The sequence below is a fragment of the Oncorhynchus tshawytscha genome, unplaced genomic scaffold (genome assembly GCF_018296145.1).
Source record: "Oncorhynchus tshawytscha isolate Ot180627B unplaced genomic scaffold, Otsh_v2.0 Un_contig_5276_pilon_pilon, whole genome shotgun sequence".
Classification (NCBI taxonomy): Eukaryota; Metazoa; Chordata; class Actinopteri; order Salmoniformes; family Salmonidae; genus Oncorhynchus; species Oncorhynchus tshawytscha.
In genome coordinates, this window is record NW_024609580.1 from 141,599 (window position 1) to 213,687 (window position 72,089).

Below are 72,089 nucleotides of genomic sequence, written 5' to 3' on the forward strand. Positions count from 1 at the left end.
TCCCTCTCCTCTCCTTGTCTCTAGGGAGCCATCAATTCAGATGCTGTTGAGCACTTCTCCCTCTCCTCTCCTTGTCTCTAGGGAGCCATCAATTCAGATGCTGTTGAGCACTTCTCCCTCTCCTCCTAGGGAGCCTCCTTGTCTCTAGGGAGCCATCAATTCAGATGCTGTTGAGCACTTCTCCCTCTCCTCTCCTTGTCTCTAGGGAGCCATCAATTCAGATGCTGTTGAGCACTTCTCCCTCTCCTCTCCTTGTCTCTAGGGAGCCATCAATTCAGATGCTGTTGAGCACTTCTCCCTCTCCTCTCCTTGTCTCTAGGGAGCCATCAATTCAGATGCTGTTGAGCACTTCTCCCTCTCCTCTCCTTGTCTCTAGGGAGCCATCAATTCAGATGCTGTTGAGCACTTCTCCCTCTCCTCTCCTTGTCTCTAGGGAGCCATCAATTCAGATGCTGTTGAGCACTTCTCCCTCTCCTCTCCTTGTCTCTAGGGAGCCATCAATTCAGATGCTGTTGAGCACTTCTCCCTCTCCTCTCCTTGTCTCTAGGGAGCCATCAATTCAGATGCTGTTGAGCACTTCTCCCTCTCCTCTCCTTGTCTCTAGGGAGCCATCAATTCAGATGCTGTTGAGCACTTCTCCCTCTCCTCTCCTTGTCTCTAGGGAGCCATCAATTCAGATGCTGTTGAGCACTTCTCCCTCTCCTCTCCTTGTCTCTAGGGAGCCATCAATTCAGATGCTGTTGAGCACTTCTCCCTCTCCTCTCCTTGTCTCTAGGGAGCCATCAATTCAGATGCTGTTGAGCACTTCTCCCTCTCCTCTCCTTGTCTCTAGGGAGCCATCAATTCAGATGCTGTTGAGCACTTCTCCCTCTCCTCTCCTTGTCTCTAGGGAGCCATCAATTCAGATGCTGTTGAGCACTTCTCCCTCTCCTCTCCTTGTCTCTACTTCTCCCTCTCCTCTCCTTGGGAGCCATCAATTCAGATGCTGTTGAGCACTTCTCCCTCTCCTCTCCTTGTCTCTAGGGAGCCATCAATTCAGATGCTGTTGAGCACTTCTCCCTCTCCTCTCCTTGTCTCTAGGGAGCCATCAATTCAGATGCTGTTGAACACTTCTCCCTCTCCTCTCCTTGTCTCTAGGGAGCCATCAATTCAGATGCTGTTGAACACTTCTCCCTCTCCTCTCCTTGTCTCTAGGGAGCCATCAATTCAGATGCTGTTGAACACTTCTCCCTCTCCTCTCCTTGTCTCTAGGGAGCCATCAATTCAGATGCTGTTGAACACTCCTCCCTCTCCATGTCTCTCACTCTCTCTTTCTCCATCTCCATCTCTCTTTCAATTCAATTTAATTTCATTGCCAAAGCAAGTGAAATTAACAAGAATTAAAACTGAGAAGAAACAAATCTAACAACATCAACAAAAACTATTAACAGTAAACATTGCAGTCACAAAGGTTTCAAAAAGTTAAAGACATTTCAAGTGTTATATCATCAGTTATGTACAGTATTTTAGCAATGTGCAAATAGTTGTAGTACGAATAATAGTACAAATAGTACTACAAATACCACCAATACTTATAAACAGATAAATATTGGTGATATTTACAATGTTGTTTGTACTCCACTTGTTGCCCTTTTCCCATGGCAACAAGCCACACATCTTGCCACTGTGATTGCACATGGTGGTATTTTGCCTAACAGATGTGGAGTTTATCAATGCTGGATTTGTTTTCAAATTCCTTGTGGGTCTGTGAAATCTGTGGGAAGTATGTGTCTCTAATGTGGTCATACATTGGCAGGAGGTCAGGAAGTACAGCTCTGTTTCCACCTAATTTTGTGGATAGTGGAGACATATCCTGTCTTCTCTTGAGAGCCAGGTCTGCCTATGGCGACATCTCTCAATAGCACTCAATTGGGTGTTTGTCCCATTTAGTTCATTCTTGGTTGGTGAGTGGACCCAGACAATTACAACCATAGAGGGCAATGGGTTTTATAACGGATTGGAGTATTTGGGATGTCATGTTCCTTGTGTAATTCTTTGTGTGCTCTAGGGCAATAGTCTCACTCTCTCTATCTCTCACTGTGTCTCTCACAGAGAGTGTCAAGAGATTTATGTAAAGTATATCAAGAGATTTCCTTTGCCCACGAACACAACTCAGAGGAGTTACTTCAGCCTCAACTTACCCAGGAAAACTGTCTATTGCTCTAAATCAGGTCCCTGTTAGTAGAGAGAGATAGAGAGACAGAGAGAGATAGAGAGAGAGAGAGAGAGAGGCCATGTTCACAATCTGTCCTGCCTACTACTTACAAAAACGACATACTGTATACTAATTGTACTAAAAAACGATTTAGAACGTACTGTTTAGTAAAAACAAATGAAGTAAGCAACACATATTACCACACTAGGCTCATACATACTGAGAATGCATCATCTAATGGGCAAGTACGCTACTTAATATAATGTTTACATACCCTACATGATTTATCTCATATGTATACGTATATACTGTACTCTATATCATCTACTGCATCTTTATGTAATACATGTATCACTAGCAACTTTAAACTATGCCACTTTGTTTACATACTCATCTCATATGTATATACTGTACTCGATACCATCTACTGCATCTTGCCTATGCTGCTCTGTACCATCACTCATTCATATATCTTTATGTACATATTCTTTATCCCTTTACACTTGTGTGTATAAGGTAGTAGTTTTGGAATTGTTAGCTAGATTACTCGTTGGTTATTACTGCATTGTCGGAACTAGAAGCACAAGCATTTCGCTACACTCGCATTAACATCTGCTAACCATGTGTATGTGACAATTAAAATTTGATTTGATTTGATTTGACGTTGATTCCCAGCATTAGTTCATTTTAGAACAGTGCATCCACTTATCTGATTATCAGCTTTAGTCAAACCCGTGTGTCTGGAAAGATCATTCTCTTCTTCAATAGTGTGCAGCAAATTCTACTAGATGAACAACCAAAATGAGAATGACATCCTGGCATTTAAAGCAAACTCAATTGTAGAAAATGTGCATACCGAAAATGCCTACTATTTAGAACACGGGTATTCGGGACACGGTCAGAGCGAGGGAGAGGGAGAGGGAGGGAGAGAGCGAGAGAGAGAGAACCAGAGAGAGAAAGGGAAAGAGAAAGACAGGAAGAGAGAAATGTACAGTCACTCTAACCTATAATAGTCCTTAGTAAGTGGTGACACTATAGTGGTCCCTTGACCGGTGCTACACACTGCCACAGGCTGGAGGCTGCCCCGGGGCACTGGGTAATCTCATGGTGGTTAGCGGCCTGTCTCAGGGCTACGGGAGGCTGCCCGGGGCACTGGGTAATCTCATGGTGGTTAGCGGCCCGTCTCAGGGCTACGGGAGGCTGCCCCGGAGCACTGGGTAGTCTCATGGTGGTTAGCGGCCTGTCTCAGGGCTACGGGAGGCTGGTGGGGGCAGTTGGGGATGGTGGATTGAGAAGTAAGGAAAAGGGGGATTTGAAGACCTGGAATGGAGAGAATAGGGCAGTGAGGAGGAGAAGAGGAGAGGGAAGGAAAGGACAGGGAGAGGTAGGCATATGTCTACAAGAAGGTATAAGGTAGTGAGAAGGAGGGGAAGAGAGGACAGTTTACCTCCTGGGTAAAGCTGGGCAGTGGAGGTGGACTCTTAGACATATCAGTTCATTCATCAGAGTGACAGCTATAAAGTGACTAGTCGGCCATCTTGAGTCAGATTGTCTCAGGAGACATCGTTCCCACTTCCCAGGAAATCACTGTCATATAACTTCACCCCCCCCTTTCCTCCCTCTCTCTCGCTCCCTCCCTCAGCCCTCTTCACCCCCCTTTCCTCCCCCTCTCTCGCCCTCCCTCAGCCCTCTTCATCCCCCTTTCCTCCCTCCCTCCTCCCTCCCCCAGCCCTCTTCATCCCCCTTTCCTCCCTCTCTCCCTCCCCAGCCCTCTTCATCCCCCCCTTTCCTCCCCCAACCCCCTCCCCCCTCTCTCTCCCTCCCCAGCCCCTTCACCCCCCTTCCTCCCCCTTTCCTCCCCCTCCCCCTCTCCCTCCCTCAGCCCTCTTCATCCCCCTTTCCTCCCCCTCTCTCCTCCCCCACCCCTTCATTGTCCTTATGTCCTTAAGCCCCAGCCCCCTACAATGCAATGTCTGTCTGTCTGTCTGTCTGTTATGTCTGTCAATGCAATGTCTGTCTGTCTGTCTGTCTGTCTGTCTGTCTGTCTGTCTGTCTGTCTGTCTGTCTGTCTGTCTGTCTGTCTGTCTGTCTGTAAGTAAAGGGGCTTTATTGGCATGGGAAATATATGTTTACCTTGCCAAAGCAAGTGAAATAGATAATAAACAAAAGTGAAATAAACAATAAAAATGTACCTTAAACATTACACTTTACACTTACAAGTTCCAAAATAATAAAGATAGGTTGAATTTACAATGGGGTTTGTTCTTCACTTGTTGCTCTTTTCTTGTGGCAACAGGTCACACATATTGCTGCTGTGATTGCACACTGTTGTATTTCACCCAATAGATATGTGAGTTTATCTCTCTCTCTCTCTCTCTCTCTCTCTCTCTCTCTCTCGCTGTCTGCTTTGTGATATTTTTAAAGTTGAAAGTCAAACACTGCAACTGGCAACGGGTTACAAAGGATACTTTACATGTCATCATATAATTGGCTGTGTATGACCCAGGCCATTGCATTGACCCAGGCCAAAACGGGTCTTTTGTCCAATCACATCAGATCTTTTCACATCAGATCTTTCTCAGAGCTGATCTGATTGGTCAAAAGACCAATTAATGAAAAAAGTACCAGAATTGGGCTGCCTGTCTAAATACAGCCTTACTTTCTCTCTCTTTTTCTCTCTGTTTCCTATATACGCTGAGTGCACAAAACATTTGGAACACATTCCTAATATTGAGTTACACCCCCTTTCACTCTCAGAACAGCCTCAATTCATTGGGGCATAGACTCTACAAGGTGTTGAAAGCGTTCCACAGGGATGCTGGCCCTTGTTGACGCCAATGCTTCCCACAGTTCTATCAATTTGTCTGAAAGTCCTTTGGGTGGTGGACCGTTCTTGATACACACGGGAAACTGTTGAGCGTGAAAAACTCAGCAGCATTGCAGTTCTTGAGAAACCGGTGCACCTGGCATCTACTACCATACCCTGTTGTTGTCCATTCAACCTCTGAATGGCACACATACAGTACACAATCCATGTCTCACTTAAAAACCCTTCTTTAACCTGGCCAGTCATGGAAAGAGCTTTTTACACTTAGTGTTTTGTACACTTAAGGTTTTGTACACTTAGTGTAGTCTTCCATATAATAAAAATAACCCAAGGGCATACTAAACAATAACACAAGGCAATGTTAAAACACAAAAACACTTCCCAGTAGTATAGGCAGGAAGTTGAGGGATGAGTCAAATATATAAACCGGTTTCTCATGGTCCTGTTCTTGCCAAATCCAGACATATGAACATAATCAGTACAACTTTGGCCACATGGGATTGATAGATAGGCAATACTTAAACAGTGATGGAGGGTAGAGGTCAATCCCAGTCCTCTGAGAGAAGAAGAAGAGGGAGAAGGAATAAAGGAGGAGCGAGGAGTTGGAAAAAAACATTCTATTATGTTTTGTTTTGGAGTTCCTTGAAATTGCTGTTGTTTTGTGTTAAAGTAAAATGTTAGAAAGGAAGGATAATCTCACTTTTATGTGCTATGGTTTTGTGTTTTGCATTGTGTGTGTTTTGTGTTTCTGTTGTATATTTTCTGTTGTTGTTGGTGACTGTCATACATTAAAATGATAGAAATAACATCTTTGAAAAGAAGGATAATCACATTTATGTGCTATGAAAATAAAAATGAGTGCCTGAGTGCCAGTCTGTTTGTGCTATCATGCCAACTCATTGTCACTTAATGGCTGCATTTACACAGGCAGCCTAATTCTGATCTCTTTTCCACTAATTGGTCTTTTGACCAGTCACATCAAATCTTTTCACTTCAGATCTTTTTCAGAGATGATCTTATTGGTCAAAAGACCAATTAGTGAAAATAAGATCAGAATTGGGAGGCCTATGTGAAAGCAGCCATTAAGTCAAATATTGACCAGTTTTTCATGGTACTCTTCCTGACATTTCCATTGTTGGTTCACCACAGAGGTTTGAAGTAAATCCAGACATATGAACATAATCAGTAAAACTTGGGCCGCAAGGGGCCACAAGCATAAATCAACTGATGGGGGCTGTAGGTCAGTGTTTCCCAATCCTGGTCCCGGCCATGAGGACCATAAGGGGTGAATATTTTTGTTTTTACCATAGCACTAACACATTGAAACAAGTAATTAACTCATCATAAAGCCTTTTATCATTTCATAAAAGGCTGTGTTGGTGATAGGGCAAAAACTAAAACGTGCACCCCGTTGGTTCCCCAGGACCAGAGTTTGTAATTTGAGAAACAACTGGTGCATGTGCTTTATAAGGATTCCAACTTGTATGTGACTTGTCTAGGCCCTACTGCAACAGAGACAGTAGTGGTCATACCAAGATGGATCATCTGTGGTTGTGGTTATTTTCTCTGGAAGGACTGACATACTGTATGTCTTCCAGGGGAAACTTGATAGGTTTCTGTGCATCTGGATCCCCGTGGTTTGGTATATGGGAGAGGATGCAGTGTTGAGAGGGGTTGGCTAGCCCGTAAGAGAAGAAGACGAGGGACAAGGGAAGGAAAGGAAGAAAGAGTGATGAGTTGGAACATAGTGACAATGCTGGATTTTTCTTCTTTTTCTAGTATGTTTTTGAAGTTCCTTGACATTGTTGTTTTTGTGTTGTGTTATACATTGTGTTTGTGTTGTATGTTTTCGGTTGTTGTTGGTGACTGTCACGTGTTTTAAATTATAAAAGTCAAATGTTTGAAAGGAAGGATAATCTCACATTCATGTGTAAAAAAGTCATACAAATTTAGCATGAGTGTCAATCTGTTTGTTTCTGTCATGACAACTCCTTATCACTCGTTATCATGCCAAACATGTTTGTCTTGACAATGAGCAATGGGGTTGGGACCAGTCTAATGCCCACATTCCACCCTGACAATGATCTCTACTTAGGCCACAAGGGTGTGATAGAGTGCCATAATCAATCATCTAATGGAGGGTATGAGTCAGTGTTTCCCAATCCTGGTCGTGTGACCCTATGGGGTAGATATTTCTGCTTTGCCCTAGAACTAACACATTTGATTAACTTGGTTCAACTCATCATCAAGCCTGATTATTTCAACCAGGTGTGTTGGTGATAGGGAACAAATGATCATTTTGGGTTCCCAGGAAAATAAATTCTAATTTGGGAAACAATTATGTATTTTTTTAAAACTAGGCAAGTCAGTTAAGAACAAATACTTCTTTACAATGACGGCCTAGGAACAGTGGGTTAACTGCCTTGTTCAGGGGCAGAACAACAGATTTTTCCCTTGTCAGGATTCAATGTAGCAACCTTCCGCTTACTAGTCCAATGCTCTAAACACTACCTGCCACCCCATGTATGTGCTTAAAGGGTATTCAGACATGTTTGGCTTGACAAGCGCACACACACAACTTGGACCAGGCTAATAGAAATGACTGGAATACATGTCCATGCAATATTGTATGTCTCAAACAAGATGAAAAGACCCCATGCTGGTAGAGGAATCAATTTTCTATGATCTTAGTTCATTAGTGTCTGACACCCAAACCATACAACCATTCATCTGTCAACATAAAACAACGTGAAAGCATTCCAAGCCAGAAATCACAGCCATGGGTTTATCCTATGGGGAGAGAGTCTCAAATAATAAACTCTGTATTAGGAATATAGCCAATATAGTGATATAAACATCTTCCCTCTCAAATTAATGTCTTGAACCATACATCAATCCAAGTGTAGAATCTATTTTTTTATAGAATCCTGGATAGTCCTAGCCTAATTAAAAAACATATTCATTTTAACAAAAGATAAGAACATTTTTTTTTAAATGGAAAGGTGTAAATAAAGGTGTAAATAAAGTTAATGATGCTAAAAACAGCTGCTGTGCAAAGATTTCATCAGTCAGCTTGGTCTCATATAATAGACATAACATAGTAAACGAAGATCAGAGTAACTCAATTTGTATGATATGTTACATTTGGTATAGTGACGTATATAACACGACTGTCTAGCGCCCCAAAGGTTGCGTGTTTGAATCTCATCATGGACTTTGGCACTTTAGGTAATTAGCAACTTACTAATGAACTACTTGCTACTTTACAACTACTTAGCATGTTAGCTAACCCTTCCTCTAACCATAACACTTTAACCTAACGCCTAACCTTAACCGTAACCACCTAGCTAACGTTAGCAACAACAAATTGGAATTCGTAACATATCATACGCATTGCAAATTCACAACATATTGTACGAATTGCAATTCTTAACATATCATACAAATTGTAATTCATAAAATATCATACGAAATTGATGATAGATATCCACAAATGTATAAATACCATACCAAATGTTACATATCATTCTAATTTGAACATCCACGATTGTCCTTTACTATGTTACGTCTAACCCTGAGTCCAGGTTGCATCAGTCCTATTGCCTTAGCTTGTGCAACAGGTGAGTACTGTATGTATGGCTTTATGGTGGATCAGTAGCTATTGGTGAGAGACCTGCTCAGAAGCATAGTGACGTTGTCACGCTATTGTGATATATAAATACCAGTGCAGCAGCCAGCCTCCCTCTCCAAAAGGACTAGCCGAAAAGCTCCAGATGAATTAACTGCATTCCCACCTTCAAATGAATTCTGCACCCTGCAGAGCTGGAGCTTGCTGTTTTACTTTGCTAACAGTAAACTACACATTCATCACAATCAAACAAGATACTTTGATTTGATAAGAAAATGTATCTTAGTTTACATAACAATAATGACTAGATTGTGGGCGTTTTGAGATCAGCAAAGATGCAAAAACGGATTATTGAGTGTGTGCTGCTCCCGCTTGGAATTGAGACGAGGACTTGTTGACTTGATCGTTGTGTAACATAGTCAACTTCTTCAAAACATTTCACCAAGTCTTTAACAGCACCACGTCGATAAAGGCGCGCGTCTGAAGTGGAAAAGATATGGAAATGCGCACTGCGCGAACGGCTAAACTCGGACGTGCCATGGACAGTGTATGAAACGCTCAGGTAAGTCTTTCAATAGAAATGAATAAAGCGAGCAAATATGTTCGTTTTTTTCATGGGAATTAGTAAAACAAGATTAAAGTTACATTGTTTAATATGTCCCTAAGCAATGTAATACTAGGTTTGAATTATTGGTGTGCTTGGTGAAAACAAGACTACTCTAACACTTACTGTACACCTGGATGGCGCGTACCCAAACTGTGAACAGGACGTTAGTGCAGTAATTTTACACGCTACACCAGAGAGGGAAACAGATGCGTGGGTGGAAGCAGAATCAGTAGTACTAGATCTCTTCTGCAAGGAATCTCTTGATTTTGGGTCCAATGTGTGTATATGACGACAACCATATTTCTCATTACATCAAAAATAAAGCTGAGTAAAAATTCTACAACCATCTGCAGTCAATTCATTAACCTCATTCATTAATCAACAATTGAACAGTTGCTGGCTAGCTGCAGTGGTGGCCTGCCCATTTGGGCTTTAGGGGCAGAACCCCACATGTGATTGGTCAAATTGTAAAAATAAATAAATAATATATAATAATATATTTATATATATATACAAATATATATATATTATATAATTCATGGTTATGTTTTAAATGTTTCATAAAAGTGTGGCAAATGTGTACATTTTCCTGTTTAAAAAATATATTGTTCAAAACAAGTGGTGCAGTCACTTACTACTCTGCCCCTCATTGACTCAGCAGCAGCAGCAGCTCCGTGGGCACATAGGCCGTGCGAACATTGCTTGGATTGTTTTGCCACCTATTTGATATGAGGGAGAACTGCCCCAATGAAATCACAGAATTTTATAGTATACATTTTTACAGCACTAAATAAATGGACCACCCTGGAGCGCTCAAATGTTCACTCAGTCAGAACTTCCGGGTCTGCTCTAGTCTTCCTCCCAATGAGTCTCTCGCACCAGACAGCTTACTTCTGCTTGAGACTAGATCTGCTCTATCAGGTACAGATGACGCTAAAGCAAAAAGCAAATTGTATTTAACTTGTAAATAATCACAACAGTCATGGAAGCCTGGGACCTGATCAACCGTACATCTACATCCATCAAGAGTCAAAGGACAGAGGGATACACTAGCTAGAACCTTCTCATCGCAGATCTGGTTGGGCAAAAAAGCATGACTGTGGCTGGTCAATTGTATTGTTTTCCCCATGGTGTTTATCAGGCGACATGTTGTGTTGACTTACACAGCATAAATCTGTGTTTATCACAAAGCATGATCAAATTAATTAGCTAGTTATAGTAACTTTGAGAAGCATTGTGAAATAGTTTGGTAGTGTCGTGACATAAGGCGAGACACAGGAGGCAGATGGTTGGAGTCTTACAATGTTTATTAATCCAAAAGGAGTAGGCAAGACAGTAGGCAAGAGAATGGTCATGGACAGGCAAAAGGTCAAAACCAGATCAGAGTCCAGGAGGTACAGAGTGGCAGACAGACTTGTGGTCAAGGCAGGCGGGTACAAAGTCCAGAAACAGGCAAGGGTCAAAACCAGGAGGACTAGAAAAAGGAGAAATGCAAAAAGCAGGAGAACGGGAAAACCGCTGGTTGACTTGGAAACATTCAAGACGAACTGGCACAGAGAGACAGGAAACACAGGGATAAATACAGTGGGGAAAATCAGCGGCACCTGGAAGGGGTGGAGACAATCACAAGGACAGGTGAAACAGATCAGGGCATGACAGGTAGATTTTTGGGTCAATTGAACCCTTTATCTACCTTTGATAAGCAGATAGCTAGCTATAGCTAGCTGGTAGCTTGTTAGCTAGTTAGCTCCCTTTATCTACCTTTGATAAGCAGATAGCTAGCTATAGCTAGCTGGTAGCTTGTTAGCTAGTTAGCTCCCATGCCAATTTCACGTCTTTCTAAACTAATATCTGACTAACTGGGAAATAGGAAGTTATTTCAGAATGAAAGTTAACTTGCTAGCACATCATGCTTTGTGACAATATGTTAGCCATCCACAGTTAGATAATGTGTTTTCACTTATAGCATCTGCATGCTTGTTGCATTCTCCCTGGGGCACTTGTTCATTTGTGAGCTGGCTGCTCATTCTAAATAGACCCCCACCCCTGGGTTTCAACCAATCACAGCCGCCATTGGCTAGCTGTCTGTACTTTGTGGGCCAGAACAAATGCACATCAATTGATTTTGTTGACAAAACATACCTGGTTCTCCGAGGACGGTTGCTACAGCATTCCATGCTTTTTCTTTGGACAAAGCGTCCTTGTATTTGGGGTTGCTGGGGTCGTACAGCAAAGGGTGCTTCTCAACTTCGATGATCAAACGGGTGGCATCCATTTTGCCAACTTTGTCCTGTCAAATCAGAATAACTTCTAAGGAGGGTTGGGGGAGGGTCTACTCTACAGCATCCTCTGCCTCAAAAGATAATACAAGGTAGACCATCAGCTCTGCAACTGCCTTTCGGTTCATCCGCTGGTTTGAACGTTTAAATGTTTCTAATAAACCTATTGCTACTATACATATAACCTACCTCCAGGGGCGGCAGGGTAGCCTAGTGGTTAGAGCGTTGGACTAGTAACCGAACAAGTCCCCGAGCTGACATGGTACAAATCTGTCGTTCTGCCCCTGAACAGGCAGTTAACCCACTGTTCCTATATAAGAATTTGTTCTTAACTGACTTGCCTAGTAAAATAAAGGTCAAAAATAAAAATGAACTAGGAAGACAACAATCAAATGTATTTATAAAGCCCTTCTTACATCAGCTGATGTCACAAAGTGCTGTACAGAAACCCAGCTTAAAACCCCAAACAGCAAGCAATGCAGGTGTAGAAGCACCTAAAACTACAGTTTTATTTTTATGTGATTTTCATACAGGTAGCCTTCTACTATTGTCACGTCCGTCTTATAGAGGAGACCAAGGCACAGCATGATGAGAATACATTCTTCTTTAAATGAACGAAGAACACTTAACAAACTATACAAACCGAACATGATGCTATGAACAACAAATGTCAACACAGGCAACTATACAGAGACATAACGACACAGGCAACTATCCAAGGAATATGGCTACCTAAATATGGTCCCCAATCAGAGACAACGATAAACAGCTGCCTCTGATTGAGAACCAATCTAGGCAACCATAGACATATATACACCTAGACTAGAAAACCCCATAAACATACAAAAACCCAGAGACAATACAAAAACTACACAAACCACCCTTGTCACACCCTGACCTAACCAAATAATATAGAAAACAAAGATAACTAAGGTCAGTGCGTGACAACTATTGTGTTGATGTAACCTACTACTATTATTCATGTTTCTATTACATTTTCACTATGAAGCTGAGTGAATATGTTTTTTAAGTGTCAAAAAAAGATTTAGGCACTTTGTATGGTGTTTACGCATGTGGATCTGAGAAAAATAGACTCCAAACCTAATTTTAGGTTGCTGCTACAGCAGCTGCACAACACCTAGGCTTTATGCACGTGCTGATATAGTAAGTAACATTGACTACAGAATGACTCTTATCAACTCCGTATCAAGCAAGTCTCACGGAAATCCACGAGTGGCATAGCTAGGCCGTTACATACTCTTATTATTATTAGTGTGCTTGCTGAAGGCAAGACCACTCTAGATCTCTTACGTAATAATATGAATCCTATTTTGGGTGGCATAAATTAACGTGGGCTTGAATGAGAACAATTGTAATACATTGGTAGGTATTCAACATTGTCCTGCTCCTAAGCTAATTAAGCTACAATAACTACTTTAAAATGTTCAGGCTATCCTAATTACAAAATTCTATAAAACCTTTCTAAACTACATAAATAAATGTATTTGCATAAATTTGCATAACACTTAATGGATTCAATGCCAGCCATAAGAACAAAGTGGTGGACATTTTAAAAGCTACCGCTCTTTAACCATTTCAGCTACAAACATTAAAACAACTTTAAAAATGTCAAAACTTTATAAATTATAACTATTGACATTTGCATTAATTACCCATCTAAAATAGTAGTAACTCTTGAACCGCTCAAGCTAGACACACCAAACCAACTTTTACATATTTAGGCTATCAATCAATAAATCAATCAATCAATCAATCAATCTTTCAATCTAGCTACTTTTTCAACTGTAACCCGGTCACTACGGTTACTACTGCAGTCACTAGCACTACCATAAATACTTCAAGACAAGCTAGCAAGCACACACATATTCTTTAGGAAATGTACTTTTCTAGTATGTATGTGTTATTCTTTTCACATGGCTGAACCAAATTATACAACTGTAAAATGTGAACAATTCAAAGCATGAACATTTTTTGCCTGCAGGCTTTTGCATTGATATGCAGCATTGCCTGTGTCTAGTTTTTTTATTAGTTCAATGACTGACTGTGAAACTATCTGACTTGACGTTAGGTATTTGCCCAGCATCACTTATCATAGCATTTTACTGTGACTGAAGTCACCCGGAGATGAGCTGATTTATTGCCAGGACATCCATGTCCTTAAAGATAAGAATGTTCCAATGTGGTTAGCTAAAAATGTCATAAGATACTTCACAAGGCCATCATCCACAGTTTCAAATGAACAGATATGCCACTTTTCCAGTTCGTTCTTGTTGCAGGGTGCGTTGACAGGAATTAGAATTTGACTATAGAAAACCATGCCTTTGTTATGTGTGACATGACAATTGGAGAGAAAGAAGATTACACAGGCAGCCAAATTCTGATCTTTTGCCCAATTATTGTCAAAAGAGCTGATCTCATTGGTCAAAAGACCAGTAAGAAGCTAAATATCCGAATTGGGCTGCCTGTGTAAATGCAGCCAAAGAAGAGGTGTGGAAAGAATGTCACCATGCAGGTTTGCAGATAGTTACCACATTTCCATCCAACCATTTTTCTGTGTAAAAGGTAAGTGGTATGTAGGAGGGCATTTTCATCGCCATGTGGATTTCCACAAGTGATCACATAACCTTTCACATGTGAAATCATGTGGTTTTGGAACACTTCACAAGTGATGATATTTCACATTAACCTTCACATGTGAATTAAAATGTTCACATAATGCACTGCAAGCAAAAATGTGTCATTAGGATGTCCCTGGAACATCCTGAAATAGCCACAGTGTTTTCAACTTACAAATGTGACGTACATGATTACATTGTGTATGTATATTTATACAGTCATTATTAGTCAACATGTTCTCACCCGGGATTTGAACTCAGAACTTCTTAGTTCTTGGTATTCTGATTCTCCTGCTATGCCAACATGGCTGTATGAATAACTGAGTTCACCTGTACACTGAGTTCACCTGTACACTGAGTTCACTTCCGACACTTTGGACTTCAAAGTAAATCTCAGCATTGTATGAAGAAAAACTATTTGATTTATCATAGTGATTCAGGAGTAACGTTTAAACATAATAACATTAGACAACTATACAAAAAAATATCTAATTGCTGAAATAAGTAAATAGAATCAATGATGAGAGAATAGTCAGATTAACTGATAACTAAAATAGCAGTGCAGATGGCACTCTTTTGCTAAGTGCAGAGATGTTTTATAGGTACTGAATCTGATGGGCCTTCTGAGAAGGTTACAGACTTTGTGGTGCAGCAGAAACATCAGCATACCCAGGTGGGGTCATATTGAAAAGTCACTACTACGTGATCATGCCAAATGTAATCATATTGTCAATGATACAAGATTTATACACCATTTTAGCTGAACAGCATACCACTAACTTAAAACCTCCATTTCATTACTTCTCTTACAACAACAAAAAATCACATGAAGAGAATAACATGTTTTCACTCATTTCAATTTTCACGTGAAAATTAAATGAGCATTTTTACATGTGAAAACGTAACTTTCACATGTGGATTTGCATTTTCACATGTCAAAAACTGTCACTTGAAAATCTTGCACTTTATCGGGAAAAACTTTAAAAAGTTGTCACATAGTTTCATGGTATGAAATTTTACATCCCCATGTTGTCACATTTATTTCACATGAGATCATGTTTTTATATGTGTAGTTTCATGTTGTCACATGTTTCTTTTCCATGTTGTCACATGTTATCACATTAACTTCCCATAAGATCACATATGAAATTGATATGGTTTTTCCTGTAAGGGTACTGCAGTCACTATCACTACTATAACGTATTTCAAAACTAGAAATACTTTAAGACAAGCTATCAAGCACACAAATGTTCTTTAGGAAATGTACTTTTCTAGTTTGTTTATTTCTTCCACTCAGTCTAGCACTTAAACCGCTTACGCATTCAACACTAAACAACAGCCCAACTTCGATTGCTTGAGATTTTTTCCCTTCTATTTCTACCTTTTCTACTACAACATTTCTTAAGTGCATTTCACCAAATGCATTTCAAGGGCAATACAAGTGCCTGTAACACTTTATTTTAAGGGTCCATAATGAACCATTTATAAGGCATTTAAAAGGCATTTGCTCACCATTTATTAATCATTACTCCCACATTTGTAAACATTAGTAAGCTAATTATTCACACGTGTATATATTTCCTTTAACATCCTGTGTTGTGTGCTTATTCTTTTACCAGGTACTACAGAATGTCTACCAATGGCATGCCCATCTTTTTTACACTGGTCACTCCAAACATTTATGGAGGATTTATATACATAGCACTCACTTTAGATGAAAGAATGCAAAAATACTTCACTTGATTAGTAAATGGTTTATTCATGTGGGAGTAATGCTTAATAAATGGTGAACAAACCATTTATAAATGGCTAATAAATGGTTTATTGCAGACCCTTAAAATACCACTTGAATGGTCAAACCTTAACGCTACTCTTCTTGAACCGTTTAAGCTATCAAAACCAAACAAATGTTGAAATATGCAGACTGAAACAATAACTGAAACAATATAATAATTGCACACAGCTTTTTGATACTATTTATACTTTTCGAACCAGAAACATTTGAAATGTGCATTACAATGGTAACATTAAGAAGCCAGCATACATCCAAATGAGGAAAAAATATATTACCCTTCAGAAATACTTGTAATAGGCCTTTGAATATTTTTTAATTTTAATTTTTTAAGTAAGGGCAGATTGCATCATCTGTGGATCTATTGAGGGGATATGCAAATTGGAGTGGGTCTAGTGTTTCCGGATGAAGGAGTTGATATGAGCCATCACTGGCCTTTCAAAGCGGTAGTCATTTAGGCAGGTTACCTACGCTTTCTTGGGCACAGGGACTTTGGTGGTTTTGTCTGAAATGGCTAAGTGTATCAACTTGACCAATCCACATTTTGTATTTTGCCCTCAAAAACATATATTTTTTAAAATATCAAATGTTTTGTGGATTTTCTATGTAACTTTCTTTTAGTAATATTTTGTTGTCCGTTATGGCTTAACTTGGAGACATAACCAGGGTTTAAATTGGACCCAATCCGCCAGGTAACACTCCAAATGAATGGCTCAGAAATAAGAAATAATCATTTTTAACACACTTTAATTATTATACTCAGATAGGCTAAGTTGCCTTTTTACAGAATGGCATTACATAATTTGCACTTCCAAATGTGGAAACATTGCTGCTGCAGCATGCCAACAACACCTTTTCACATGTGAGGTGAATAACACTATTTCACCATCACACGTGAAAGGGAGATTTTCACCTGTGGAGTTTTCGTACATGTGAAAATGGAAATGTGATTTTTACACGGTTGTTTTTTACGTGTCTTGGTTTGGGCTCTGGAGTGGAACAGCGGTCTAATGCACTGCATCACAGTGCTATAGGTGTCATTACAGACCAGTATGCAACAGAAAAATCAAAGAATCCCACTGTTGAATAGTTGAACTATTCAATTGTTCAGCCTATAATATATTCCTCTCGAAGGCGTATTCAAATTGCGAGTGCTGCACAGGGAGAGAAATATGTATGACCTGTCACTCACTGTACAACATTCTTAATGCAGTCGCAGGAAAACACACCTTTGAAAGCAGTTTTGATGGTCACTGTTAAAAGAGGAGAATCACTTGTCTTTCTACTGTTACTACAGATGTAGGATCTTCATTTCACCTGTATTGTCGCAGCAAAATAATCCTGCAGCAACAGGATTTGAATATCTAGTCCATTGGCTGCGTGCCAATGGAATGTTCTTTTTGGGGGGGCATTCAAGTCATTAATGTGCTGATGCGACAATAATCATACAGACACACAACACATACTGCTCAGAGATACATCTGGGTCTAAGGAGATGCGATAGGTAGTGTTTGTCATGATGTTTTAGTTTAGGACCTGTATACAATGCAATTTTTTGGAAGCACTGCGTTTGTTCAACCATGGGTCTTCACATGAACTTCAATCCAATGTTGAAATGTGCAGACTGACTCAACTCAGATGGCTTGCATACGGCTTGTTGATACTATTTATACTTTTTGGATTTATAACCATTTAACATTTGCATAAATGAACATGGGTTTGAATGAGAAGCATACGAATACAGTGGTAGCTATTCAAAACGGTCCTGCTCCTTGGCTACAAGACCAACTTTAAGATGCTAAGGCTGTCCTAACTTCAAGTTCTCTAAAACCTTTAGAAACTATAATGACATAATATAGACTATAATGACAAAACATTTGGAAAACACTCACTTTCCATGGCATAGACTGACCAGGTGAATCCAAGTGAAAGCTATGATCGTTTATTGATGTCACTTGTTAAATCCACTTCAATCAGTGTGGATGAAGGGGAGGAGACGGGTTAAAGAAGGATTTTTAAGCCTTGAGTCAATTGAGTCATGGATTGTGTATGTGTGTCATTCAGCGGGTGAAGGGGCAAGACAAAAGATTCAAGTGCCTTTGAACGGGGTATGGGAGTAGGTGCCAGGGGGTGCAACTCAATATTAGGATGTTTGGTATACTCTATGTATATAGATATAATGCTAATAAACTTTAACCATTTCAGCTACAAATACCACTTTAAGATTTTAAAAACGTTAAATTATACAGAGTGGCTACGCTAAAGATACTGAGATTTTTGCGCATGTGCAGGATCGAGTACTTTCAGCTGTTGCCTTAGTGCTCACTCATTTCGTGACTCCCCTGCCGCTTGTTCAAACAAACTTAGTTCATTGTCTGTTGTAACAGTAATCAAAGCAAACATGAGAACGACACAACAGGCAGTCTAGCAATTTCATGTCCTTTTTTCAGGAGAGGAGTTGGCCTACATGCAGCTATTTAGGCAAGCTAGATGTACACAGCATATCAAAAAGCAAGCCACAGACAGGTAGTAAGTAGCAATTTGATGTGCAAGCAATATCCGTTACAACAGACAGATAGCCTTCATATATATATATACACACACACACACACACACACACACACACAGAGAGGACAAAACATTAGGAACACCTGCTCTTTCCATGACATAGACTGACCAGGTGAATCCAGGTGAAAGATATGATCCTTTATTGATGTCACTTGTTAAAGAAGGATGTTTAAGCCTTGAGACAATTGAGACATGGATTGTGTGTGTGTGCCATTCAGATGTTTTGTACCCTCAGTGTTTATATTTTTTGAATGATTGTTCAAGTCGCCAACAGGTTTTTATTTCAGCTGTTCAGAAATATGAGGCAGAGACATAGGTAACATCATAATCTCGGTCAAAGTGGTTGAGGCTTCAGAAGAGGGTGACTAAAGCATCAAGTAAAGAGACAGACTTGAATGTGTGTATTAAATAACATGTTCAGAACATGATTCTGATTATTTGTTTCGGGGAAAAAGTTTCCAGAACATGACTGTACTGTAAGCATTTTGTTGGATGGTGTGTACCATGTGTATTCTGGAAATATCATTACAAAAACTGGACATGTTAAACTTGAACTGTACAAGCTAGAGACACCAAACCAACTTTCACATTTTCAGGCTATCCTATCCTATCAACTGTAAATACTTCAAGACAAGCTAGAAAGCACACACATTGTCTTAGGAAGAGTCCTTTTCTATTTCTTTTAACTGCAATAATGAGTTTTTCACTCATGTGGGCTTATGCCAGTAATGGACATTTAGTAGCTTTTTCCAACATTTTAATCTTAATGTGGGAATGACTGTTACTGTGTAATATACTGTTATTAATCTGCATAAGAAATGAGGTTTATAAGAAATTAAAATCAACCCACTGGCAGTTTATCTTCAATGTGTCCATTATGAATCTTTTATGGACAGACTACGTAAACATTAAAAAAATGAATTACGTGACATTTTAGTTCTGGGTAAACCGAGATTGGTCCTTTATAGATCGCAAAGTGTAGTTTGAAGAGGCAATCTGCAGTTCAAAATATTACAAAGCAGTCACCCCGCCACTTGTATTGGTAAACAGCTGAGGGGCGGGACTTGAGTAATATAACCACTCACAAATTCATAGACAAAGCTATGGATGCAAGGATTGTTTTAAAGCTATAGTGGTTGTTTACATGGACTTTGTTTACAAACATTGACGTAAAACAAGCTTATATTTTGGCTTCTGATGGGTTCCTACAGTTGAACTAAGCTCATGAGGCTTTGATAAAGTACATTATTCAAGAATCAATGGCTATATATCAATCATTTAACGGTGCCTAAATGGATGTAGTAACTGCGGATTGCCTCTGTAAATGGCACAAACATAAGTTCTTAAACAAAATCATGTTATGTTTACTTTATCTCCTGTATAAATTTGAATATTATATAACCAAGTTTTGGGCACTGGAAAGTGCAATTTTGTGAAAATAGAAAGTGAAAATAGAAACTGTCATGATTTTGCGCTAATAGAGTCAGACAATTATGTCCTTACAATAGTTTTGATTTAGATTGACAGAAATGTCAAACCGATTTATGCAACTTCGCCTCCATGCCACATGTAATTGTTTATAGTCACAACACTAGGCTGTTGAATGGACGTCATTCCAATGTTTTGGACTGCGGTTCAATGAATCCCCACATCAGACCACTTATTGGCGCAACAGGTTTCAGGAGCTAGGGCTAGGGGTTTACTCAGAAACACTGACCCATCTTGAACAATAAAATGTCAACCCTTGACCTAGCCTTGACCGAGTCTTCAATCAGATACACCCAGCATTGTCCAGAACTTGCACGCCATTGACAAACTAGCCAGATTGTTACGTCCATTTTTGGACTTAGAATTCATAATATAAACCCATTCATAATATAAACCCATCAAAACCAAACAGAACCCCATCAGAACCCAAATATAACCATGTTTTACCCCTTTGTTTGTAAACAATGCAATTGTAAACAAACATTGTATAGCCTCAAAACAAGGTTAAAAGTATAATTTGGAGATCTTGGATGGTCTGTCCTTGCATCCATAACTCTGTCTATGAACTGGTTACATTTCTCCAACCCCATCCTTCAGCTATTTACCAAGTCAGTTGCAGGGTGACCACTTTGGTTACATTTCTCCAACCCCATCCTTCAGCTATTTACCAAGTCAGTTGCAGGGTGACCACTTTGGTTACATTTCTCCAACCCCATCCTTCAGCTATTTACCAAGTCAGTTGCAGGGTGACCACTTTGGTTACATTTCTCCAACCCCATCCTTCAGCTATTTACCAAGTCAGTTGCAGGGTGACCACTTTGGTTACATTTCTCCAACCCCATCCTTCAGCTATTTACCAAGTCAGTTGCAGGGTGACCACTTTGGTTACATTTCTCCAACCCCATCCTTCAGCTATTTACCAAGTCAGTTGCAGGGTGACCACTTTGGTTACATTTCTCCAACCTCATCCTTCAGCTATTTACCAAGTCAGTGGCAGGTTGACTGCTTTGTAGTAAGGCATGAGGAATACGTGGAAAAGTGCTTGGATGTATGCCTGCCTGAGGTAGTCCATGAAAATGTGCTGTTTTTCTGATGAAGTACAGAGTGAACAGTGTCAATATGGGCCCCCTGCACAGAGAATGTCCATGTGCTGTTGTGGGTGAACAAAGTGGAGTGGTGAAGCAGTATAGTAGAAAAGGTGAAATATCACACTATTACATAACACAAACATTGAAACATCACTCAACCTCTCATCCATAAGATGGTTTTCATAGACAAATGTCAGAATGACTAATGATGTTCAATTCTATTCTAATTTATTCTATATTATTCTTCTATTATGTTATTTTCAAAATGTCCATTAGAATGTATATTAGAATGTCTATTTTCCATCCTCAATAACTGACTATTTTTATTTTCAGCCTTATGGGCCATTTCCTGATTCATCTCCCTGACCTCCAACCCCACCCCCACCTCCCCGCTATGAATCCCCAAGACTGCACCTCCATCCCTGGGGATTTCAACCTCTCCTCCTCCTCCAGGGGCTACTCCACAGTCACCAACCTCTTCATGAACGAGTCCGGCGAGAGCGCTCCCTTCCAGGACAGCAGCACCGTTATCACCGCAGTAATCTCTATGACTGTATTCATGGTGGGCCTCCTGGGCAACACTCTGGCCATCTACGTGGTCCTGCGCTATGCCAAGATGAAGACTGTCACCAACATGTACCTTCTGAACTTAGCCCTGGCAGATGAATTGTACATCTTAGGACTTCCCTTCCTGACCACCCAGAACGTGCTCTCTTATTGGCCGTTTGGGCAGTTTCTGTGCCGCGTGGTCATGACGGTAGACTCCATCAACCAGTTCACCAGCACCTTCTGCCTGACCGTGATGAGCATTGACCGCTACCTGGCCGTGGTGCACCCCATTCGGAGCGTCAAGTGGCGGCAGCCGAAGGTGGCTAAGATCATAAACGGGCTGGTGTGGGTGGTGTCGTTCGTGGTGGTGCTGCCGGTCACCATCTACTCAGATGTTCAGGACCGCTTCAACTCGTGCAACATGAGCTGGCCTGATCCCCAGGAGCTGTGGTCAACGGTCTTCATCCTCTACACGGCCATCTTGGGCTTCTTCGTCCCCCTGCTGATCATCTGCCTCTGCTACCTGCTCATCATCATCAAGGTATAGTTGGGTTGTACTATAACCCACATCCTCTTTAGTATTATGTTGTTCATTGTTTGTTCATTGTTTAAGGCCCCTTCTATTTGTTTGAGACCCAATTCCATTTGTTTGAGACCCCATTCCATTTGTTTAAGGCCCCATTCCATTTGTTTGAGACCCCATTCCATTTGTTTGAGACCCCATTCCATTTGTTTGAGACCCCATTCCATTTGTTTGAGGATCCATTCCATTTGTTTGAGACCCCATTCCATTTGTTTGAGGATCCATTCCATTTGTTTGAGACCCCATTCCATTTGTTTGAGACCCGGTTAGAATGTCTATTAGAATGTCTATTAGAATGTCTATTTGCCATCCTCAATAACTGACAGTTCTATTTTTATTTTCAGCCTTATGGGCCATTCCATTTGTTTGAGACCCCATTCCATTTGTTTGAGACCTCATTCCATTTGTTTGAGACCCCATTCCATTTGTTTGAGACCCCATTCCATTTGTTTGAGACCTCATTCCATTTGTTTGAGACCCCATTCCATTTGTTTGAGACCTCATTCCATTTGTTTGAGACCTCATTCCATTTGTTTGAGACCCCATTCCATTTGTTTGAGACCCCATTCCATTTGTTTGAGACCCCATTCCATTTGTTTGAGACCCCATTCCATTTGTTTGAGACCTCATTCCATTTGTTTGAGACCATTCCATTTGTTTTCCATTTGTTTGAGACCTCATTCCATTTGACCCCATTCCATTTGTTTGAGACCTGATTCCATTTGTTTGAGATTCCCCCATTCCATTTGTTTGAGACCCCATTCCATTTGTTTGAGACCCCATTCCATTTGTTTGAGACCTCATTCCATTTGTTTGAGAGCCCATTCCATTTGTTTGAGACCCCATTCCATTTGTTTGAGACCCCATTCCATTTGTTTGAGACCCCATTCCATTTGTTTGAGACCCCATTCCATTTGTTTGAGACCACCCACCCACACCAGACCAGACACCACCCACACCAGACTTTTGTTTGAGACCACCCACACCAGACCCCAATCCATTTGTTTGAGGATCCATTCCATTTGTTTGAGAGCCCTCATTCCATTTGTTTGAGACCCCATTCCATTTGTTTGAGATCCATTCCATTTGTTTGAGACCCCATTCCATTTGTTTGAGGATCCATTCCATTTGTTTGAGACCCCATTCCATTTGTTTGAGACCCCATTCCATTTGCTTGAAGCCCCCTTCCATTTTTTTGAGGGCGCCTTCCATTTGTTAGAGGCCCCAATGCATTTGAGTCCTTAATCCCTTCTTCTCACTGTCCCAAACTGAATTCTAATGGTTCTTAGGTTTGTTTCTATTTCCAAACCCAATGGACCAGTGCCTTAGACCCTGGCCTGGGCCTAAAACCTCTCCAAACCACTATAAATCCTGTCAATATAGTGATCTTCAAAGGTGTCCATGTCCAGAGCTATTCCTTCACAAAGTCACAGACAAAACCTCCCATTCATTACAGGTGAAGTCTGCCGGGGCCAGGGCGGGCCTGACCAGGCGGCGCCGCTCCGAACGCAAAGTCACCCGCATGGTGGTCATCATTGTGGTGGTCTTCGTCATCTGCTGGCTGCCCTTCTTCACCACCAACATAGTCAACCTCGTCTTCATCATACCAGAGAACAGTGTCACCGCCGGCGTCTACTTCTTCCTGGTCATCATGACCTACGTCAACTCCTGTGCCAACCCGCTCCTCTACGGCTTCCTGTCTGACAACTTCAAGCAGAGCTTCAGGAAGGTCCTGTGTCTCCACAAGGCGAACGGGGTTGGGGTGGGGGACGGAGGAGACATGGGGAGTGGAGGGGGACGTCCCATATCCCCTAGGCTGGAGAGGGTGGAGACGACGCAGCAGCATGACCCGCTCTTCACTCCCCGGATCATGGACTTCAACAATGGACACATGCAGAACAACCAAGTAGGTAAATCTATAGAAATAAAACAACTAGAACGGACAATCGCAATAAAGTGAACGTTCTGTGATGGGTGGACTACTAATTCTATGGGTCAATATTCTACCCAAGAACTGTGAATGGCTGTCAGGTATCAATTATTTTGGTCAGTCTGCCAAAGATAATCTTGAAGGCTGTCCGTTTCATTCATTGGTAGTCAACCTCAGTATACAATATAACTAGATTCACAGCCAATTTATATGTAATTTATATTTATCTAAATGATAGTACTTGATAGTTTTTTTCACCTGCAGAGCATCTTAAGAAGTAGAATAGATTAATAAGCACTTACTACACAGGGCGTTTACCCTTCTCCTTGGCCCACAACTGCTTTACAGCATAGAGGGTGAGAGGAGCTGAAAAATCACTCTGGAAGCCTAACATAGTAAACCCTCCTGATCGGAAGCATTGGCGCTGAGGGGATCCAGTGTACTGTGTGCTGATAGCTAGTTACACCCACTAGTACTGTAAATGGGTACCACTGATTTCTCCTCTACGGTTGATGCCTCCAGTGTATTTAAAAAAAAAAATTCTGATTGCTATGCATTTCGCTAGTATTTTTGCATCACAACATTGACATGTAAGGGCCCTCCAGTTTTTTAGATAGACTGGGTCTTTGTATTTGCCATCTAGGTCTTGTTTTAATAATAGAGAAATCAGACCTTTCTGCTGAGTACCTGACAGACTACCATTTCTATAGGAGTAGTTAAAACAAACAATGGTGCTTTTAGTATTTAAAAAAGGCTTGATATACCTCACCCGGTATGCCATCAAGCCCTGGGGTTTTTCCAGACTAAAAGGATTTAATAGCATCAAAAAGTTCTTCCTCTGTAATTTCATCTTTCTGTACATTTGTTAATTTTCTATTTTTTATATTATTTGGAAAGAATTCCTTTTAAAATACCATTTGGAGAATCATAGATTCTTCAGTAACGAGTTTCTGCAAATTATTTTTGTTAGTGTTCCTGTATTGGAGATTCAAAATGTTGTGCATTTCTCTCCATATTCCATCCAGTTTGCTTTATTTTTGTAATAGATTACATTAGATCATTCTTGAATAAGTTATTTTTGTTGTTCCTCTAACTTATTTGGTATCTCTGTAGTATCATTTTTATTGCTATCTACCTGTACTATTAGTTCATGTATATCCCTTGTTAGTCTTGGCTCTTTTGCCAGAAACTGCTTTGTTATTATTGATGAATATTGAATTGAATGACCCCTGAAGGTACATTTAAAGGTATCCCAAACAATAAGGGCATTTGCTGAACCTATACTATACTGGAAAAATTCAGTTATAAATTATTTTGTCTTAGTTAAAAATAAGTTGTCCTCCCGTAAACTTTGATGAATTTACCAATATCCCCATCCACATGGAAAATATATAAGAGTTATGTGAATGCCAATTAGATGATGATCTGATCACATTCTGTTTCCTATTAAAACTTTTTTGCAAGAGAGAAAGAGACAAGAAAGTAGTCAAGACGACTAGCTTGATTAAGTCTCCTCCATGTATATCTCACTAGGTCAGGGTTTTTTCATCTCCAAATATCCACTATTTCTAATGTGTCCATAATATTAGTGATTTCATTAGGGGCACGGTGATGATAGTTTGTAGAGTGATTACCTTTACGGTCCATTGAGATATTCAAAAGGATCCACCTTCCTTGCGAATCATTCCTGACTATTTGCACATTCATATCTACATTTTTTGTTAATTTATATCACACCTTTTGAGTTCCTGTCATGTTCATTGTATGAAGGAGACCAAGGCGCAGCGTGAATAGAGTTCCACATATTTTTTATGAACTGAAACTCACCAAAACAAAACAACAAAACAACAACCAAACAAAACGTGAAGTTACTAGTGTGCACAAAGGTACCTAACTGTAGACAAGATCCCACACCAGAAAGTGGGAAAAAAGGCCTGCCTAGATATGATCCCCAATCAGAGACAACAATAAACAGCTGTCTCTGATTGGGTACCATATCAGGCCAACATAGACATACAAACCCCCTAGACATACAAAAACCCTAGGCATACAAACCCCCTAGACATACAAAAACCCTAGACATACAAAAACCCTAGGGCATACAAAAAACCCTAGACAGAGTCACACCTTGACCTAACCAAAATATATAGAAAACAGAGATATCTAAGGTCAGGGCGTGACAGTACCCCCCCCCAAAGTTGCGGACTCCCGGCCGCAAACCTGGGCATCTACCCTCGGTGGCGGCTCTGGTTCTGGACGCAGTCCCCGCTCCCTACACTGATCCCCCCGCTTCTGTGGAGCCGGACCGTGGATTGTTGTCGGAGACCCCGGACTGGGGACCGTCGCCAGAGGCTCCGGACTGCCGGACTGGGAACCGTCGCCAGAGGCTCCGGACTGGGAACTGGGAACCGTCGCCAGAGGCTCCGGACTGGGAACCGTCGCCAGAGGCTCCGGACTGGGAACCATCGCCAGAGGCTCCGGACTGGGAACCGTCGCCAGAGGCTCCGGACTGGGAACCATCGCCAGAGGCATCGGACTGGGAACCGTCGCCGGAAGCTCTGGCCTGTGGAGGCACACAGGAGGCCTGATGCGTGGGACTGGTACAGGTGGCACCGGTCAGATGACACGCATCTCAGGGCGAGTGCGGAGAGGAGGCAAAGGACATACTGGACTACGGGTGGGTGCTGCTATGGTGACCAGTGAGCTGAGATAAGGTGGGGCCTTACCTAGCAGAAACTTATAGATGACCTGGAGACAGTGGCTTTGGCGATGAATATCAAGCGAGGGCCAGCCAACGAGAGCAAACAGGTCACAGTGATGGGTAGTATATGGGGCTTTGGTGACAAAATTAATGGCACTGTGATAGACTACATCCAGTTTGTTGAGCAGAGTGTTGGAGGCTATTTTGTAAATGACATCGCCGAAGTCAAGGACCGGTAGGATAGTCAGTTTTACGAGGGTATGTTTGGCATCATGAGTGAAGATTTCATTTTAGATTGGAGATGTTTAATGTGAGTCTGGAAGGAGAGGTTACAGTCTAACCAGACACCTAGGTGTTTGTAGTTGTCCACATATTCTAATTCAGAACCGTCCAGAACCGTCCGTATGGCATTGAAGCTCATCTGGAGGTTAGTTAACACAGTGTACAACAAAGGGCCAGAGGTATACAGAATGGTGTCGTCTGCGTAGAGGTGGATCAAAGAATCACCAGCAGCGAGAGCGACATCATGGATGTATACAGAGAAAAGAGTCGAGAATTGAACCCTGTGGTACCCCCATAGAGACAGCCAGAGGTCCGGACAAGAAGCCCTCCGATTTGACACACTGAACTCTGTCTGTGAAGTAGTTGGTGAACCAGGCGAGGCAGTCATTTGAGAAACCAAGGCTGTTGCGTCTGCCGTGGTGATTGACAGAGTCGGAGGCCCTGGCCAGGTCGATTTATATAGCTGCACAGTATTGTCTCTTATCGATGGCGATTGTCTCTTATAACTGGCTATACTTATTTCACCCCTTACCATAACTAGATACTATTCTCAGTCTAAATTGACCATATTTTAGTGCTTGTAAAGTTACTGCCATCCGAGGAATTATGACGGTCAAAAGTAAAACTAGAAATGTCTGATATTTAGAATTCTATAAATATGTTCTAGCAATATTTGTTTTATTCCTTTGCCTGTTTGCCTGTGAGCCAATGCCACTATTCTGATATCTTCCCCTTGCTTGTTGTAAACATATATAAACTTGTGGACAAATACATAAAAAACATAAACAATAAACACATTAAATTATAAACCTGTTCTCAACAATAGAGAGAGAGGGAGAGAAGAGAAGAGAAAAGAGAGAAAGAGAGAGTGAAAGAAGAGAGCGAGATCAGGTGTGTCTGTATAAGTCTGTATGTGTAAGCGAGCATGTAATTGAGTACGTGTGTGTTCATATCCATTTCATAATGTTCAGATATTTTTACAGTCCCCATGCTTTCTTTTTTTGTAACCTGAATTACCTGTAGAATTTAGTACAGCCATGGTGTCATCCATGTCCTTGTTCAGTCGTGGCTGATAATATACACTACCGGTCTAAAGTTTTCTTTATTTTGACTATTTTTTACATTGTAAAATAATAGTGAAGACATCAAAACTATGAAATAACACATATGGAATTATGTAGTAAAAGAAAAGTGTTATATTTTTGAGATTCTTCAAATAGACACTCTTTTCCTTGATGACAGATTTGCACACTCTTGGCGTTCTCTCAACCAGCTTCATGAGGTACTCACTTGGAAAGCATTTCATTTAACAGGTGTGCCTTCTTAAAAGTTAATTTGTGGAATTTATTTCCTTCTTAATGTGTTTTAGCCAATCAGATGTGTTGTGACAAGGTAGGAGGTTATACAGAAGATAGCCCTATTTGGTAATAGACCAAGTCCATATTATGGCAAGTTTAGCTCAAAACAGCAAAGAGAAATGACAGTCCATCATTACTTTAAGACACTAAGGTCAGTCAATCTAGGAAATTTCAAGAACTTTGAAAGTTTCTTCAAGTTCAGTCACAAAAAAACAAGTTACCAGCCTCAGAAATTGCAGCCCAAATAAAGTTCAAGTAATAGCAATAGTAATAGACACATCAAATTGCTGCAAAGAAACCACTACTAAAGGACACCAATAACAAGAAGAGACTTGCTTGAGCCAAGAAACACAAGCAATGGACATTAGACCAGTGGAAATGTTGAGATTTTTGGTTCCAACCGCCGTGTCTTTATGAATCGCGGTGTGGATGAACGGATGATCTCTGCATGTGTATTTCCCACCGTAAAGCATGGAGGAGGAGGTGTTATGGTGTGGGGGTGGTTTGCTGGTGACACTGTATGTGATTTATTTAGAATTCAAGGCACACTTAACCAGCATGGCTGCCACAGCATTCTGCAGCGATACACCATCCCACCTGGTTGGGCTTAGTGGGACTATCATTTGTTTTTCAACAGGACAATGACCCAACACACCTCCAGGCTGTGTAAGGGCTATTTGACCTAGAAGGAGAGTGATGGAGTGCTGCATCAGATGACCTGGCCTCCACATTCCCCTGACCTCATCCAAATTGAGATGGTTTGGGATGAGTCGGACCGCGGAGTGAAGGAAAAGCAGCCAACAAGTGCTCACCATATGTGGGAACTCCTTCAAGGCTGTTGGACAAGCATTCCAGGTGAAGTTGGTTGAGAGAATGCCAAGGTGTGCAAAGCTGTCATGAAGGCAAAGTGTGAAGGCAAAGTGTAGCTATTTGAAGAATGTTAAATGTAATACTTTTTGTTACTACATGATTCCATTTGTGTTATTTCATAGTTTTAATGTCTTCACTATTATTCTATAATGTATAAAATAGTAAAAAATAAAGAAAAGCCCTTGAATGAGTAGGTGTTCTAAAACCTTTGACCGGTAGTGTACATCTAGCTGTCTTTTGTAGGCACCGAACGGCAGCTGCGGGTAGGGTTAAGGGGGGAGAGGTGTGTGTCTCTTTCTTAACATCAGCAGGTGCACACTATCTAATGTTAAGGAAGTCTTGAGGTTTTGCTTTCCTGAGTTAGAATAGCTCATAATAAACTGCATATTATTATATTTTTCGTACATGTCTATTTATCACCACAAACCGAGGCTGGCACTAAGACCGGGCTCAACAAGAAAATGCACATCCAGAGGCTTTGCTCCTAGCAACCAGTGATTTGAATGTAGGGAAGCTACAATCTGTCTTACCTCCTTTTTAACAGCATGTCAGTTGTGCAACTAGATGCGAAAAAACTCTAGATCACCATTACTCCACACACAAAAATGCATACAAAGCTCTCCCTTGGCCTCCATTTGGCAACTCTAACCATAACTCTATCGTCCTGATTCTTACTTACAAGCAAAAACTCAAAAAGTAAGTACCAGTAACGTGCTCAATACGGAAGTGGTCCGATGAAGTGGATGCTAAGCTACAGGACTGTTTTGGTGGCACATTCGATAACATTGAGGAGTTTACGACATCAGTCACCAGCTTCGTTAATAAGTGCATTATCAACGTTGTCACCAAAGTAACTATACGTACATATGCCAACCAGAAGCCGTGGATTACAGGCAACATCCAAACTGAGCTAAAGGCTAGATCTGCCACTTTCAAGGAGCGGGACACTAATCCGGACGCTTAAAAAAAAAATCCTGCTACGACCTCCAACGAGCCGTCAAACATTCAAATCTTCCATACAGGACTAAGATCAAATCCTACTATGCTGGCGCTGATGCTTGTTGGATGTGGCAGGGCTTGCAAACTATGAACGATTAGGGAAACCCAGCCACAAGCTGCCCAGTGACGTGAGCCTACCAGACGAGCTAAATTCCTTCTATGCTCATTTAAAGGCAAGAAACACTGAGCCATGTATGAGAGCACCAGCAGTTCCGGATGACTGTGTGATATCCCTCTCCATAGCAGATGTGAGTAAGACCTTTAAGCACGTTAACATTCACAAGGCCGCGGGGCCAGACGGATTACCAGAATGCGTACTTAGAGCATCCACTGGCCAGCTTGCAAGTGTCTTCACTGACATTTTCAACCTTTCCCTGACCCAGTCTGTAATACCTACATGTTTCAAGCAGACTACCATAGTCCCTGTGCCCAGGAAGGCCAAGGTAACCTGTCTAGATGACTATTGCCCACTAGCACTTGATAGCCATGAAATGCTTTAAAAGGCTTGCCATGGCAAAGACCATCATTTCAGACACCCTGGACCCACTCCAATTCGCAACAACACATCCTCCACGCTGACCCTTAACATGGGGGCCCCTCAGGGGTGCATGCTTAGTCCCCTCCTGTACTTCCTGTTCACCCATGACTGTGTGGCCGCACACAACTCCAACACCATCATTCAGTTTGCTGAAGACACAACAATGTTTTGCCTGATAACCAACAATGATGAGACAGTCTATAGGGTGGAGTTCAGTGACCTGTCAGTGTTGTGCCAGGACAATAACCTCTCCCTATACATTAGCAAGACGAAGGACCTGATCGTGTACTACCGGACCTAGAGAGCCAAGCATTCCCCAATCCACATTGACGGGGCTGTTGCAGAGTGGGTCGAGAGCTTCAAGTTCCTCGGTGTCCACATCACTAAGGAATTATCATTGTCCACACACACCAACACAGTCACAAAGAAGGCACGACAATGCTTCTTCCCCCTCAGGAGGCTGAAAAGATTTGACCATGGGCCCTTAGAAAGTTCTACAGCTGCAGCACTGAGAGCATCTTAACTGGCTGCACCCCCACTTATTATGGCAACTACTTGGCATCCGACCGTAAGGCACTGCAGAGGGTACATCACTGGGACCAAACTCCCTGCCATCCAGGACCTCTATACCAGGCAGTGTCAGAAGAAGGCCTTAAAAATTGTCAAGGACTCCAGCCACCCAAGTCATAGACTGTTCTCTCTGCTACCACATGGGAAGCAATACTGATGCAAGTCTGGTACCAAAAGGACCCTTAACAGCTTCTACCCCCAAGCCATAAGACTACTAAATAGTTAGTCCGGGTAGCTATTGGTTAACTATGTAACTTTCTGCATTGACCCTTTTTAGCACTAACTCTTGCATTTACGTTGCGTTAACTGTTTATTATCTATCCTGTTGCATAGTCACTTTATACCTATAAATATGTACACATCTACTTCAATTACCTTGTACCCCTGTACATCGACTTGGTTCTGGTACCCCGTGTATATAGCCAAGTTATGGTTACTCATTGTGTATTTATTCCTCGTGTTACTATTTATCTTTTTTTCTCCCAGCATTGTTGGGAAGGGGCCGTAAGTCATCATTTCACTGTTAGTCTACACCTGTTGTTTACGATGCATGTGGCAAATACATTTTCATTGGATTTGATTCAACACCAAGCTCAGAGCCTTGGGTTCTGGACACCACCTCTGCAACTGGATCCTGGACATCCTGACGGGCAGACGACAAGCTGTCAGGATTGACAAGCCAATCTCCAGCACACTGACTCTTAACACAAGGGCCCCCCAGGGGTGTGTCCTGAGTCCTCTGCTGTAGGTCTATTAACCAACAACGGCGAATCAGCCTATAGGGAGGAAGTAAGTGAACTGGCATTGTGATGCCAGGACAACAACCTTTCCTCAACATCAGCAAAACAAAGGAGTTGATTGTTGACTTCAGGAAGCAGAGGGGGGAACATGCCTGATCCACATCAATGGGACTACAATAGAGTCATGTTCCTAGCTGTCCACATCACCAAGGACATGACATGGACCAACAACACCACCACAACACCGTCTCTGCTTCCTAAGGCAGCTGAAGAAATTCCAAATAGTACTGCTGACCTGTTGCATCACGGCCTGGCACGGGAATTGCTTCATCCACGACTGCAAGGTCCTCCAGCTGTTGGTGAAGAAGGCCCAGTACATCACTGGGACCGTGTTCCCACCCATCCAGGACATCTACTCAGAACGTTGCCTGGGGGTGGGCAGTAGCATCATCAAGGAACCCACACACCCCAGTCACTCCTTTACCGTCGGGCAGATGGAATCGGAGCATGAGGTCTGATAGCTACAGACTCAGACACAGTTTCTATCTACAAGCCATCAGACTGCTGAACAACTGGTCTGACCACCTCCACTCACTCTGCACACTGTAGCACATATGCACTCTTAATCACTCACACAACCTCACAGATATGCAGTCATCCACACACACACACACACATACACAATCACACATATTTATGCTACACACACATCACAACTGCTGCTACCAGACTCTTATTATCATTGTTAAATACTGCACAATTTATACACTTGCCCACCAATCGCCCCTTCCCCAAAACACGTGTAAATATTGGACTATAAACTGTGCCTTCATATATTATACATATATTATACTTATGCAAAAATAAAATTATATTGTACTGAGCGATTTACTTTATATTTGAATTCTTATCTTTTATCATGTCTTACTGTTGTTGCGTGGTCAAGAAGGAACCTGCTAGTAAGCATTTCGTTGGATGATGTTTACCATGTGTGTCCTGTACGTAAGACTAATAAAACATAAAAGTTCACTTGTTTGTGTGTGAATAGATTTCTGGTGATCTCCTTGGAGTGACTTGTCTCCATCTGAGAGCTGTGTCTGTGTCTAGTACTCCCTGTTAGTGTGAATGTGTTTCTATGATAACATAATGTGAGAATACATAACAAATCAGCAGCAGCTCTGTGTGACATATTAGACAGAAGATGCTCAAAGAGAGTCCTCTTTTCTATTATATCTTAAAGAGATTTATTGTTTATTTTACAGTTTGAAGATTAAAAACAAATCATGACTGACGGGGAATGGGCGGGGGGGCAGACGGACGGATGGGGGGGACGGATGGACGGATGGGGGGCGAAGGGGGAGTGTGCTGGTCGTGCTGGTCGTTGTTTGTAATGTCTAAATGTATCTCTTGCTGTCTTTGCAGTGTGTTCAAATTGAGACTTGTGGCAACATGACGACGGAGCTTCTGCCCTTAGAGAGCCCAGTGATTGATCAGTCTACGCTATGATGAGGCCTGATAGGTCAGTCTACGCTATGATGAGGCCTGATTGGTCAGTCTACGCTTTGATAATCCCTGATTGGTCTGTCTACGCTTTGATGAGCCCTGATTGGTGAGTCTACACTTTGATAAGCCCTGACTGGTTAGTCTATGCTTTGATGAGCCAAGCCACCTCCCTCTCCATCACGACAAACAATCCATCATTGGGAGCCCTCCCACTGTCAACCCATATAGCTCTTGACCAATGACCTGTTTCGGATGATACAGGAAGAAGAGGTACACGGGACTTCAAAGAACACTTCCTGTTCTGACACTACACTGAACGATTTCTGCGATGACACCTCTCCTATTTGTCAGTATAAACCTCAGACATTTACAGCGCATTGCACCACTTGAAGGGGCTGGGGGGAGGACGGCTCATAATAAGGGCTGGAACGGAGCGAATGGAATGACATCAAACACATGGAAACCATGTTCAATGTATTTTTTATACCATTCCACTGATTCCGCTCCAGCCATTACCACCAGCCCTGTCCTCCTCAATGACGGTGCCACCAACCGCCTGTGCATTGCACCAGCTTGGTGTCATGGAACCAGCAAGAGCACATTCTTCCATGTACTTTATAGATTCCTTACATATACTATAAGGAAATACTATTTTTTAGACTGTGAATGGGTATTAAAATGCCCTAGAAAATGAACCTGAGTATTCCCTTCACTTTATATGAACTGGATCATTTGATTTCATCAGAAATGTGAATTGAAATGGATTGTCGTCTTTGTGAGCTTGGAACTTTCTGTATGTAGGTATGTACTGGGCCTTCATCACTATGTAGGTAAGGCCATGATGGGAACGTACTACACACACTGTCTATGACCCTTGTCCATTTGTCACTATGATCACCTGTAACAAGTCCCAAAGGCTCATAATTCCCACCTGTGGACTCATGTATGGTTTCTGCTCTGGACAAAGTTAGTTCAAGCTGGGATGACCAATGAAATGGTACTAGAGGAAACCTGCATTGTGGAAACGAACACTGTCCCCGAACAGAGAGAATGATGATAATGATGATGTCAATCAAATAGATGAATCTGGCGTACAGTACTCTGTATCTATGGCATAATGTTATGACTGAGGATCCTATTCATATTATTGATGCATTATTGTTATTTGTTGGGTATTATTGTTATAAACTTGGGTAGTTGTTCCAAGTGTTTTGGTTATTTTAATGCATTTATTTGTGATTAATGGATCCCCTTGACCTTTTATTGGAGATTGAAGCACTGGTGCAACTTCATTGTGCTTGACCTTACCTGAGGTCATGTTCTTTAGGTACCATACGGAATAAAAGGGACTGAAACAGGGAGGGACTACCTCCTAGACTAATGTCCAGTAAGATACACAGATGTTAATTTCACCTTTTGAAATGGTTTCCCTTGCATGCCCTACTGAACAATCTGCGTACAACAGCATAGTCGTCGCTGGCTGATGGAAAGCACTCATCTCCAAAACACATCTCTTCAGGAAATGGAAGAAATGACCATATTGTCCCTTTATTGAACATACAATTCTGGAACTTCAGGAGCTATTTTGAATACATTGTCTTGGTCCTAGAGTCATTAAATGTTCAGAGTACATTGAAGGGAGTTACTGCTTTCAATTTAAAAAAAAAATGTAAATGGCAAAAATGGTGTTTTCATCAGACAGCGACTCAATGATTAATCTGCTGTACACACATGCAGTATTTTATGGATTAGCTTTAACTGTATTGATTTCAATGAGCACACAATCCACACAGACTGTTTTACAGTCATGTATGACAGGTTCAAGATTTATACAGTAAGTTATTATCTGTGTACTCTACTCTGGGATTACACTGTGGTCAAGTAAATGTAAAAAAAGTTGCTGTTACTTATGCTAATTATTTTAAATAATACCATAGCATTATTGCTAATGTGTACCATCTGGACATGTGTTCAAAATGTTTCATTTCAGTGTTATTGTTTTAATAAAATGACAAAATACAATTGGTTCGATCAATATGCATGTAGTCTGAGTACCAGTCTTTTTAGCTAACATTCCACTTCTTGTACCAGTCTTTTTAGCTAACATTCCACTCCTTGTACCAGTCTTTTTAGCTAACATTCCACTCCTTGTACCAGTCTTTTTAGCTAACATTCCACTCCTTGTACCAGTCTTTTTAGCTAACATTCCACTCCTTGTACCAGTCTTTTTAGCTAACATTCCACTCCTTGTACCAGTCTTTGTAGCTAACATTCCACTCCTTGTACCAGTCTTTTTAGCTAACATTCCACTCCCAGTCTTTTGTACCAGTCTTTTTAGCTAACATTCCACTACCCTTTTGTACCAGTCTTTTTAGCTAACATTCCACTCCTTGTTCATTTCCTTGTACCAGTCTTTTTAGCTAACATTCCACTCCTTGTACCAGTCTTTTTTAGCTAACATTCCACTCCTTGTACCAGTCTTTGTAGCTAACATTCCACTCCTTGTACCAGTCTTGTAACCAGTCAGTCTTTTAGCTAACATTCCACTCCTTGTACCAGTCTTTGTAGCTAACATTCCAGCTCCTTGTACCAGTCTTTGTAGCTAAACATTCTTTTTAGCTAACATTCCACTCCTTGTACCAGTCTTTTTAGCTAACATTCCCTCCTTGTACCAGTCTTTTTAGCTAACATTCCACTCCTTGTACCAGTCTTTTAGCTAACATTCTAACCAGTCTTTTAGCTAACATTTCCACCAGTCCTTGTACCAGTACCAGTCTTTTTAGCTAACATTCCACTCCTTGTACCAGTCTTTTTAGCTAACATTCCACTCCTTGTACCAGTCTTTTTAGCTAACATTCACATTCCTTGTACCAGTCTTTTTAGCTAACATTCCACTCCTTGTACCAGTCTTTTTAGCTAACATTCCACTCCTTGTACCAGTCTTTTTAGCTAACATTCCACTCCTTGTACCAGTCTTTTTAGCTAACATTCCACTCCAGTCTTGTACCAGTCTTTGTAGCTAACATTCCACTACCCTGTACCCTGTACATTCCACTCCCTGTACCAGTCTTTGTAGCTAACATTCCACTCCTTGTACCAGTCTTTGTAGCTAACATTCCACTCCCTGTACCAGTCTTTGTAGCTAACATTCCACTCCCTGTACCAGTCTTTGTAGCTAACATTCCACTCCCTGTACCAGTCTTTGTAGCTAACATTCCACTCCCTGTACCAGTCTTTTTAGCTAACATTCCACTCCTTGTACCAGTCTTTTTAGCTAACATTCCACTCCTTTGGAAAACAACAGGAGTGACAAGGAGTAGAATGTAAAAGCTGAACAGATACTGCGACCAGGCTAATATGCATGCTCTTTGGATGGATGGCCCCCCCTGTCTCTGTCTGTCTTTCTTTCTTTCTCTCTATATGCCCTTCTTTTATCTCCTATCCTCCCATGATCCCTCCCTCTCACCAACCGTCCTTGGTGCTTTCTCTTTCTCTTCCTCTTCACCCGTATCTCCAGTGTGTTTACAGGCAACGTGTCCCAGTGGCTTACTACTGCAGGTGCATGCAGGTGTATGGGTGAAAACAACAAGCTCCCCTTTAAACCGCTAGGCCTTAGGCTACACCTAACCATTTGACTGGCATGTTTTCCACCCCTCAATGTCAGGGGAAAGGACAGAAGTAGAGCAGTAGGGTATTTGAAGGTCTGTTCTCAAATCTTCCTATATATGTTAGCTAGCTATCACATGGACCGTTGAATGAAGCTCACGGTGTGTTGACGAGCTTTGTTGTGTAGTCTTACTTCAAATCTGTTGGTAACAATGGCTATGTTTTGAGACTTATCTCAATTAGGTCAACGTTATAGCTTCAAGAAAAGGTCCAATGCGGCACACACTGCCATAGCGCTGCAGTTTTAACCTTCTCCAATTATACAAACAAATGGTGGATTTTAAAAGTGTAATACTTTTTAATAATACAATAATAATACAAATGATTTAAGTTTAAATATACCAAGTAGGCAACAGTTCCATCAATTTCTGCTTCCAGGAGAGCAAGGCATTATTTATAACTGCGGTATTGTCCGACACAGGCCCCGTGGGTCTTAAGAGGTCGCAGGTGGGGGGGAATTGCTTTTTCCACCCATAAATGTTTATTCAATAGGAAATAAACAAACCTGCAATTACATTGGTGCTTGGGTGGTGTCAAGCCCGGCTTGCCTCTAGTGATAAATCTGTAGCCTCCATACTCTGGCTTGAACAGTGATGAGACTTATGAGGTCTCAGAGGAAGATGTAACGTTGTGGAGAAGAGGAGAGAGGAAGACATAAGGCAAAAGCCAAAATACTATTTTAGGGTTTTAATTGGTTTACAGATGTTGATGGTTTTTTATTGACACTTCTTGAAATACGGTAACATTAGACTGCACTGTACGGCATTCTACAGCTAAGTCTTGGGATGAGTTGATGCATTTTGAAATACAATACAATCCATATGTAGGCCATTTTATTCATTTTTATTTATTTAACCTTTATTTAACCAGGTTAGTCTCATTGAGATAAAACATATCTTTATCTCAATGAGATTAAACTGGTTGACTAAAGGTTAAATAAATTAAACATAAAATAGCCTACATATTGATTGTATTGTATTTCAAACTCATCAACTCATCCCAAGACTTAGCTGTAGAATGCCGTAGCCCAGAGGGGCCAGACAGGTACCCTTTCCCAGAGAAAGAACATTTTCAGTAGGGAAGAGCTTCTCTGTTATGAATAATACTTCTCTTCTCTTTCAGAAGGGAAAAGCTTCTCTGTTATAAATGACCACACATACTTCTCTTCTCTTTCAGAAGGGAAGAGCTTCTCTGTTATGAATGACCACACATACTTCTCTTCTCTTTCAGAAGGGAAGAGCTTCTCTGTTATGAATGACCACACATACTTCTCTTCTCTTTCAGAAGGGAAGAGCTTCTCTGTTATGAATGACCACACATACTTCTCTTCTCTTTCAGAATGGGAAGATGAATGACCACACATCTTCTTCTCTTTCAGAAGGGAAGAGCTTCTCTGTTATGAATGACCACACATACTTCTCTTCTCTTTCAGAAGGCAAGAGCTTCTCTGTTATGAATGACCACACATACTTCTCTTCTCTTTCAGAAGGAAGAGCTTCTCTGTTATGAATGACCACACATACTTCTCTTCTCTTTCAGAAGGGAAGAGCTTCTCTGTTATGAATGACCACACATACTTCTCTTCTCTTTCAGAAGGGAAGAGCTTCTCTGTTATGAATGACCACACATACTTCTCTTCTCTTTCAGAAGGCAAGAGCTTCTCTGTTATGAATGACCACACATACTTCTCTTCTCTTTCAGAAGGCAAGAGCTTCTCTGTTATGAATGACCACACATACTTCTCTTCTCTTTCAGAAGGGAAGAGCTTCTCTGTTATGAATGACCACACATACTTCTCTTCTCTTTCAGAAGGGAAGAGCTTCTCTGTTATGAATGACCACACATACTTCTCTTCTCTTTCAGAAGGCAAGAGCTTCTCTGTTATGAATGACCACACATACTTCTCTCTAACACACATTCCTCTTTTTTTTTTGTTTTTTTGTTGTTGAATTTGACCCCTTTTTCTCCTCAATTTCATGGTGTCCAATTGTTGTAGTAGCTACTATCTTGCCTCATCGCTACAACTCCCATACGGGCTCGGGAGAGACGAAGGTTGAAAGTCATGCGTCCTCCGATACACAACCCAATCAAGCCGCACTGCTTCTTAACACAGCGCGCATCCAACCCGGAAGCCCGCCACACCAATGTGTCGGAGGAAACACCGTGCACCTGGCAACCTTGGTTAGCGTGTACTGCGCCCGGCCCGCCACAGGAGTCGCTGGTGCACAATGAGACAAGGATATCCCTACCGGCCAAGCGCCCTCCCTAACCCGGACGACGCTAGGCCAATTGTGCGTGGCCCCACGGACCTCCCGGTCGCGGACTGTTGCGACAGAGCCTGGGCGCGAACCCAGAGTCTCTGGTGGCACAGCTGGCAGTACAGCGCCCTTAACCACTGCGCCACCCGGGAGGCCCTCACATTGCTCTTTTTCACTCTCTAGCTCGCATGCGTGCGCACACACACACATACAAAAACACATCAACCTCTAAAACACACTCTTTAGAAAAGTCTGTCACCCAGTCAGAGACAATTAGTGGCTTCCAATAAATCAATATCTCGTTTTCAAGTGGTTGCGATAATATTGTAACTCACACAACACTGACATCAATATCCTGGGAGATTTGTTTCTGGGAGGCGGAAACTAAATTACACCTTTTTATAGATTCATGAAGACCACTTGAACTTGTGTTGCTGTTGATTACATAAAAGTTAAATAAAACCAAATTGATAACACATACAATGTGCTGAACTTTCTATTATTTTTGTTTTAAGGGGTTGTGGGTAATGGACCCCCATCCTTGATGCACCAAACGTCATGACAACCCTTCAGCAGCCCACCGGCAACCCACTGCTTTATAGAGTGGCTCTGATGCTTATTGATGCCCGATGTAGACTAGACAAAATGACTGTGAGATGCTGTCTGGGTCTCTTCACTGGGGGTGGGTGAAGTCGGCCGGCTTCCCCAGGTTCCACAGCCCATTCCTAGGTTGAGGAGCGGATTGTTTACCTCGGCCTGACAGGCTAGCCTGGGTGGAAGGTGTTGTGATGGGGATGGCTGCTGACTTTTCAAACCTTCAGACTCTCGTCAGCGGCACAACGCTATCCTGCAGAACTGGGTTTTCTTTCAAATACTTTAGCAACGCTTGATTTTGCTTGTCTTGCGCAGTGAAACCAATGGAATCATCCCATAAGAGCAAAACCCGACCAAATCAAAGGCTTAAAGTATTTGGGGGAAAAAAAGTATTTGAACCCACGACTGCTATCCTGAAGGTGTTCAAGGCAGCTGTATTGTAGTCAGACAATTGTTTCCAAAATATTACATATACCTACAAGTATCGTCTGACAGGCATAGGACTTCCTCCTCCTATAGAGGAAATATGCATGGAGGATATTTCATTTGGCGCACAATATCTGATCTGTTTTTACCAATTGAGATGTCGTGATTGTGTGTTCTTGTATCCTCCAGGCTGCAACAACCGTTCTGCCTCAATTAACATTAAATAAATTGCTTTTCCAAGGCCACAATTCTTTGCTTCAAACAAAGCTCTTGTCTAAACGTTTGCATCTGAGGTGACTACCCGTAAAGCACCCTCCCCGTAACTGAACGCGTTGTGTGTTCTCAGCTCTCCAAATGATTTCTTTCCGGGTTTTGCAGAGAAATGAGAGTGGTAAGCAAGGTCACTGTAGGAGAGTTCAAAGGACTTCCTCATTCTGATTTAAAGGCTACAGCAAGGCTTTGATGTATCTTGGTCTGTTAACTCAAAGGAATTGAGCTTGAGGTCTTTGACCTTGACCCACTAGAATTTTCTGCAGTGTAATCTTACGAAAGAAGTGAGACAGAATGAGCCTACTCTGCAGCCATCAGAAAACACAGGAAGAAAAGTTGAAATGGTTTAATTTGTTATCGTTTTTTTCTCCACTATACAGGCTTAGTTGTTATATCCACGTGAATGCTTAAGAAAGGTGAAGCCTTAACCCATTACCAGTGTCTTCAAGAAGACACCCTGAGTATCAAGTGAACATTTCTGGTTTTGTCCTTCTTTTTGACTCACTCTGGAGGGAGGGGGGGGGCAGCCCACTTTTCTTCTGTGGCAATCCTAGGAGTATGAGCACCACCACTTCTCAGTCATGTGGAGAAAAGTTTTCCATTGGGCGAAAAGAGGGGGAAGAACAGAGAGGATGGAAGTAGGAATGAGAAGGAGGACAGAAGGAGAGACGAGATAAGGCAGACAAGGAGGAGGTATAAGGTTTCTGTTCTACACATCCTCAGGACCGAAAGCCTTTATTGTTCTCTCCGGTGTTCCTCCCCACAGGTGTTTCTGTGACGGACAGATGGGTCCAGAGGGCTCGATGGGGACGTGTGGCTGAATAATAATTTATTGATTTGTCTAATGACGGAATGGATGACTGTTTAACAGAGGTGATAAATAACCTTGCCTGTGGCCTGTAGATTTGAGTTTGTCCTCAAGTTAATGCTAAAGCTTAAAGATGGAATCTGGTGAAACTGCCACATCTGTTTTGGCTATTACAACAACAAAGACGTTACTGCAAACAACAAACACTGTTTTTTGCCCCTCAGACAAAACTGCACGCGTGGTAGAACAGAACATTATGTACAGAATGTTTTTTACCACGCTCCTCCTCTCCATTTGGAAGCTCCTCCTCTCCATTTGGAAGCTCCTCCTCTCCATTTGGAAGCTCCTCCTCTCCATTTGGAAGCTCCTCCTCTCCATTTGGAAGCTCCTCCTCTCCATTTGGAAGCTCCTCCTCTCCATTTGGAAGCTCTTCCTCTCCATTTGGAAGCTCCCCTCCTCTCCATTTGGAAGCTCCTCCTTTCCGTTTGGAAGCTCCTCCTCTCCATTTGGAAGCTCCTCACCTCCGTTTAGTCAACAAAACAAAAACCATAACAAAGGCGCTGGGGTGAACAGGGACGCTGTTTCCCCTAATGCAGACTCCATCTTTAATTGGTGAAACTGCCATGTCCGTTTGGGATAGTACAATAACAAAGAAGTCACTACAAAACCATAAACACTGTTTTTTTCTCCTCAGACATCACTGCGTGATCAAACTTTTTTTTTACCACACTGTGCAGACGCTCCTCTTTTCAGTTTTCCCTCCATTTCATGAACAAAACTAAAACCATAACAAAGGCTGTGGGGTGAAGAGTGGTGCTGTTTCCCTTAATGCAGATTCCAGATTGAAGCTTCACTGGCTATAATAATATTGTTTATTAGATGTGTAAAGGAGGTGGTTTACTGTGTTAGCCTGCTGAGCTTAAAGTGCAACTGAAGGCAATAAACAACTTATCTGATCCAAAATGGCCTATGTGGCATCCTTATTATTCAGAAACATTTATTCTAGTGTCAAAATTTACTACAAAGTGTAAATAGGATAAAATGTTTCATAAAGTCAGTCTCGTCCAAAACTGAGTTTTGTATGTGAGTTTGTCATTACTAACTGGTTTTGATTTCGACAATGCTCACTTGCCCACTAACACAGGATACACAGCTGCATTGATTGCTCTCTATCCAATCCTACTGCAGAACACACAGACAATGAGACAAACCTGCCCAGCAGTGCAGCGGACTTTGTTTACAAAAGACAACACATTGCTAGATGTACAATTGGGTGACTAAAACCTCCTCAGTAAAAACTTCAAAATGAATTACAGATTCCTTGAGTTATCTTAGATTCCTTCTGACTATTTGGGGGAAATAACACTATTTCACCACCAGATGTGAAATTGTAATTCCACATGTGAAAGTGAGATTTCATCATATTTATCATATGTGAAACTGCATATCTGATTTTCATATGTGAAAGCGCAAGTTTACAGGTAGTTTTTTTTAAGAGAGTACTGGCTTTGTTCCTACGGTTTGTCATGGGAGACAAACATCAGTAACTGCCACATCAAATCACATCCCCAAGACTGAAATAGTTTTTGTTTAATGAGCAACAGAGTGGCACTGCATCTCAGTGCAAGAGGCATCACTACAGACCCAGGTCGATTCCAGGCTGTATCACAACCGGCGGAGATTGGGAGTCCCATAGGGCTGAGCACAATTGGCCCAGCGTCTTCCGGGTAAGGGTTTGGCCGGGGTAGGCCGTCATTGTAAATAAGAATTTGTTCTTAACTGACTTGCCTAGTTAAATAAAGGTTCAATTAAAAAATGTAAAAACACAAATCGGTGCGTTCAGTCACTCTTTCAGCCCAGGCATTAGCTTGCTCAGGGAGCTTATGCAAGTCTTCAGGTCTCTAATTTGGGATGGGTAGGCCTATGTGTTACGGAGGGGATTCCATGAACCACACTTGCTTGATGAGTCACCTTGTCTGAGACCTGGAGACTTGAGTAAGCTCCCCAAGCTAGCTAATGGCTAGGCTTTAGCTCGGCGGCTATTGCAGTCTTGTGGCATGCAGGAGACTCGGATTCGAACCCAGTCACAGGGGGGGAAGTATTTGAGTATTTCAACTCATTGGTAACTGTATAACTGATGAAGACCATGGGGTTTCAAACATAAACATTAACACACTGTCTGGTTTGGTAAATAGAAATGTATATTTTCTACACATCCAAGAGCAGGATGTGAGGTCTAAAGTAAGTGCGAGATGTGTCAATAGCAATCGGATAAATCTATACATTTTCTGTCTACAAACATGTTGAATATTCAGATGTGTTTGACACAAAGCAGATGTAGTGATGTCTAATTTAACAGAGATTAGCATGTTATTGTCAATGGTAAGTTAGAGCTTCTGTTTAGGTTAAACAACTTTAAAAAATGTATTAGAAGTATTTAGGATGTCAGGTTTAAAATAGCATAGATGAGCTAATGATTATACATGCACCCAATGTGTTCCAATCAATCAAAACAGATAACAGGCTGCTCGAGATGATAAATTAGAATTGTTCTTTGCGACGGAACAGACCGTGAGGTCGTGCTGAACTTTCCAGGTTAGCTGCTAGTTAGCAGGAGAGAATAAATGTGGTTTGTTTTAATTGGTAAATGATACATACAATAGCCTACCAACACACTGCTATACACAGACAGGAATGGAGAGTGTGGTCTTCGTGGATAGAACAAAGAGGGGGAGGATGTTATGGAGGAAATATGGAAGAGATCAGGTGAGGAAATAGAAGGTGTGGGGGCGCTGTATGAGGGATGATGGGAAAAGGTGTTAATAGAGAGAAAAAGATAAGGAGTTGTTGGGGGAAAAGGAGAGGAGAGAAGTGAAAAAATAAAGAACACTGGTTGTCCAGTATGTTCTTGCTTCTGTTGCACGCTACACTTGAATAAAGTATCATTGTAAATGAAAGTTATATATTAGGTTTGTTTAAGTGGTAATTAAGTTGTTTTTTTACGCTTCAGAAAGAGTTAATAGCTTCAATGTGATGGATCAGCTCATGATTAAATCTCTTCAGCCTGGTTCTTGGAAAGCAACTGATGGTTCCTGGTTTTCCAAGTAATTCTCTGTTTTTCCCACTGCCCTCACTGTCTTTGTGGTTCAAACATGAGCTTGTCCGAGGTGTCGTGTCGCACTCGACGACAGTTGCTATCCATTGGAGCTCTGCGATTGGTTGCCCAAAATTCTGCGGCGGGGCTTAGTGAAGGGTCCATTCAACTCACAGGTAACTGTAGAACTGAAAAGGTCATGAGGTTTCAAACATCATCAACATTAACACAATGTCTGTTCTGGTGAATAGAAATGTGATTTATATTTTCTACTCATCCAAGAACAGGCTGTGTCTAAAGAACATGAGAGACGTGTCAATAGCAATCTGATGTCTATTCATTTCCTTTCTATGAACATGTTGTTGCCTCAGTTGCATGATACATTTGGATGAAGTAATTTTTTTTCGTTTAGGTGGTAATAAAAAATGTAAGTGGTATTATAAAAGATTATTGCATGAAATTAGGCATTTTTTTTCCCTGAACAGGCAAATGACAGTTTCCAGGTTCCCACCTCATTGCTTTCACCAATCTAACCATGTCAGGATCAGATCGGGTCATCAAAAGAAGGAAGTAGCACTATCACACATGCGCCCAATTTGTTCCAATCACTCTCAAAATGGCTGACGGGCTGCTTGAGAGGATGAAGGATGATTTGAAATTGTTCTTTGTGATGGAGCAGACCGTGAGGTCGTGATAAACTTTTCAGGTTAGCTGTTAGTGAGCAGGAGAGGGTATGTAGTTTGTTTTAATTGGAAATTGCATATACAATAGCCTACATACACACTGTTACACATAATCAAGAATGGGAATGTATTTTGGGAGAGAAAAAGAGGGTATGTATGTGATGGAGGAAATATGGAAGAGGTCATGTGTCACGTGAGGAAATGGGAGGTGTGAGGGATGATGGGGAAAAAGGGGATGATAGAGAGAAAAAGATAAGGAGAGGAGAGAGGTGATCAAATACTGGCTGTACACAGAGACATGTGTGATGGTGTGTGATGGTGTGTGTGTGTGTGGTGTCAATATTTTCTATGTGTGTGTGTTCCAGGTTTCTACCATGTGACTAATAACAAAATCTAATCTAATCCTAAAAGGGTTCTTCAGCTGTCCCCATAGGATAGACCTTTGAATAACCCTTTTTGTTTCCAGGTAGAACTATTTTGGGTTCCACGTACAACCTTCTGAGTAAAGGGTTCCACATAACTCAAAAGGGTTCTACCTGGAACTAAAAAGGGTTATTCAAAGGTTTATCCTATGGGGACAGCTGAAGAACCCTTTTAGGATTAGATTAGATTTTGTTAATAGTCACATGGTCGCAGATGTATTCGCAGGGTACAGTGAAATTGTGCATGTCAAAAAAAGAGAAGTGTATGAATGAAAACAATTATATATATATATATATACAGTACCAGTCAAACGTTTGGGCAGGTCTACTCATTCAAGGCTTTTTCTTTATTTTTAGAATTTTCTACAGTGTAGAATAATAGTGAAGACATCAACACAAAACTATGAAATAACACATATGGAATCATGTAGTAACCGAAAAGTGTTAAACAAATCAAAATATATTTTATATTTGAGATTCTTCAAAATAGCCACCCTTGCCTTGATGACAGCTTTGCACACTCTTGGCACTCTCAACCAGCTTCACCTGGAATGCTTTTCCAACAGTCTTGAAGGAGTTCCAACATATGCTGAGCACTTGTTGGCTGCTTTTCCTTCACTCTGTGGTCCAACTCATCCCAAACCATCTCAATTGGGTTGAGGTCAGGTGATTGTGGAGGCCAGGTCATCTGATGCAGCACTCCATCACTCTCCTTCTTGGTCAAATAGCCCTTACACAGCCTGAGAGTGTGTTGGGTCATTGTCCTGTTGAAAAACATATTATAGTTCTACTAAGCGCAAACTATAAGGAATGGCGTATCGCTGCAGAATGCTGTGGTAGCCATGCTGGTTATGTGTGCCTTGAATTATAAATAAATCACTGACAGTGTCACCAGCAAACCACCCCCACACCATCACACCTCGTCCTCCATGCGCCCCACACATGTAGAGATCATCTGTTCACCTACTCTGCGTCTCACAAAGACACGGTGGTTGGAACCAAAAATCTCTAATTTGGACTCATCAGATCAAAGGACAGATTTCCACAAGTCTAATGTTCATTACTCGTGTTTCTTGGACCAAGCAAATCTCTTATTATTATGTATTAAATGACCTTCACATCTTAAAGTAATGATGGACTATCTTTTCTCTTTGCTTTTTTGAGCTGTTCTTGCCATAATATGGATGTAAGGGTTCTGTGTGTAGCTGGTGTAGAGAGTCAGGCGCAGAACAGCAATTATGAGTAATCAACGTACTTTTACACAAAATGACAAATGTACAATGTAACGTCACGAGCACACAATCACGGACCGAAAATACAATAAACAATCACTCACAAATACAACATGGGGAACAGAGGGTTGAATAATAAACAAGTAATTGATTGAGTGAAGCCAGATGTGATAAGACAAAGACAGAACAAATGGAAAATGAAAAGTGGATCGGCGGTGGCTAGAAAGCCGGTGACGTCGACCGTCGAACGCCGCCCGAACAAGGAGAGGGACCCACTTCGGCGGAAGTCGTGACAATGGACTTGGTCTTTTACCAAATAGGGGTATGTATACTTCTGTATACCACCCCTACCTTGTCACAACACAACTGATTGGCTAAAACGCATTAGGAAGGAAAGAAATTCCACAAATACATTTTAACAAGGCACACCTGTTAATTGAAATGCATTCCAAGTGACTACGTCATTAAGCTGGTTGAGAGAATGCCAAAAGTGTGCAAAGCTGTCATCAAGGCAAAGGGTGGCAACTTTGAAGAATCTCGAATATAACATATATTTTGATTTGTTGATCACTTTTGTGCTTACTACTTGATTCTATATGTGTTATTTCATAATTTTGATGTCTTCACTATTATTCTAAAATGTAGAAAATAGTAAAAATAAAAAAACCTTGGAACAAGTAGGTGTGTCCAAACTTTTGACTGGTACTGTATATATTTACAACTGTAGCAATACTAAATGTCCATTGGGGAGGGTGGAGGCAGGGTAAGTGTCCGTTGGGGGGAGGGGGGGTGTAAGAACTGTGTCACGACTTCCGCCGAAGTTGGGCCCTCTCCTTGTTCGGGTGGCGTTCGGCGGTCGACGTCACCGACCTTCTAACCATCGCCGATCCACTTTTCATTTTCCATTGGTTTTGTCTTGTCTTCCATCACACCTGGTTCCAATTCCATCAATTACATGTTGTGTATTTAACCCTCAAACGATATTGTCCACCTTGAAGAGACTGAGAATGATTTGCAATGTATGTTGAACACTGTCAATCTCTGGTGTACAAAGTGGAGATTATTGATCAACCAAGATAAAACCCAGATAAGCACTTCATAAAAAAGGGTACAGTAAGACGTATTCATCACTATCCGTTTGGAGCAATATTTTTCTCCCTTCTCTGCTGACGAGTATTTTCCCAACTCATACAAGAGTAATGAAGGTCTGGTGCACTATTTTTTTTATTTCTTTTGATATTTCTTGTATATTATTTTATATTGTGATTTATCAGAGGGTTCTGCAGCACCCTCAGCACCCCGAATGTCCGTAGCTATGAATATATGACCTTTGGAGTGCATAAAGTCCTAATCTGATCCTGCAGGTGTAAGTGTTGGAGTCCGTTGCTAGATGATAGAAAATCTGTAAAGTCTTTGGTTATTGTACATGTTCACAGCTCTGTAGCTCATGTGTGTGTCCTTATAGAACATGGAGTTATGGAGCAAGGAAGACAAAACGGCAAACTCTATTTAAAACAGATGTTTCCTTGGGGTGTATAAGCTTGCCCCAAATCGGGCTATTCAAGGAGACATCGGGATGGGGGCCCAATGAAATAAGGTTATGGAACCATCTTATTGACATGCCAGAGGACAGAATAACTCAACAGGCTTTCACCTGGGATAAAACACACAATTACCCTTGGACAAAGGAATGCAATGACATAAGGAAGCTGATCTTCAACAAATATTTTGAAACAAGTTGTGATGGAATCATAGGAGGATGGTGGCACCTTAATTGGGGAGGACGGGCTCGTTGTAATGGCTGGAGCGGAATCAGTGGTATGGTATCAAATACATGGTTTCCATGTGTTTGATGCCATTCCAGTTGCGCCGTTCCAGACATTTATATGAGCTGTCCTCGCCTCAGCAGCCTCCACTGGATGCAATGTCAACATGAGCAAACACAAGTTAACCCTTAGCTACAAAGAAAAATGTTGATATATGGCTAAAACCAAAGCGCAGAACGTAAAACCAGATAAAGAATACCTACAGTATGATCCATTACCCTATGTCACCTATCACCTAACAAGAAGTCAAAGATCCTTGTGTACCCAGTTGAGAACTGGGATACTGCATCTGGCAATTGAAGTAGGAAGGTTTAATGCCATAGATGAAGTGCAGTCTGCGATTTAAGGAAGATGGAGAATTAACTGCACTTTTTATTTTACTGTACTTTATAATGATGATTTAAGAGTAACCTTTTTTTAAATGCAGTAGCAGAAACCAGAACTATACAAACTTCAATTTCTATTTTATGTTACGATTTTGCTAAACGTATGACAAATTCCATCTAGGTGACTAGGTGGCTAACATTAGCTTGGCTAGGGGTTAGGGTTAGGTGTCATGGTTAAGCTAAAGTTAAGTTTAGGAGTTAGTTTAAAGGGTTAAGGTTGGGGTTCGCTTAAAGGGTTAAGGTTAGGGTTAGCTAAAAACGTTAAGGTTAGGGTTAGTGACAGGGTTAGCTAAAAAAAAGTTGCTATTTAGCTCAAATGCTAAAGTTGTCAGTGATGAGATTTGAACTCGTAACTTTTGCTTTGCTAGACGTTCTTGTTAAATGCCGACCAACCATCCTACTTTAGTTTTTGCATTTATTAATTATCTGTCTCCTGTAACCATACCAAACGTAACATATCATACTAATTTGCAAGTCCCGGATTTACATTTACTATGTTACGCCTAGTCTATGAGACCAGGCTGGGAGAAGTGTTGAAGGAAAACTTGAATGGCTATTCAGAAAAGAATAGCGTTGCTGGTTGCACATTTTATATCAAAAGCTTGGAAGATGGGACAACACAAGTTGTAGAACTGAAAGGTTTTTGTTTGATTAAAATATTTGTTCATTTCAGTTGGAATGCAAATGGGTGTGTATGTGTTTGTATGTGTGTGTGTATGTATGCATGTTTGTATGTATGTAGTTACGTATGTACAGTATGTATGGACGGGTATGCATATGTAAGTATGTTCGTTTTCTTTGGATACAGCAAATACAGTGTCCATGTGGGATGGGCATCATGAAGATGAAAGACACAATAATAAATTAAATAAAACATCTAATCACATACAAACACACAATAAATACATTGCTGGAGACAAAAGGAGGAACAAACAATGAATGAGGACGACGAGCCATGGTAAGAGAAGGAAGGGGATGGATAGAAGAATTCAGAAGACTAAAAGAACATATTGGCAGTCCAACAACCTTTGATAGGTTGTGGCAGCCACTTGCCCTCTGTCACAATCTATGATGCTCATCATTAATCATTGTCTTTCCTGAGATCAGTTATGACAGCAGAGGGCTACAGAGTCCTCCTCCTGGGGTAGCTTGGTTCCCATTTACAATGTGAACAATGTGCTTCCCGTTCAACATGTTAATGATGCCCTTGAGGAGCGGTGCATGTGTGTGTGTGTGTGTGTGTGTTTGTGAGCGTGTGTGTGTGTGTGTGTGTGTGTGTGTGTGTGCATATGTGTGTGTGTGTGTGTGTGTTTGTGAGCATGTGTGTGTGTGTGTCTGTGTGTGTGTGTGAGCATATGTGTGTGTGTGTGTTTGTGAGCGTATGTGTGTGTGTGTGTGTTTGTGAGCGTATGTGTGTGTGCGTGAGAGAAAAATAGAGAGAGAGTGAGTGAAATTGTGGCATATTTAAAAGAGATCCTAAAACACACATTTTTAGCTTGGCTTTTCCTCAGGGGGCATTTTTTAGTCTTTCAGTTCTTATTGTTATTCTTTTGTTTTTTCCATCCTCTTATGTTTGTTGTGTGGTAAATATTTCTTTTTTTATTTTAGTTGTTTTTTATGTATGTTTTTTTCCCTGTTAAGTGCATTGCTTTGCATTTATGTCTGAAAAGTTAGATTTGATTTGATAGGGTTGAAAGCTACTGGTAATTTACAAAAGTTACCGAAATCTTCAGTAATTTTGGTAATTAACAGAAAATCTATGGAAATCAGATGTAACTTTTGCAATTTATACTTGAATAACATTTTTTTAAACATTTATTCATTTTATTAAAGGTTTTAAAAAATATAATCAATTTGACTCAAAATTCCATGATGTGCATGCAGTAAGGCATTGTTGGCAGAATAGATGGATGCAGTTCGATGTGCATGATTAATATAATTCACCAATACATTTCTTGGAAGTCCAACATATACTGCAATCAGGTTGTATATCACAGCTGGACTGGTACACTGTTTGCAGCCTCCACTCATTCAGGATGCACTGTTTGTTTCAATTACTCAATATTTTAAACAAAAAACGGCCGACTGTAACTAAGGCTGGGAATGTCAATACAATCAAACTAGCAAGGGCAATGATCACAAGTCAGTCACAACGTGGCTAATAGGCTAGCACACATGTGTCAAACACAAGGCCTGCGTGCCAAAAAGGACACACAGCGAGTATAAATTAGTCAACAGTTGAGTGATCTACTTTATGAAACAACAGCTTGATGTCTTGATGTGCTCGAGTCATTGAATTCAACTTCAATTGTGCTGCTTTCGTGTGTCCTGTTTACAGTGCGCAGCAGAGGGAAAGTGTACAGACATATGCCACAGTCTTAGCTAGGCTACTAAAATATTGCAGTCCGGCTTTGGTTTTTAACGCTTGACAATGAATAACCCAAAAACACCATGCAAAAGAGACACATGTAGGCCTATTACAGCAGCATTTGAGCAGAATCCTGCCTACTCAACTACAACTTGCAGACTTGTTTACATGTTGAGGGGGTTTTGTGCATTTTGTTGCCAACCTTACTTTGCTACCTGACAACTTTACGTTTTTTACTTTTTAATTACCGTTTATATCTTTAATTTTTCCCTCACTCAACTTTTTTTCATTCAACTTTTTCACTCCTGACGCTTTATCTGGACGTGGTTCGTCAGGACCTCCAACAGCCGAAGCTAAGTAGTAACATTAACATGATGGTTTATCTGGACCTGGTTCGTCAGGACCTCCAACAGCCGAAGCTAAGTAGTAACATTAACATGATGGTTTATCTGGACCTGGTTCGTCAGGACCTCCAACAGCCGAAGCTAAGTAGTAACATTAACATGATGGTTTATCTGGACCTGGTTTGTCAGGACCTCCAACAGCCGAAGCTAAGTAGTAACATTAACATGATGGTTTATCTGGACCTGGTTCGTCAGGACCTCCAACAGCCGAAGCTAAGTAGTAACATTAACATGATGGTTTATCTGGACCTGGTTCGTCAGGACCTCCAACAGCCGAAGCTAAGTAGTAACATTAACATGATGGTTTATCTGGACCTGGTTCGTCAGGACCTCCAACAGCCGAAGCTAAGTAGTAACATTAACATGATGGTTTATCTGGACGTGGTTCGTCAGGACCTCCACCAGCCGAAGCTAAGTAGTAACATTAACATGATGGTTTATCTGGACCTGGTTCGTCAGGACCTCCAACAGCCGAAGCTAAGTAGTAACATTAACATGATGGTTTATCTGGACCTGGTTCGTCAGGACCTCCAACAGCCGAAGCTAAGTAGTAACATTAACATGATGGTTTATCTGGACGTGGTTCGTCAGGACCTCCACCAGCCGAAGATAAGTAGTAACATTAACATGATGCCTTCTAATTGCAGTCGCTGTACTCATAATATACAGGAGAACGATCACCTTATGGTGTAAGCCCAGCTTCAGACGCAATCGTTAGGCACAGGTAATTTCAGTGTAGGAAAGGATGAAACAGCATCTGTGCCACCAGTAAGTACAGATAGTAACATTAGTATAAATCCCCTCGCACGGTCCCCGCAGCCGGACAACTTTCTCATGGCTTCTGGAGGGAAATGCTGTAGGAATGCTCGACCGGTGTTGCTCATTCAGCCGACAGAAACTTTCAACCAGTTTTCCCCATTAAGCAGCGAGTCGGAGTCTGAGGCCGAGCCTTCTCTTGTCTCTACTCCTCCCGTTACGGGGTCTGAGACGCTGAAGCTTCCCACCATTAGCTTTGACAAATTGAAAACCCTAGTCATTGGAGACTCCATTACCCGCAGTATTAGACTTAAAACGAATCATTCAGCGATCATACACTGTTTACCAGGGGGCAGGGCTACCAACGTTAAGGCTAATCTGAAGATGGTGCTGGCTAAAGCTAAAATGGGCGAGTGTAGAGAGTATAGAGATATTGTTATCCACGTCGGCACCAACGATGTTAGGATGAAACAGTCAGAGGTCACCAAGCGCAACATAGCTTCAGCGTGTAAATCAGCTAGAAAGATGTGTCTGCATCAAGTAATTGTCTCTGGCCCCCTCCCAGTTATGGGGAGTGATGAGCTCTACAGCAGAGTCTCACAACTCAATCGCTAGTTGAAAACTGTTTTCTGCCCCTCCCAAAAGATAGAATGTGTAGATAATTGGCCCTCTTTCTGGGACTCACCCACAAACAGGACCAAGCCTGACCTGCTGAGGAGTGACGGACTCCATCCTAGCTGGAGGGGTGCTCTCATCTTATCTACCAATATAGACAGGGCTCTAACTCCTCTAGCTCCACAATGAAATAGGGTGCAGGCCAGGCAGCAGGCTGTTAGCCAGCCTGCCAGCTTAGTGGAGTCTGCCACTAGCACAGTCAGTATAGTCAGCTCAGCTATCCCCATTGAGACCGTGTCTGTGCCTCGACCTAGGTTGGGCAAAACTAAACATGGCGGTGTTCGCCTTAGCAATCTCACTAGGATAAAGACCTCCTCCATTCCTGCCAATTTTTAAACAGATCGTGATACCTCACATCTCAAAATAGGGCTACTTAATGTTAGATCCCTTACTTCAAAGGCAGTTATAGTCAAGGAGCTTATCACTGATCATAATCTTGATGTGATTGGCCTGACTGAAACATGGCTTAAGCTTGATGAATTTACTGTGTTAAATGAGGCCTCACCTCCTGGTTAAACTAGTGACCATATCCCCCGTGCATCCCGCAAAGGCGGAGGTGTTGCTAATATTTACGATAGCAAATTTCAATTTACAAAACAAAAAATTACGTTTTCGTCTTTTGAGCTTCTAGTCATGAAATCTATGCAGCCTACTCAATCACTTTTTATAGCTACTGTTTACAGGCCTCCTGGGCCATATACAGCGTTCCTCATTGAGTTCCCTGAATTCCTATCGGACCTTGTAGTCATAGCAGATAATATTCAAATTTTTGGTAACTTTAATATTCACATGGAAAAGTCCACAGACCCACTCCAAAAGGCTTTCGGAGCCATCATCGACTCAGTGGGTTTTGTCCAACATGTCTCTGGACCTACTCACTGTCACAGTCATACTCTGGACCTAGTTTTGTCCCAAGGAATAAATGTTGTGGATCTTAATGTTTTTCCTCATAATCCTGGACTATCGGACCACCATTTTATTACGTTTGCAATTGCAACAAATAATCTGCTCAGACCCCAAACAAGGAGCATCAAAAGTTGTGCTATAAATTCACAGACGACACAAAGATTCCTTGATGTCCTTCCAGACTCCCTCTGCCTACCCAAGGACGTCAGAGGACAAAAATCAGTTAACCACCTAACTGAGGAACTCAATTTAACCTTGCACAATACCCTAGATGCAGTTGCACCCCGAAAAACTAAAAACATTTCTCATAAGAAACTAGCTCCCTGGTATACAGAAAATACCCGAGCTCTGAAGCAAGCTTCCAGAAAATTGGAACGGAAATGGCGCCACACCAAATTGGAAGTCTTCCGACTAGCTTGGAAAGACGGTACCGTGCAGTATCAAAGAGCCCTGCTGCTCGATCATCCTATTTTTCCAACTTAATTGAGGAAAATAAGAACAATCCAAAATTTATTTTTAATACTGTCGCAAAGCTAACTAAAAAGCAGCATTCCCCAAGTGAGGATGGCTTTCACTTCAGCAGTAATAAATTCATGAACTTCTTTGAGGAAAAGATTATTATTATTATTATTATCATGATTATTAGAAAGCAAATTACGGACTCCTCTTTAAATCTGCGTATTCCTTCAAAGCTCAGTTGTCCTGAGTCTGCACAACTCTGCCAGGACCTAAGATCAAGAGAGACACTAAAGTGTTTTAGTACTATATCTCTTGACACAATACTTCCTGGGGCTGTATATGAACAGATATGAATAAGATTTAACATTGCTAAAATGCTGTCAGTTCCATTTAAATTTGAGCCAGTTTGCTACAGCAGGAAAATAATCCTGCAGCAACAGGAAATGTGAATTATTATGTGGATTATAATTAACATTTTTGTAGGGGTTGATGCAGTACATTTTTGTAAGGGAAAATCAAGTCTGAAATGTCTATGTGGAAATTTCAAACTTCAGAAGCCTTTTTAAACCTCAAATACAGTACAAGTTCTACTTTTCCTGCAACCGGGTGACAGAATGAAGATCCTACATCTGTATTATATGTGTCCATATTGTCCATGACTTTCTAGTAGATCGATCACATGGTTCAAGAGAAAATAGCCTAATTAATAATTTAAAAATAATTAAATCAAATGTGGCATTATTTTCAATTCAGAGTCAAAGATCGCTCAAAAGAAAACCAAGGGTTAGATCTATCTGAGCTCATTCAGATGAGAAATCAGGCCTGGGCCAAAGCAAAGAAAACTGGCTCTATAGTGACTGACAATCTTTCAGACAATTGAGAAACAGATGTACTATCTCGACTAAGAAAACTAACTCAAGCTACTTTTTAAGCTCTATCTCTGACTCTACGAATGATCCTTCTACATTTTGGAAAACAGTAAATGCACTGATGCTTGCAAATTCCTCTTATTCCCTGACTAAGCAAGTTCTCTCTGACTGGCATCATAACTGAGAAGAAGGGATAAGTGAGACTTTAATCATCATTTTATTTTGGCAGGCTTTTTATTTGAGATAAATGGTGGTTTAATTGACCCTGTTCAGTCAATCAACTGCTCTTCCCTCTGCCAGCCTCTAGCTGTCATGACGTTTAACCCATCAACTTCTAAGAAATATTTTTTTTCATTTCAACAATTTACTACTTGCAATGTGCTAAATGCCTTGCTTAAGATTGATGTAATAAAAATCCACCGGGGCAGATATACTTGATCCATTTTTCCTGCAGCTCTCTGCCGCCCTGATCCTGAACCATATTTTTAACCAAACTATTATATCTGGTACTATCCCTAAGATTTGGAAGGCAAACCATGTACAGTGCTCCCTCTTCACAAAGGTGGTGACTCTTGTGACCTAAATAATGATCACCCTATTTCTAATCGTTCTTGTCTAGCTAAATTATTGGCATCCATTCTTTCTTATCTTTGAAATGTATATCAGGCAGATTTTAGACCAGATCATAGCACGATCTCTGCTGCATCCCTAGTTTTTATCTAACTAGGCAAGTCAGTTAAGAACAAATTCTTATTTACAATGATGGCCAACACCAGCCAAACCCTGACGATGCTGGGACAATTGTGTGCCGCCCTATGGGACTCCCAACCACAGCCAGGTGTGATAAAGCTTGGATTCAAACCAGGGTGTCTGTAGTGACACCTCTAGCACTGAGATTTTTAATTTTTTAATTTCACCTTTATTTAACCAGGTAGGCTAGTTGAGAATAAGTTCTCATTTGCAACTGCGACCTGGCCAAGATAAAGCAAAGCAGTTCGACACATACAACAACCCAGTATTACACATGGAATAAACAAACATACAATCAATAAAAATATATAAACAGCATGTGCAAATGAGGTAGGATAAGAGAGGTAAGGCAATAAATAGGCCATGGTGGCGAAGTAATTACAATATAGCAATTAAACACTGGAATGGTGGGTGTGCAGAAGATGAAAGTGCAAGTAGAGATACTGGGGTGCAAAAGAGCAAGATAAATAAATAAATACAGTATGGGGATGAGGTAGATTGGATGGGCTATTTACAGATGAGCTATGTGCAGTGATCTGTGAGCTGCTCTGACAGCTGGTGCTTAAAGCTAGTGAGGAAGTTAAGAGTCTCCAGCTTCAGAAATGTTTGCAGTTCGTTCCAGTCATTGGCAGTAGAGAACTGGAAGGAGAGGCGGCCAAAGGAAGAATTGGCTTTGGGGGTGACCAGCGAGATATACCTGCTGGAGCGCGTGCTACGGGTGGGTGCTGCTATGGTGACCAGTGAGCTGAGATAAGGGGGGCTTTATCTAGCAGAAACTTGTAGATGACCTGGAGATGCAGGGCCTTAGACTGCTGCGCCACTCGGGAGCCCAGTTATAAATGATATGGTTAAATGTATGGATAAAAAGCAACATTGTGCTGCCCTCTTCACTGACCTGTCAAAGACATTTGATACTGTTGCTCACTCACTGCTAATTCAAAGGCTTTAATCGATTGGCCTAGACCAGGCTGCATGTAACTGGTTTAAGAATTACTTGACAGATAGAACTCAATGTGTATCTACTGATGGTGTTAAATCAGGCTTCCTGGATATTACAAAAGGCTTCCTGCAGGAGTCTGTTCTGGGTCCTGTACTTTTTACTGTTTACATGAACAATATTGACTTGTCTGTAAAGAATTGTAACCTGCACTTGTATGCCGATGATACTGTTGTGTATGCTATTGGTTGACCAGACGCCATTTGAACTATAGTCTGCCTTCATTGTATTACAGAACTTTATTGACCTGAAATGAGTATTGAATGCAGGTTAAACTAAGTATACATTGTTCTCTTGAGTGTATAAAAATCACTCTACTTTGGATTGTGTCCATGTTGATTGTGTCCCTGCTTACAAATATCAAGGCATCTGGATCAACCAAAAGCTGTATTTTTTAAAAAGCATATTGATGAGTCAGTTAAGAGGCTGAGAATAAACATGGGCTTCTTCTATAGAAATAGGTCCTGTCTCTCTCTAAACAGTAGAAAGCAGATTATTCAGTCAACGATCCTATTGGTCCTACACTATTGCGACATCATCTATATGAACGTAGCTGCCACTTTATTAAAGCCGTTTAAAGCAACAGTTTTACTATTCATCACTGCATTCTCAACCAGAAAGTTGGTTGGCCCTCTTTGATGTCACATAGGTCGATACATTGCTATGTTTTCATATACAGCATAAAGCCGTTTCACAAAAGGTCCCACTGTACCTAACATCATTACTAAACTTTAGACATGAGTTACCACAACGGACTCAGGGATGGCCAACTCTGGGAATTCCTTTGGTCTCTACTGAGTTATCAGCTTTTAGTTTTCTTGCACCTTATTCGTGGAACAATCTTCAAAATGTTATTACATGTGATGTTTTGGTGCCCATGGGGCAATTCAGAAAGATGATTGAGGAGCTTATTACTGATGAATGTGATGTTTTGGTGCCCATGGGGCAATTCAGAAAGATGATTGAGGAGCTTATTACTGATGAATGTGATGTTTTGGTGCCCATGGGGCAATTCAGAAAGATGATTGAGGAGCTTATTACTGATGAATGTGATGTTTTGGTGACCATGGGGCAATTCAGAAAGATGATTGAGGATCTTATTACTGATGAATGTGATGTTTTGGTGCCCATGGGGCAATTCAGAAAGATGATTGAGGATCTTATTACTGATGAATGTGATGTTTTGGTGCCCATGGGGCAATTCAGAAAGATGATTGAGGATCTTATTACTGATGAATGTGATGTTTTGGTGCCCATGGGGCAATTCAGAAAGATGATTGAGGATCTTATTACTGATGAATGTGATGTTTTGGTGCCCATGGGGCAATTCAGAAAGATGATTGAGGATCTTATTACTGATGAATGTGAGATGGGGCAATTCAGAAAGATGATTGAGGAGCTTATTACTGATGAATGTGATGTTTTGGTACCCATAGGGCAATTCAGAAAGATGATTGAGGAGCTTATTACTGATGAATGTGATGTTTTGGTGCCCATGGGGCAATTCAGAAAGATGATTGAGGAGCTTATTACTGATGAATGTGATGTTTTGGTGCCCATGGGGCAATTCAGAAAGATGATTGAGGATCTTATTACTGATGAATGTGTTTTTCATGACCATGTTTTTATTTCTTTCTGCTTGCATTTTGTATTTGTATGTTGATGTGTGTATTGTCTATAATTGCTGTAATTCACCTGTAACAGAGACCTTGGTCTCAGTACGACTCCCTGATCACATGAAGGTTCAATACAGAAATAAATGACATCTGCAAGTCTTCCGACTATTGACTTTATTCACAACTGCCGCCAGTTTAACGACAAAACATTGACAACAAATACATGTTGACATAACAAAATGAAGTTTGTAATAAAGAATATTTCATACTGAAAAAATCATATTAAACACCAATGGTATTCAATAAGTTGATGGTTTATATTTACAATGACAAAGCTGTAAAATATTATCCAATTGTTTAATTTCATCTTGTTTAATTATTTAATGTATTTTGTCACACAGAGGGCCATAGATGATTAGAGACACCTGTGATATTCTGAAGTACCCAAAGTGGCCACTAGATGTCCTGTGACAGATTACATAAAATCCTTGAAAGATAGCAAAATACTGGTAGTTTACTGGTAGACTTAGGTTTCCAGTAATATACCCTCCCTTAACACCCCTAGTCTGAGATGACTTTGCACATATTTCCCAAAGCGCTCTTTCTCTGTTGATCCTGAGTGATAGGTTGTCTCAATGTAATCCAGGTATGAAATTATCGTTATTTTCAAATACAATCTGTTTTGTGGCTTAGTTGTGGTCAATTTGCAGTGTACAAAATATTATAATTATGTTCTGGCCCCCCGAACATTTGCTCCGACAAAATTGGCCAAAATCGGTTGCCCAACCACTGGCCTACAGGATGTGTGTTTGGTGCCACCTGTGGATCACCCAGAGACACCAGCTGCTCTAATACAGACTGGTAGAGTGGAACTCTAATGGTACTTCTGAGGGAAAGGAGAGATAAAGGGAAGGGAGATGAGGGGAGTGGAGGAAAGGGGAGGAGGTAGAGGAGTAGAGGGAAGGGTAGGAGACGAGATGATGAAGGGGTGGAGAGGAGGGGAAAGGTGTGGAGAGGAGGGGAAGAGAGGAGAGCAGAGCAGAGAGGAAAGGAGACAAGGGGAGAGCCCTGAGTGGTTAATTATAACTGAAAGCAGTGCCCTTCCTTTTTATCCCACGTGTCTTTTCATCCTTGCTTTCTCCAGAGACAGACAGAGAGAAAGTACAGAGAGTGCCTCTGCTGGTGCTAGGACAAAAACCTCTCCCTCAACGTCAGCAAGACCAAGAAGCTGATCGTAGACTACAGGAAATAGGGTGGAGGGAGGGTCAAGAGCTTCAAGTTCCTACGTGTCCACATCCAGAACAGTCATGAATGTACGGCAACCCCTCTTCTCTCTCAGGAGATTGAAACGATTTGGCATGGCCCCTCAGATCCTTAGGAACTTTTACAACAGCACCACTGAGAGCATCCGGACTGGTTGTATAACTGTCTGGTATGGCAACTGCACGGCCCGCAACAGGAAGGCTCTACAGAGGGTGTTGCGGACAGCCCAACGAATCACTGGGGGCGAGCTCCCAGCCATCCAGGACATACATGCCAGTCACTGTCTGAGAAAGGCCTAAATAATTGCCAAAGATTCCAGCCACCCGAGACATGGACTGTTCTCCATGCTCCTGTCCGGCAGGCGGCACCGGTGCAATCAAGGCTCAGGCAAAGAGTGATAAATACCTGGCCATAAGACTGTTAAATATCCAGGTTACAACACTCTATTTTCCCAGGGGGCAGTAGCAACCTTGTCCAGGTGCTGAGCCTGATTGATAAGGACACAGGTGCTACCAATTAAGGTGATGGTCAGTCAGTGTCCCAGCTTGTGGAGGCTTGAGGCTGCTGGTTTGTTTGGTGGCCATGAGGCTTTTCGTTTGGCTTTGAGTCTTTAGTTTGGGCATGCCTGTGGTTTTATGTTTTGTATGTTTATTTTCATCACCATCTGAACAAATAAAGTCAAGACAGAGCTGGCACTGACCTCAATAAGTTGCTGTCTCCTGAGCACATCCAACACAGTCCTCAAACGCTGATTTCTCACATAAATGCACACACTCATTCAGGTTACAGAGCATGTAACTAAGCCTACGACCCATAGACAATGCGAGTGGAACAATATCCGTAGGCTGGTTATTGGGTTCATAACAATTGGTTAAATTATTTATTGAATGAGCAGAAATTACACATGGTGTATGTATAGCTTCATTAAAGCACAATAAGCAAACATATGTTAACAGTCATTTTAAATATATTGTGTAACTACAAAACTCAAGTGATTGATTGACAGTAGCTATTGAATGATACATACAGTATGTGTGAAGTGTGTGTGCTTGGGTGTGTTTCTCTGCTACATCTAGATCAGAGTACCATTCTACCAAATTACAACAGTCTTTTTCAGATTGTCATTAAGATATTAGAAAGGTTATTTAACAGCAGTGCAGTTACATTGCAAGTCTCCCCATATTCCTTGGCCTTATGGTATTTTTCTAAAATCCCCGCAGTTCTCAGATGCATGATTTACAGGCGGTCCATTCCCATGATATCTGCAGTAGAAACAGAGTTAGACTGGCCACTCTCTCAGAACCTAGAATCAGGAACAACACACATAATCAGTCCTAGTCCTTACACTGTGATCAGTGTAATTAGAGTAGTAGTCTCTTACCTTGGGGTGGTCAGGTTTGTGCCGTCCACCCATTTTCAGGTCCTCTCAGTAACTGACAGTCAGACCAATCCAGACATTTGTGTTAGTCCTTAGCTATAGCTACCTAGCTAGGCTAACAAGCTAATTAGTAACAACAACAAAAACCGAACAGACCTTTGTGAAGTAGTCTTAAATGTGATAAATGTGCACCAATGTCAAACAAATTGATATGAGTATGATGTCATAGAAGAACAACTAGCTACTGCATTTTATTTGATATCTACAAGGGGTCATTGCATTAGCTACATTGGTTATCAAGATGGTTTGTATTGATTGTATTAGTGTGGCACTCAACCCTTTTGCATGTAAACCATTATCTGTTATACATATACATCCTAACAGGAACATACTGTAATACAGTCCTCATTTGTGGTAAGCTATGCCAAGATCTCCAGACATCCCAGACCGAGGACAGTCTGGTGCACCTGCCTGATTTGCCAGGAGATGGCCACTGACCTTGAGAGGAAGTGCTACGGTCAGAGCCTGGACAGATGTGTGAGCAGGATGGCACACATGAAACTTTTTTGCCTGGAGGAGGGGCTTTTGCTCTGTCCGGTCTACCAGAAATGTCATTTTGCCACAGGCCAACCTGCCCAGATCACAAGGAGTACAGACATGCATCATAAAGACAATATGTTGTTTGGCAGTATGGAGCCCTGGGACAAGAACCAAGTGGTAATCTCTAGGCTGTAGAGATAGAGCTCTGATGTCCTCACTCCAGAAGGTCCCACAGTAAATCACTCCCAGCGCTGTCACAAAGCCTATAACAACATGTACAACTGTTCTACCATTTACTGTCCAGCAGTACCACCAGAGATATCTCCAAGTTCAACTTGCTAAATACGTCAATCCAAATACTCATGAACCTTAAAATACACAACTGCTGCCATTTCATCACTCCACTATTCTATTTATCATGACCAAGTATGTTTAGATAACAGTTGAACACATTTCACCACTCCACTATTCTATTTATCATGACCAAGTATGTTTAGATAACAGTTGAACACATTTCACCACTCCACTATTCTATTTATCATGACCAAGTATGTTTACATAACAGTTGAACACATTTCACAACTACAATGTACTTTATTATTTTTAGCCATTTTTTTAATGGTCTGGGTGATTTAGTACTTTACCAGTTCAGTACCTTATCAGAATGTTTTCCTTACTCTGCTTTTGTTTTTTTGAGGTTACAGAGACTACCTTGTAATCTTGTTTATCTCCCTAATAAACCTGTAGTTAACCTGATATTTTTAATCGGATAGACTTGTTTTGTACTGTATTTACACCAGGGTAGTCCGTCTTTTTGGATATCTACCCACCTGTAGGCCTGCGAATTTGAAGTTAAAACCGCCAGGAGCATAGATATCCAGAAAAAGAGAACAATTTAGTAAATAATACGAAAACCCTTCCAAAAATGCAATAATAATTTCTATTTGATAGGTAAAGAATACACAAATATTGTTTCTCACACAAATGTATTGTTTCCCACACAAACTTCCCTTATTTACAAATGATTTATAAGTTTGGTTGTAAGGCCCCCCTCTTTCAACAACATTTCTGAGTACTCTGTAGGTTTTAACGCTTCCTGGGAGCCACCAAGTCTGACAATAGGGAAAGCTCATGTCCTTCTACACTCAAAGGTGTGCTAACTGCTTCCTGTGTTGCCACGTCTCCTTGAAGTTATAGAAGCTCAACCGTAGTTGGTGATGGCACTTCAGGGAGTCTTGGTTCATTTGATCTCAGGATCATTCTCCTTGGTAGCCCCAGACGAGAGCCAAGTCTTAACACTGTTCTTTTCAAGTTCTGGGATGTAGGTGTAGTCCTTTGCCGTTTTCAATGTGAAGAAACCTTATTGTATAGTCTGAATGATAGAATAATATTTGAGTATTTTGTCTATAGAATTTAATTATCAGTGCAGACAATATTGACAATATAACGGCAATGACATGTATTATGACATAATATAAAAATATAACAGCGCTAACATGTGACTCATTATACAGTATATTGAGTTGTACTAATGACATTTTCTTGGTTGCACATCATACAAATATTTTTCACAACCACGAGGATGACTAACACTTGCAAAACCCTTACAAAAAAACACGTCAAATTTGCATTTGCTCTTGTCAAATCAAATTTTCACATGTGAAATAGCTGTTTTCACGTGTTGAGCTTAAAAATGTGAGTTCACATGATTACAGCACTTTTTTATGTGAGAAGAAAAACTTGTTTTCACCTCAGAAAATTGTATATGCATTCTCATGTGAAAAACTTTCTCATGTGAAATCTCCTATTTACATGTGGAATTGCAAGTTCACAAGTGAAAACCATTCACATGTGTAAATAGAATTTTTAGTTTCACAATTTATTGCAAGATCACATGTGGTGAAATGGGGTTATTCTCCTCACATGTGAAGAGTTGGCATTAACATGTTGCAGTAGCAATGTTTCCACATATGGAATTGTAAATTCTGTAATGCCTGAATATGAAAGTTCAAGTGTGTTAAATATTTAGATTTCCGATTTCTGAGCCTTTCATTCAGAATGTTACTGCTGCAGGCACCCACCTCTCTTCTTCAGACATTGGAAGAAACCCAGTGAAAAGAACAGAGAAGCTTGCACTCCGTGTCTCCTCAGTGTCTCCTTATTTATATTTTGTAACATGTTAAAAGTAGCACTGTTAGAGTTCTAATTGGCGCTGTTAACTCAAGTTTTAGTGCACTATTGTTTTTATCACATTGTCTGAAAGCGTTAAAAAATACTCTGAACACATACAATACATCATCTCTTCAGCTAAAAACAACAACGCAATGTCAAAACAAGTTAACTTTGAGGTAATTCACCTGGTTTTGCTAACCGTTACCGGCAATATTCTTGTAAACGAAAATGCTTGCCTAACCTGCTGGGAAAATCACTTAGTATCAAATTGGAGTGAAAATGTGTCCTGAAAAAAACTGCAGTCTCTGCTGCTACCTTTAGTCAGCAAGTTTGGGAGTAAAGACCCCCTATTGGCAACTACTCCTAGTGGTGAAGCCAGAAAATTAATTTGTATTTTTATTTTACCTTTATTTAACTAGGCAGGTCAGTTAAGAACAAATTCTTATTTTCAATGACGTCCTAGGAACAGTGGGTTAACTGCCTGTTCAGGGGCAGAATGATAGATTTGTACCTTGTCAGCTCGGGGGTTTGAACTTGCAACCTTGACTACTGTTCAGTCGTGTGGTCAGGTGCCACAGGTGCCACAAAAAAGGACTTAGGAAAATTGCAATTGGCCCAGAACAGGGCCTCATGGCTGGCCCTTGGATGTACACAGAGAGCTCATATTAATAATATGTATGTCAATCTCCTCCACTTTCAGCCAGGAGACATTGACATATAGTGGGGCAAAAACAGTTGAAGGATAGGTTGTTATTCTGGCACCACCCAGCCAGGTCTCTGACCTCCCTATAGGCTGTCTCATCGTGTAGTGTTGAGTCATCCATATATAGACACTCTGCCTTTACTCAGTCAGTGGCATGTCGTTAGTAAAAATGTAAAAAAGCAAGGGGCCTAAACAGCTACCCTGGGGAATTCCTGATTCTAACTGGATTATATTTGAGGCTTCCATTAAATAACAGCCTCTGTGTTCTGTTAGGCAAGTAACACTTTATCCACTTTTTCCAGCAGTGGACTATGATCAAAAATGTAAATTTGCACTGAAGTCTAACAAGACAGCCCCCATAATCATTTTATCATCAATTTCTCTCAGCCAATCATCAGTCATTTGTGTAAGTGCTGTGCATGTTGAGTGTCCTTCCCTATAAAGGTCCCTCAGTCAGGTATTGATTTTCAAGCTAGATGCAACTACAACGACCAGGGACCTTTTCAAAAGCCTCATCAAAATGGCAGAACAATAAAACGGTTAACAATAACAAATCAGACATTGAATATCTCTTTAAGCATGGTGTTGGGGAATAATCAGAATTAGTTGGTAACATAGGTAAGTTGTTTTATATTCATCATATGTTTGTAAGTTACTTCTCATCAGAATGTTATTTTTGTATAATACTGTGGCGGGGTTGCAGTATCTGTTCTATGTCAAGACTAAGTTGCTTGGGCCGGAGAGAGGGGAGAGGTCAAGCGTGTATCTCTTGGCTCCACAATGTCTGTGTGCCAGTCAGTGTGTCTCTGTGATCTTGTCAAGATAGGATGGATTTGATATATGCCTGTTGATATGGAGGATTGGTTTATGGTTCTGAGTTTGAGAAAATAACATAGTTTAGGAGACAAAGCTGAACGATTTATTATGTCTATGCTGTCTGACTATGTGTGTTTTTTGCTATTAAAGGATCTCAGCTGCAATGTGTAAGGGACTCTCAGAGAATTCATTGATAGACACTGAATTGATCTGAGAGTCACAGGGCTGTGATAGCGCTCATATAATTAAAGATGGACTTTGATAACTAACTCTGACTTGTGTGTGGTTTGCTCTCATGACTTGGTAAATAGAGTAAATTTCCACGACGTTGGTCAAGTTAATAATTATGCTTTGCATTATGTATTAAACAACCCAGACACATCAAAGATAGTCGTCCTTCTGAACTGAACAAGGAAAATTAATTCACTTTTTGTCCTAAACACATATTCTTACAGTATGTTTGGGGCAAATCCAACACAACACATAACTGAGTAACTGCCTCCTTATTTCCAAGCATGGTGGTGCCTGCATCATGGTATGGGTAAGCTTGACATCGGGAAACGGGATGGAGCTAAGCACATTCAAAATCCTAGAGGAAAACCTGCTTCAGTCTGCTTTACACCAGACACTGGGAGAGGAATTCACCTTTCAGTATGACAATAACATACACCTTAAGATCAAATCTACACCGGAGTTGCTTACCAAGAAGACAGGAAATGTTCCTGTGTGGCGAAATTACAGTTGAGACCTAAATCTGCTTGAAAATATTTGGAAAGACTTGAAAATAGCTGTCTAGCCATGATCCCACCCTCTTGACAGAGGTTGAAGAATTACGAAAAGAATAATGGGCTAATATAATGGGTAATATGTATACCGCTCTTAGACACTTACCCAAGAAGAATCACAGCTGTAACCTTCTGCCAAACATGTTGTGAGTCAGGGAGCTGAATACTTATCAAATAACTCAAATCTAGTCGTTGTAGCTATATCAATCTTTAAAAAGGTACATTTTTTCTTCTACTTTGACATTCCCGAGTATTTTGTGTAGATTGTTCATTAAATTGTGATCCATTTGAATCCCACTTTGTAACAATACAATGTGAAGAAATCCAAGGGGTATGAATACTTTTGCAAGGCACTGTAAGACAAAAGAAACATGACACAGTGTGTGACTGATGAATCAGAGCAGGAATTGAAGAAATGTATTCAAATGCTGCAAGTGAACTCTAGAATTGAACAAATAACTATGCAAATGGCATTCATTGGTCGATAACCAGAGTAAATTACAAAAATAGGATTTTGATTCCTATGCAATGTTCTACAAATAGTTAATTTTGTCTTTCTATTATTTTTGGTTGAAGTTTGGTTGAACAGCAAAGCAATCTGAATGGAGAAAGCACATTAAAACCACTTATAATTCATTTGTTGCCATCCTTGGGCCATGTACTACCCATAAAGCATATTTAGAACTTTATTAGTATTCAGAAACATCAAAAACCAACATGCCATCAAAAATACAGTTATATGATATTTTGGCCACATCGCACAGCCCTAGATACACATGGCGTTTGGGCTTGGCCGGGCCATCCTGGCCACAGTCCTGGGCTATCACAGAGGCAGCAGGAGGGAGGGAGGGTGCAGTGGGGGAAGCAGAGGGGTGTGGTGGGATCGGAGCTGTTGGAGTAGTCGCTGTTTCTGTTCCTGCTGTCATGGCTGCTCTGCTGCTACGGTTGTGTGAGTGGTGGTTACGGTGTCTGCGGTCATCTCTGGAGCCCAGGCTGTCCCATCTGTAGCCCCTCTCCCCTCACTCTCACTCTGAGTGGTGCAAATCCCTGTCCCGCTCTGTCCTTGTCCTTCTCTCTGTACCGGTCTGCCAGAGGGGGCTGCTCGTCCTGGAGTGAAGGGGGTGGTATCGCATATGTGGGGTAGACCTGGGGCTCATTAAGGGGGCAGTAGGGGGGTACGTGGGCGACCCATGTGATAGCTGAGGAGGTACATGGGGGTCCTCTGGGTAACAGGGAGCTTTGCATGCCCCGGCTGAGGAAGAGACAGCAGTGCTGGTCAACGACCCAGTGTTGTATCCAACATGTCTGACAGAAACACAATGACAGAAAGAAGGTTTTGATAATACAAAAGTTGCCACATTGATTGCAATCCTAATGAATAGAAAAATATATATAATTGTTATAATAACAATGCGTGTATAAATGCTCAGCCATAACCTCATGTTATTTATTACATTTTTTAAAATTTTTAAATAATCTTCCAAAGACAAAAAAAAAATCACCTCAGCCGGGTCACCCCCAAGACTGACCTGGCAACAGCGTACTAGCCCGAGTCCTGTGAGAACGAGGAGTTCAGGGTATTCCTCCTCCCTGGGAGGTAGCAGAGGAGACTGGGGTGTAGGGATATTGAGTAGAATAATTGTTCATGTCTCCATAAAACACCTCTATGCTTCAATATCGATCACAAGTTTTTCCCTACACTCACAAAAACAAAAAACATCACTTCCTTGCAATAGGACACAGTGTGCTTTTAAGTCTTATTACCTTGATAAACAGCTTATTTTGTAAGGCATTCAAGCACCTTGCAACAACCAACCCCTAAACTCTTGCTTAACACAAAGTAGCTAGCTAGCTAAAATATGTTTATTCATCTCTGGCACTTAATTCAGCTGACTAACGTTAGCTAGCTAGTAAATAATTGAAATGTACAACCACCACACTAACGTAAGACCTACTGTGTAAATTGTGCCTAGACCATGGTTCTTTTGAAGTCCTTCGATGTCGACTTTGTTGAAAGTCTTGAAGTCTTCTCATTGAAATCACAGCTAATGTTGCGGACAGGCAGTGAGTGGATCTCTACGGAGGTGTCTACGGATCTAGGGATCTCTCTAGCTAACTGACACTGCAATTCAAATATTCCCGCCCCAACGTAAGTGGTACTAGCTAGTTGGTTGGGTGTGTATTGACGTGACGCTATGATGTCTCCTCTTTCCAAGTGCAAGTGTCATGCAGTTCAGACACCAGAAAACGTCAGTTTAAGTTCATGCACAATAATTGGGAGTGTACGATCCCAGAAATCCTTGTTAACGAGTAACCGGGTATAAAAACGTCCAGCTGGAGCCATCTGAGCGGTTGGCTTCTGAACCCTCACCAGCTAATGACTTAACGCTAGCTGTACTTTGGTCTGACCCACTACAGGCAGTCCGGCAGAAACCAGGCAGATGTTTTCATATCCAGAGCTTTATTCTCTAAGTCACCACCACACAGTTGCACAAACCCACACATCATTGAAGTATCTTTGTGGTTACAAGAAATGGACTTGTGGTTCTGAAAGATAAGAAGAGATACACAGTGTTGGAAACTAAACAATAGGAAGATCTACACAGGAAGGAATGTCCTAACATTACACCTGAATAGGGATATTCACACAGCATATCAACATGTGGATAAACATCTCACTGGAGAGAGAGAGCTAACTAGTCTGACAAGCTAGATATATAGCCCGCTCTCTCAGGCCTGGTGGGGATCTTATCAGATCTGTCTCTGGGGTCATAAATTATACTGCACCTGCACGAGCTCCAGTTCTGAAACTTCTAATCTAGACTGTTCTAGAGGCTTGCCCTGGCACCTGCAAATGGCAACCATAATGGCTAATATGAAAACGCTGCGGTAGCATGGGTATACAGACTATACAAATACTCTAGACAAATATGCATCTACTGCGCAGATGCTCATGCAATCAAGGCGAAACTGGCACTTATGCAATATAAACAACATGGAGTATCTGAAATATACATAAGCTGCAGGATAAGAACATTACTTTAATACAGTTACAGATGTGACAAGGTAACTTAAGGTAAATTACTTGCAGTCAATCATCATTGCATAGCATAAAACATCCCAACAAAAAACCCCACAACTCACTTTCTTGGATGCATGCACAATCTTCCTCGTAAACACAATGAAAAACCTTGATAGCAAGCCAAAACTTGTGTCTTCTTCTTGGAACCACATAAACACTCTGAGCTAGAGTGGGCGGGTGCAGTGTCCAAATGTGCATTCGGGCATGCTGATTGGCTGAAACTTCAGCGTTCTGATTGACAGCTGAGATGGAGAGATATCCACCCTAACAGGACTCTGGGAAAGGTCAGGTGCAAAATATTTTTTTTACATCAGGAGTGTACGATCCCGGAAATACTTGTGCCAGTGCATGGACAGGAGTGTGCTCCCGCTCACAGTACATTTCACTGATTGTGTACAGGTTGGAAAATACCCGGAAACACCTATTTTCATGCAGTTATCACTGGCTGTCTAACTGCACCCATACCGACCACACTCTCACACACACATACGAACACACACACTCAGATACACACTCACAGACACACACACACACACACACACACACACACACACACACACACACACACACACACACACACACACACACACACACACACACACACACACACACACTTCACCCTGCTGCTGAGCCTATTGATCCACCTCCACAGTGTTCCTGCACACTGTTTCACATTGTTTATAATGGTCAGTTCTTGTGTTCATTTATTAAATGTTGTATTACCTTCTCTTTTTTCATTTACTATTTTGCTCTTGTCTATTTGTGTTACTTTTGCTACCTTCCATTTATTCTGCACTGTTGAGGAAGAGCTTTAAGTCAGCATTTCATTGTACCGTTACACCCGCTGCATTCTGTGCATGTGACAAATAAACTGTGGTTAGATTTGATCAACATAGTCCTTCATTATCTTTGCAGTTACACAGGGTTCTACTCCATGTAGTCTGTCTGTCTGTCTGTCTGTCTGTCTGTCTGTCTGTCTGTCTGTCTGTCCGTCCGTCCGTCCGTCCGTCCGTCCGTCCGTCCGTCCGTCCGTCCGTCCGTGTCTCTCACCCATTGCTGCTTTATCCCCAACTTCTTTGCAATGAACACAATCTATTGACTTGTGCATCAATACTCTTGATGCATATCTTTTTGCATTGAACGCAATGTATGATTCATAGTTCGTGACGCATATCACATTTCACATTTTGAGGCTTATCAATTGATACCTGCCTGGTGTGGGAAATGTATGTTTGAGTCTTTCTCAGAAGATTTTAATAGTTTGCTTCACGCCATGTGAAACTCCGGTGGCCAACTTCGTTTAAAGAGGAACTTCAGCACTTTATAACCTCATATTCATTATCTTTACAAGGATGCTGTGTAATATTTCACTTCAAATGACAGGCATATAGAGACAGTCACGCAGACAGAGCGAGACAGACAGAGACAGACAGATAGACAGGCAGGCAGACAGAGCGAGACAGACAGAGACATGGAGCTGCCTGTCCTTAAGCAGTGTTAAGTCTGTTTGTTCCATGCTGCATGGCGTTACACTCTAACTGGTGTTCCACTCTAGCTGGTGTTCCATGCTGCATTGTGTTCCACTCTAGTTGGTGTTCCACTCTAGCTGGTGTTCCATGCTGCATTGTGTTCCACTCTAGCTGGTGTTCCACTCTAGCTGGTGTTTCACTCTAGCTGGTGTTCCATGCTGCATTGTGTTCCACTCTAGCTGGTGTTCCATGCTGCATGGTGCATAGCTGGTGTTCCCTCTAGCTGGCATTGTGTTCCACTCTAGCTGGTGTTCCATGCTGCATGGTGTTACACTCTAGCTGGTGTTCCATGCTGCATTGTGTTCCACTCTAGCTGGTGTTCCATGCTGCCACTCTAGCTGGTGTTCCATGCATTGTGTTCCACTCTAGCTGGTGTTCCATGCTGCATTGTGTTCCACTCTAGCTAGCTGGTGTTCCATGCTGCATTGTGTTCCATTGTGTTCCACTCTAGCTGGTGTTCCATGCGGCATTGTGTTACACTCTAGCTGGTGTTCCATGCTGCATTGTGCACTCTAGCTGGTGTTCCATGCTTGTGTTCCACTCTAGCTGGTGTTCCATGCTGCATTGTGTTCCACTCTAGCTGGTGTTCCATGCTGCATTGTGTTCCACTCTAGCTGGTGTTCCAC

General features: G+C 41.3%; 1 protein-coding gene and 1 long non-coding RNA gene across 5 annotated transcripts; one reads left to right on the forward strand and one right to left on the reverse strand.

The window, feature by feature from the left end:
• Positions 1 to 8,695: 8,695 nt before the first annotated feature.
• On the forward strand, positions 8,696 to 35,767 carry LOC112226341 (somatostatin receptor type 5). 4 transcript variants are annotated; one of them, XR_002949711.2, is made up of 5 exons: positions 8,702 to 9,211; positions 21,441 to 22,197; positions 23,696 to 24,145; positions 33,650 to 33,836; positions 33,992 to 35,767. XR_002949711.2 is itself a non-coding variant. In XM_024390753.2 (4 exons), exons 2-4 carry the CDS (start codon positions 21,445 to 21,447, stop codon positions 33,661 to 33,663), a joined length of 1,221 nt encoding a protein of 406 aa, XP_024246521.1. In that variant the 5' UTR covers positions 8,696 to 9,211; positions 21,441 to 21,444; the 3' UTR covers positions 33,664 to 35,767. The 4 variants fall into 4 exon arrangements, 3 of the variants coding, with proteins under 3 accessions (XP_024246521.1, XP_024246518.1, XP_024246520.1); XM_024390753.2 differs by having other exon boundaries at positions 8,696 to 9,211; positions 23,696 to 24,149; positions 33,650 to 35,767; XM_024390750.2 differs by having other exon boundaries at positions 33,650 to 35,767.
• Positions 35,768 to 67,520: 31,753 nt separating this feature from the next.
• Positions 67,521 to 70,085, reverse strand: LOC112241386. Its single transcript, XR_006082424.1, has 4 exons — positions 69,997 to 70,085; positions 68,808 to 69,399; positions 68,355 to 68,462; positions 67,521 to 68,157 (listed from the first exon to the last, which is right to left on the reverse strand). It is a non-coding gene; the product is annotated as an uncharacterized LOC112241386 (long non-coding RNA).
• Between the last annotated feature and the right edge of the window lie 2,004 nt (positions 70,086 to 72,089).

Bases quoted from the DNA above. Each gene is read 5' to 3' on its own strand.
- LOC112226341 (XM_024390750.2), top strand. From the start codon at position 21,445: ATGGGCCATTTCCTGATTCATCTCCCTGACCTCCAACCCCACCCCCAC. The intron at 22,198-23,695 runs GTATAGTTGGGT...CATTCATTACAG, and splicing joins ACCTGCTCATCATCATCAAG to GTGAAGTCTGCCGGGGCCAG. The intron at 24,146-33,649 runs GTAGGTAAATCT...CTGTCTTTGCAG, and splicing joins GACACATGCAGAACAACCAA to TGTGTTCAAATTGAGACTTG.